Source organism: Myodes glareolus, chromosome 19 (assembly GCF_982192425.1).
Source record: "Myodes glareolus chromosome 19, mMyoGla1.1, whole genome shotgun sequence".
Taxonomy (NCBI): Eukaryota; Metazoa; Chordata; class Mammalia; order Rodentia; family Cricetidae; genus Myodes; species Myodes glareolus.
In genome coordinates, this window is record NC_142044.1 from 1354003 (window position 1) to 1414950 (window position 60948).

The 60948-nt window shown below is 46.1% G+C and overlaps 1 protein-coding gene across 1 annotated transcript; it reads left to right on the top strand.

The window, feature by feature from the left end:
- The first annotated feature begins 2965 nt into the window (after window positions 1–2965).
- Window positions 2966–57030, top strand: Laptm4b (lysosomal protein transmembrane 4 beta). Its single transcript, XM_048457281.3, has 7 exons — window positions 2966–3257; window positions 30483–30594; window positions 37103–37176; window positions 38014–38136; window positions 41851–41949; window positions 44455–44550; window positions 56004–57030. Exons 1-7 carry the CDS (start codon window positions 3159–3161, stop codon window positions 56082–56084), a joined length of 684 nt encoding a protein of 227 aa, XP_048313238.2. The 5' UTR covers window positions 2966–3158; the 3' UTR covers window positions 56085–57030.
- The last annotated feature ends 3918 nt before the right edge of the window (window positions 57031–60948 follow it).

The following is a 60948-nucleotide window of genomic DNA, read 5'->3' on the forward strand; positions in this document are numbered from 1 at the left end:
TATGAAACAATGGTCCCTTTCAAACTGGAATTTCCCCAGGAATCTCGTGCTGGGGGAAGGAAGAGGCTTGAAACTGGTGCCAGTCGGAGGAGGAACTTGTCTCCTAGAGAAAGATCTCACACAACTTGTCAGGCCGCTTTGCAGGAGACAGAGCAGAGACCACGCTGGGTAAGGTGCCAGCTTGCCTGCTTATTCACACTGCACTGGCCTTCTGCTTAAACCTAACCTTCATTCAGGCCCCCAAAGATGGATTTGGGGGTGCCACTGGACCTCTTTGTCCCTCTTCCCAGTGCCACACTGAATAATCTCCTTTTTATGTTTCTCATTAGTATTTGTCCTATTGAGGACTGGTGGTCAGACCTTGCTTGTCAGGACTGGTAGAGACCAGGTTCTGACCCTAACAACTGCCGTGACTTCGGCACCTCTGGGAAGCCCTCCATGATCTCCCCAAGGCTTTGATGTGGATTTCCAAGGTATGCTGTGTTCAACACACACAAGTGCCTAGCCTGCTTTTATGTCCTTTCGTGTTTATTTCTCTGTGTTCCTCCTCAGCTAAACTGTGAGCTCTTCGTTATTAGTGGTTATTTCTTGCTATAAAATGGCAGCTGCCCTCGGCTCCAAGGATGGTTACTCCCAGATACAAGGAGAAAGACACTTCCACAGTGACCTATTATAACTTGCTGCATTTTTTAAAGGTGAGCAGGCACTGGCCAGTCTGCTGTCTCACCCGAAACTGTGATTGAGAGAACACTGTCGGGCTAGCTTTTTAAGGTCCTTTTATGGGGGGGGGACCCCACAAGGATAATAGAGCAAACAAACAAACAGCAACAAAACCAAACACAACTCAAGTAGCTGCTGGTGTGTTTACAGGGGTGAGATCATGGATGGTTAGAAAATTACAATGAAAAAGCAAGAATTTTGGCCAGGTAGTGGTGGCAGTATTGAGACACGCATTTAATCTCAGCACTCGGGAAGCAGAGCAGGTGGATCTCTGTGAGTTCGAGGTCAGCCTGATCTACAAAGTGAGTTCCTGGACAGCCAGGGCTCTTACACAGAGAACCCCCTTCTCAAAAAACAAACAAACAAACAAACACAAAAGAATTCTATAGAATGAACATGCTAGAATATACATCATGTAGGTGGGGAGTCATATGTCATGGGGTTGGTAGTCATAGTTCGGTATAGATCCAAAAACGTATTTTGCAAGACACATCAGGTAACAAACTTATTTTTTCTTCAGTTTTTCGAGACAGGGTTTCTCTGTGTAGCCCTGGCCAGAAAGTTATTCTTAACTAGAACTAGAAACTTATCCTATAGGGTATGGTAACTTCACAACAACGTGACCCCTGTTCTGAACTGAAGCCAACATGGTTCCTCAGAAAGTCCCAAACAAGAAGGAAGAGGGTGTAACCTGGGTCTATCCAAGCTTCTGGGGAAGACTCAGTCCTTTTTGTTGTTGTTTTTGGAGATAGGGTCTCTCTCCATAGTCCTGGCTACCTTGGAACTTACCATAAAGACCAGGCTGGCCTCGAACACACAGAGACGTACCTACCTCTGCCTCCCGCCTCCGAAGTGCTGGGATAAAAGGTGTACACCAGCTTGCCTCTCTCTGATCTATTGTATTCCAATCAGATCACCCCAATAACACTGGAGCAGTTTGGTTTACTAAGATTCCCCGTGCACAGCTTTCTCCAGCTAGCTTCTACTCTATATTTTAAAATCTATAGCAATTTGGCAACTGTGACTTCATATCTTGAATAGTAAATTTTCTGAAATATAAAGTGTATTTGAATTGATGTGTCATTTGCTTAATAAATCTGAAATTCTGGTGGGAAGAGAGAGGTAACTATGGCAATATACCAAGGCTGTGAATATTCAGCATCTTCAATGCAGTATTCCTCATCCTATATTTCCATCCTCTTTTGAGCACTAATGCTTTTCCAGTTACAAGTGGCTGTGGACACAATTATATACTAATTCATAATTGTGAAATTCATAACTTTTTGCAAGCTAAGATAACACTCTGCCAAGAGAGGAAAGCCCCAGCCCATAAAGATCCCAAAGAGAAATTTATCTCTACTGTTATGAAGAAAAGTAACAAATACTAAGCTTTTCCCAAGTCCTCCTATAATAATATCTCAGTTCAAGGACCTGCATTTGGTAACCCTGGGGATAAAACCTACGTTTAAACTATAAACCAAGAACGTGGTAGGTGTGTGTCTTTGTGAAACTCTCCAATCTTATTTGACATGTACTTAAATTTAAATCGAACCCGTTTTATTTCTTGTTCCAAGTCTGAAATAAAACTTTCACGTGGATTTTTAATCTCATTTATCCGAGATTCTTAGCTATCACTGTGGTCAGAGGCTAAACCTTGGATACAAGGCTCCAAGACAAAACACCAGCTGGAAGGAAGTACCCCCACCCCCATCCTCTGGGCTCTTCAACGCTGTGTGTTGGGTCTTGCAAAGATCTCCCGGCAGTAATTGTTTCTTTAGAGCTTCAGTCATTATTAAAAATGCTACCGAAGCACAGTGAGGATGCCCTTGACACACATTCTATTTTCTGGGAAAAGATTGCTACCAGAGTAATTGAGCTGGGAAGCTGAGACAAATTGCTCTCAGCGGGTTCCGCAGTGGTTCAAAGTACCGCAGTTGACTGGAATCATACATACCACGCGTTTCCCTTCCTCCAGTTTGCAAGATAACTACGGTCCCAGCACAGCATCCACCGATTATCTGCAAGCTAGATTCGAGGCAAACACAGTCGGAACGAATCCGAATCCCAAGCAAAGTTGCACCCATTGCCGAAGGAAACCCCTGGAGCCTCCCTGAGGGTCCAGCAACCCTGCAACTATTTGCACAGCGTGCCCGGCGCCCGCAGCAGGCTGGAGCCGGCGGTGACATCACGAGCCCCGGCAGGCCACGTGACCCAGGCCTCGCCTCCCCCGCCCCCTCGCGTCGCCGCGGTCTTCGAGCTCAGTGTCCCGCCGCAGCCGCCACTCGGAGCTCTCAGGGCAGCGCGGAGCCAAGGGCCGGGGCGAGCGGGCCGAGGCTTCGGAGCGTGCGGAGGAAGAGGTCCAGGAGCGGGCGACCGGGCTAGCGGAGCCGGGACCAACGCGGACGTTGCTCTCGCAAACTTGTGCGCGCGTCGGAGCGATGAAGATGGTCGCGCCCTGGACGCGGTTCTACTCGCACAGCTGCTGCCTGTGCTGCCATGTCCGCACCGGCACCATCCTGCTGGGCGTCTGGTACCTGGTGAGCGCGGCCGGGCGACGAGGGGGCCACCCATCCTGCGCGCTGCGCAGCTCGCGCCGCTGAGTCCCTTCCAGGTCGGCCTCGGCCTGGGGTGCCGCCCGCGATCATCCGCCTAAAGTTGTATTATTAGAAAGTTAATTCTCGGGGAGATCCGAGCTGCAGTGGCGGGGGCGTGGGGAGGGGGCGCGGGGCCCTGGAGGGGTGCGGGGTCCTGGGGGTGCGCGGCGGGCAGGTCCACCCCGGTGCGGCACCGCCGTGAGTTCGTGTCCCAGGAGAAAAGGTTGGGAAGTTCTCGCCCCTCTTGAGTGGGTTTTCCCGCACATATTTGTTTTAAAGCCTTTACACCGGGAAGGCGTCGTCGTGTGACTGCGTCCCAGCCGGCTTGGAGAAGCCATCTTACACCCACTCAGGTTCCTGCCCATGGACAGGTGATTCTCTAAGCCGGCACGGCGGGCAAATGCAGTTTTTGGCGCTTTTAAGGTCTCATTTGTATAGAAAACAAGCGGCGATTCCCTTGGGCAGCGGGGAAGCCTGATGGATTCTTGCACTGTGGCGTTACCCTTGGCTGATAAAGTTGGCAGCCCTGGACTGCACCAGCCTTGAGTCGATTGCTCTGCATTTTGAATTTTGTGACATCATTTTTGGGAGTTAGATCCGAGCTACTTGGCAGTGAATAACGCTGCAAGACGAAGAAGTGCCTTAAAAAGTGATAGTTAAGTGGCATATGCAACTTTTTTTTTCTATGAGAATGCATTCTTATCTCCCTTAGCACAAATAGGTTTTTTTTCTTTTGGTGGCTTGTATTTAATATTTGATAGTTTTAAAAATATATAGTATATCGAATTATAAACTGCCTTGTGCCATTTTAAGCAAAGCATTCATTCCCCTCCCTTGTGATGTTATTGTGCTATTTATAGTCTCAAATTTCCTTTAGTTGGACTCATTATGGCCACATAATAGAAATTTTTAGCCTTAAAAGCTTTCCAAAGATCGTTGATATGTGTGGGTTCTGGCTGTATGCAGTGTGAATGCAGATTGAATATTAGTGCATTGACTCAACCCCGAGTTTTCTGAAAGCCAAGGAATTCGCAGAAATTTAAAATCAGAGTTGGAGTAAGCAGTCTCAAGCAGTGCTTTTGCGGATCGTCAGGGCAGACAGTCGTCTGCAGATGTCTGGGTCTTCCTTGGAAGTGTTCAAATCTGCAGGCTTGCAAGTGCAGCAGTGGATGCAATTTGTAAAATCTAGGGCATTGCATTAGGCAAATGTACTACATGATCTCCAGGAGAGATAAATCTACTTGAGCCTGGCTGTTGGCAGTCATCCAACCAGGCGGGATTGGTGATAAAAGCCGAGATCTCCTCAGGCTTCCTCTCCGTAGGAACCTGCCCTTTGTGAGGTGTATGCGCTTGGAAATGAGGCCTTTTGCATGATAGCTTCCAAGTAGACAGGAAACCAGGGTTAATACTCACCATGTTTGTGCAAACATCTTTTTTATTTCACAAGACTAGTGAAAATTTCTTAAGTAGTTGAGTTCCTGTATAGCTTTAACTATAATTTGATTTTCTAAAACCTTGATTTCCATTTTAAAAGGCTGAGGTGGGTGGGGTATAAGACCTAAGGAAAAGCCGGCATTCCCCTCTTTCCCCAACACCCGTTTCTCACTAGCCGCGTGGTCTGGCATGAGAAAAGAGAGTTTTCTGGGAAAGTGGATGGGTTCAGATGAGAGTCAGCCATATACTGCCAGAGGAAATGATCGTTTTCTGCCTGTTTTCTAATTGCTGTCTCTTATCCTGCTGTTTACTAACAAGGTCCTGCATACTATGTAGTGTGCTCCCTAAGCTAAATTTAAATATTCCTGGTGAAAACGGACATTAAGAGCTTGCGGCTTATACATAGTCCTTGTTTTCAGCTCAAGTGATAGTTGCCCCCCCCACCCCGTTAAACCTTTAAGAAGTCGTGGTTTTGCCTTGACTCTCAAAGGTTCCCAGAAATAAAACATTGATTCAGCTATTAGGGGGTTTTCTTTGTTTGTTTGTTTGTTTGTTTTTTTTAATGAAATGGCCATTCGCGTACAGTGAGATTCGGTTGTTCCTGTTCCTTGTACGGTTCAGTGGCAAATATATGTTCCTGTCTAACTAAAGGTTTTGAAGTTTTCTTTTCCTCTTTTCTACCTGGTCCCAGCTCAGCCTGTCACCGCTGGCAGCAGGTCACTTTGCAGAATTTACTGTATGCGCTTGTATTCTGTTCCTTTCCCTTAGCGTAACTCAGCGCTTCCTCCTGTTGGAATATGTGAATCGTCTATGTGTGTTGCTTCACGTTGTTCTAATACACAGCACCTTATTTGTCCGTTTGCAGGATTGAGCAGTTTCTGGTGTGTGTGTGTGTGATTTCTGTGTGTATGGGTATGGCTATATATATGCACACACATATATATTATATATATATTATTTTTTCTTCAGCTGCTCTGAGCATCCTTAAGCCATAAGCCTGGTTTTGTTTTTAGATATATGTTTGTATTTGCAATGGGTAGATACTGTTGACTGGAACCGTTGCTCACTGGGTGAAGTGTGACTTACCCAGAGCTAGCCAGTTTTCCAAAGAGGTCGGGATCAGGTCCAGTTTGCTCTGTTAACTACAGGTGGGTGAAGGACTGGTTGTCTCATGTTCTCCAGTACTTGGTGCTGTCAGTCTCTTAGATTTTAGCATTCTAGGTATGCAGTGGTGTGCTAGTTTAATTTGCATTTCTCTCGTGAAGAGTGATGTGGAAGGGTTTGACTTTGGTTATGAACCAATCGCATGTCTTTTTATTGGGCTCTGTCTCATTAATTTGTAGTAACTTTACATACTTGGATACTAGTTCTTAAATATGCATGTGTGATTGTAATCTTCCAGACTGTGGTTTGCATACTCTTGCATGCTTGGTCTCAACCTTCTCTGTTTTTCCTGCCTTCTTTCCTTCCATTTATTCGTTCATTCATTTATTTATTTTTACATATTTATTTTTTGTTTTTCAAGACAGGGTCTCTCTGTAGCTTTGGAGCCTGTCCTGTAACCAGCTCTGTAGACCAGGCTGGCTTCAAACTCAGAGAGATCCACCTGCCTCTGCCTTCCGAGTGCTGGGATTAAAGGTGTGTGTCCCCACTGACCGACATCATTTTGGTGATCAGAAGTCACTCAAAAGTTTAAGACTGTAAGTTCAGTTTTCAAAGTTAATACTTTCCATATCCCCTGAAGTCGAAGGCTATAATGTTTTCTTCCCAGAAGCTGTGGTTTTAGCTTTCCTGTGAGGTAGGGGCTGGCATCCATATCTTACTCGAAGAAGCAGTTTACAGCTGAGCATGGGGCATGCTTATGCCTGTGATCTCAGCACTCGGGAGGCTGAACCAAGAGAACCGCCATGAATTTAGAACAGCCTCTTGAAACGGGGTCTGAAGAAAGAAAGAAGTGCACAGTAGATTGATGCTGTGTGTTCTGGAATGTTCTCTCTCCAACAGGTCCCCTGTAGTCAGGGGTTCAACGTTGTCGGTCTCAGTATTTGGGGCTGTATCAGTAATGAGTATATGCAGTCCTCCATCAGCCGTTAACTAATACAATATAGTTATTTATGTCATATTTACATAGTATTAGTTGTAAGTAAGCTAAACACGCGCTCTAAGAAGACATGCTAAGCCGTTTTATGTAACACGTGAGTGTTGGAGGAAGTTTTCCATACTTGTCTCTGATCACAGATTTAGACTCCCAGCTCAGTGCCTCTATTTTTACTTTAAACAATTATATGTATGAGCATCTACCTACATGTATGTATGTATGTATGTACATGCTTCATGTGCATGCAGTTCTCACGGAGGTCAGAAGAGGGTTACAGGTCCCCTGGCACTGGACAGTGAGCTGACATTGCTGCTGGGAACCGAATCCCAGTTGTCTGCAAGAGCCATCTGTCCTGTTGTCAGGAGGCCGCTTGTTCGTTCCTGACTGCTCAGCCCCGAAATAATTACACAGAAACTATGTTAATTAATCTCTTCTTGGCCCATTAGCTCTAGCTTCTTATTGGCTAACTCTTATATCTTTATGTAGCCCATTTCTAGTAATCCCTGTATCGCCACGAGGCTGTGGCTTACAGGGTAAAGTTTTGGAGTCTGTGTCAGGCAGGCCTACATGGCTTCTCTTTGATTCCGCCTTCTTCCTCCCAGCATTCAGTTTAGTCCCGTGGCAGTCTCCCTGTCCCTCAGTGTAGGTCGTTTTCGTTCCCAGTACAGTATTTCTGGTAGGGATTCCCATACACCGGGCCTGGACAGTGCCTTCTCACCAGGGGCCCTCAGCTTTTGTCCCTTGACATGGAATGCCAGATTTCACCTGTGGTGAGCTCCTGGAATGTGAAACCAGCACACCGCTACATCAGTAAGGTGAAAGTGTCGCCGAGATGAGATGAATTCTGCTGTCCGTAGCTGCGTCTTCCTTTAGAGGAAGCTAACGATGGTGGACCGATTTCAGTTCTGCTGTTTGTCAGGACAGCCTGGTCAATCTAATTTACAAATGACATTACAAATCCCCAGTATTAAAGGAACAGTTCTCCATCCCAGGAGAGTAAGAGATGGGCTCGCCGCTTATAAGGTCCAGTGTTAAGGTCTCCTTTTGCTTCCCTCGCCCTTTGTGTGGTCTGTTTTATTTCCACACTTAGTCAAATGGTCAAGAGCCGCCTGTTTCAGCCTCTGTGTCTGGTGTAGGTAAAGCTGCTGTTGTGTGGTTGTTCTGTTCCCAGAGGCTAGAGGAACAGGGTAGTGGGACAGGACCACATCCTGCCTGACCCGTGGCCTTTCTGTATCATCTTTGTGTGTGGTTGGGAACTTTTCACCATCGTGTTTGTGAGGGACCTCTCACCATCTTGTTTGGTCCTGGCCTGTGAAAGGTGGAAAATGAAGGGAGGGGAAATTTGGGGGCCACGAGAAGGAAAAATAAAGCCCCTTACCTTGGATTCCAGTTGAAGCCTCTTGTCCATCGAGAAGCAGGGCTTGACGAGGCTGAACACCTTTCTCTCTTCCTGTCCGTAAACTTGCAGTTTTCCGGGAATGTCGCAGGAACCCAATATAGAAGAAAAGATTGTGGTTGGGCAGTAGTGGCACACGCCTTCCATCTCAGCACTCTGGAGGCAGAGGCCAGCCTGGTCTACAGGGCGAGTTTCAGGACAGCCAGGGCAACACAGAGAGACCCTGTCTTGAAAAGAGCGCTTGCTCCTCAGTGCTGACTGCTGTTGGAAATGATTTGAGTTCCCTTCTCAGCACCCATGTCGAGCCGTTTGCATATTCGGAGAACTCCGTTTCATTTCCAGGGATTAGATGCCTTCAGGCATCTTCAGGTATCTTTGTACTCAGGTGCACTTACCTAGGTGAATACACACACACACATAACTGAAGATAAATTGTAGGAAATAAGTTGGAGAGCAGTGAGAAAGATCCCCTACTCCAGCCTTTGATCTGCACACATTTGTGGTGTGCACACATTTGTGGTGTGCACACATAGTAATAGTAGAAGAAGAAAAAATATTTTAAGCTTTGAGATAAATATAGCAGGATCCCGATAACTGCCAGGAAGAAGAAAAAGGAGAGAAAGCCTTGCCTTTAAGATAGGCGTGGCGCTCAGAGAAAGTCTGGAGTGTCAGGGAAAGGATGCTAGACTTTTGGCTGATATCCAGAAAAGAGAAGGGGAAGAAAAAGCACATTCACTTGCAGGCTTCAGATCTGAGTTCAGAGGGCACCTGCTCCCAGACTCTGGTGCCGAGACAGAGGGTTGCACCAATGGCAAGTAGTTAGCGTTAGAGACAGTTCATTAGCAAGAGGGAAAGCAGGCTAGATGTGACCATGGAAGCCTTTAATCTCAGCTCTCTGAGTTTGAGACCAGCCTGGTTGACTCAATAAGTTCCATGCCAACCAGGGCAACATAGTGAGACTGTCTCAAAATACTTAATACAGGAACAGCACTGATGGGAATAGGAGTGGGCTGGGGAGGCCAGGGAGAAAGCCCCAAAGCTAAAAGGAAAAAATGAGAGAGAGAGAGAGAGAGAGAGAGAGAGAGAGAGAGAGAGATTCCAGGAATAAAGTAAGGGTTTCCTTACAGGAGCATGGACATCTCACTAGCTGCTGTGCTATCAGCTTCCCGTCAATCATCAGCTTTCCATAAATCCCCAGGAAGGGATAGAGTCTCATGAACTGTTCCCTTTCCATGACGGAGTATTGACAGGCCCAGGCTTGTAATAGCTACCTGGAGAGTGATTGTGGTACTGCTTTTGCAGAGGACCCTAATTCAGTTCCCAATACATTGTTAGTATTGGTGACTAACAATGACCTGTAGCTCTAGACCCAGGGGGTCCACCTCCATAGCACCAGCCCCCCCCCACAATTTAAAAATTATATATATATTAAAGGAGTGCAGTTGTCACCTGTCTCTTGGACCATACCTCTCCCATCTTTCTCTGGCTTTCTGTTCTTTCCTCGTTTGGAGGCTTGAGAGGCGCTACAGATGCCCACAGCCAACAGCCACACTGCTCTTTGGGCAGAAACAGTTGTTTGGAACGTAAGGTGATCGGCACACCATGTCCATTTGATAAAACAACTTAATTAGCGTCCGTGTGAGAGTCTATGACCTTCCAGACATGAACTTCTGATTGACTGGTACAATACCGGATTTAAAGGTCCTTCTGTGGAACAGGCATTGGGTCCAGGCAGGAGGCTGGCTACTCCTGGAACAGACTTGCCTCTTCTGCATCGGGATCCACACCCGAGTAAGACAGCTGGTGACGTGCTATCCCAGGAGCCTTCCTGGCTCCTTCCCGTCCACCTTCTGTTTGACTTCCCTGTGTCCCATGACCAAGGCAGGTGACATTTCTAGTCTTAGCATCCAGTTCTGTGAGCAACCAGCAGAGGTGGCCATTTTATGTATTATTTTAGGAACCCCAGGAGCCTTTCTTTCTGGTAGATAACCTGTAGCAGGCAGCCTGTGCCTGCCACTGGATTATTCCCTTAATCGCCTGTGGTTTCTGGAAATTGTTTCTTTTGACTCTCGTATAGTCCAGGCTGTTTGAGAGTTGCTCTGCGGTCTGTGCTGGCCTTGGTTTCCTAATCTTCCTGCCTCCATGCCCCAAGTTCTGGGATGACAGACGTGTGCCATCATACTGACTTGAAACTTTTCCTTCCTTCTCTCTCACTTTTTTTTAATGACTTATTTTTATTTTATGTGCCCTGGTGTCTGTGAAGATGTCAAGTCCCCTGGACCTGGAATTACAGACAGTTGTAAGTTACAGACAGTTATAAGTTACAGACAGTTGTGAGCTGCCACTTGGGTGTTAGGAGTTGAATCTGGGTCTTTTGGAAGAATAGCCAGTGACTGCTCTTAACCACTGAGCCATCTCTCCAGCCCCACATCTGTCCTCCCCACCCCACCCCCAGGTAAGAGCTGGCCATATTGCCTTAACTTACTTGGAACTGACTATGTAGATGAGACTTGCCTTGAACTCAACAGAAATCTGTTTGCTCTGCCTCTGCCTCTGCCCCTCAAGTTCTGGGATTAAAGGATTGCACCACCACCACTGGCTCTTTGAATCTTCTCTTAATAAACACTGATTCTGGTTGATACTGGCTCACCATGGGATTCTTTTTTCCTGTTAAGTCAAGAATCCCAACTTCACGCAAGGAGTTTCTGGAAAAGCTCGGGCTACATGGAGCTGTGTCCCAGGTCTGCTGTTAGGCTGTATTCTCATTTCTTAGTTCCCGAGGATAACCCTGTTGTGTAACAGTTATCTCCAAAAACGAGCATTCCATCCATCCTGCCTGGACGCCCTTTAAACAGGAAACTAAACAACTGAAAATAGCTTCAGGAACTCCCTGAAACTGACTAGATTCATTAGGCCCCTCCCTCTTGTTGTAAGCAGTAAAGGCAGAGTCCTTTTCCCACAGAGGAGTTAGCTGAGCAGCAAAGAAGGCTCTGAAACCAGTCCTGGGAGAAGCAGAAACCAGCTGAACTTCCTGGAACAAGTTTAGACCAGTCACTTGGGAAGTACCCTCTCCAACCTGTTGAGCGCCTGCAGGCTCTGCAATGTCTTCAGATTTCCTAGATTTTGTGAGCTGTTACCCATGTTGGAGTGGGCTTTGGTGATGCAGCTGTCTTTGAGTCATTTCTGCTCCTATAAGTAACCCCAATAAAACTCCTGGTTCACCATGTTGGACTTTGGTGATATCTGTACTTTGGTCTGTTGTGGGCACCCTATCTGGGGGGAGTACAACATAAGTTTCATTACACAACATATTGACGGGCACCCGAAAGAACAGAATATGAGTTGGGAAGGAGTGAGTGCCTGGTGGGGAGCAAGGCGTGAACCTGAGGCTGTGCAGCCTGAGTGGGGAGCATGGGTGGTAAATTCCAGTCCACCCGATCTTTCCTGTGTGGTGTGTGTTTGTGTGCCTTTGTGCTATGAGGAAGTGCATGGTTCACCCAAGGTTGAACCGTCAGGATTAGGAGTATCTGTGGGAGGGATCCTAGGGTAGAACAGAACTAGGCAGGGAAAACTAAACTGGGAGGAAAACTAAGCTGGGAAGGAGATGGCAGAGCAGAGAGAAACCATGTAGCCCCGCCAGAGACAGATGCCAGAACTTTACCTGGCAAGCCACAGCCTCGTGGCAATACACAGATTATTAGAAATTGGTTAAATTAAGATATAAGAGTGGGGCTGGAGAGATGGCTCAGTGGTTAAGAGTACTGACTGCTCTTCCAGAGGACCCGGGTTCAATTCCCAGCACCCACATGGCAGCTCACAACTGTCTGAAGATCCAGTTGCAGAGGGTCTGACACCTTCACACCAATGCACATAAAATAAAGTTAAATAAACCATAAAAAATATTTAAAAAAAAGATATAAGAGTTAGCCATTAAGAAGCTAGAGCTAATGGGCCAAGCAGTGATTTAAATAATATAGTTTCTGTGTAACTATTTTAGGTCTGAGCTATCGGGAGGCCAGGAAACAAGTGGTCTCCTTACAACACACCTTGGCTGGGCAAATCCATCTTCACCCCTAACATAACCTCCTTCTGGAGGGAAATGTAATCTGGGGGATAATGACCCACTCCTGGAACTTGATCATGTTCCCCATATTATTCTACCAGCTGTATCTTCTTGGGCTTTGAAGCCTTCAGAACGCTCCTGAGCAAACTCGACCCCTCCTCCTGAAACCCAGACAAACCTCTTCCTCCCTATATCTTTACTTTATTTCTTCTATGTTGCTCTCTTGCCTGAAGAGTTCCTTTGCATGCTGGTCTAAGTCACAGAGATCTGCCAAAGCCTTTCTAATTTATAAAGATCTTGTCCCATTGTGTTTTGTAGGCAGAGTTTTTCCGTCCTGGCAGCTGCTTCCCAAATAACCAGAGTCTTAATATTAATTGTAAATGCGCGGCTGATAACTCAAGCTTGTTACTAGCTAACTCTTACATTTTAAGTTACCCATATTTCTCATCTACCCTCTACCACGTGACTCATGACTTGTTACCTCATTTTCTACATGCCCTGCTTGCTGTGTCTGCTGGTATCTTCTGTGACCCCTCCCTTCTTCCTCCCAGCATCCTTAGTTCAGTTGTTCCAGTCAGCTTTTTATTAAACCAACCCAAGTGACAAATCTTTACAGTGTACAAAAGGATTATTCCACAGGGTTTGTTTTCAAAATTTCTTCATTCTTCCTCCCTTTGTGGGTTTGTTGGCAGCCGTATGTTTGCGGTTCGTGCTAGGATGCAGGCAAAATGGATGGTGGTGATGTGAAACCACCTGGTTCTTGCCCACATGGAACTGGTAGTCCGGTAGAATAAATGTTAATTAATAGTTAATACAGATTAGTGGCTGAGGCTGGAGGATCCAGAATTTGCGGAGAGTTTGGACTGTACAACCCAAGACTTGTCCAGATTACATAGTAAGACACTGTCTCCAACAAAACCAAGCCCAAACTCTGCATGCACATGTGATAACACAGATCACTATATACACATGTGATAACACAGATCACTATATACACATGTGATAACACAGATCACTATATGCACATGTGATAACACAGATCACTATATATACATGTGATAACATCATTCTGTGCACATGCAATAACACAGATCACTGTATGTACATGTGATAACACAGGTCACTCTGCACATGTGATAACACAGATCATTGCATGCACATATGATAACACAGATCATTGTATGCACTTGTGATAACACAGATCATTGTATGCACATGTGATAACACAGATCACTGTAGAACACAGTTGTGATAATCCTAGGAGAATGTACCCTAAATTGTAGTGGAGGCTTTGATCCAGCCCTGGGGGAGGGGCAAGCTGGGCTTAACCCCAGCATTCCAGGCAGAGACAGGAATATCTGGGGTTTGTGGCTTTCCTCGGTTGTGAAACCCCAATTCAAGAAAAATAACACCTGTTGCTGTTCTTAGAACACCTGAGTTCAGTTTCCAGTATCTTGGGAACTCCAGTTCTAGAGGATTCCCACACCCTCTGTAGGCATCCAGCTTGCATGTGGTGAACATACATACATGCAGACAAAACACTCATACACATAAACTGTATAAAAAATGAGAGGGGTAGGGGTGGGGCTGACAGTGTTTGGGAGGTTGGGGTGTGGCTGACAGTGTTTGGGAGGTTGGGGTGGGGCTGACAGTGTTTGGGAGGTGGGGGTGGGGCTGACAGTGTTTGGGAGGTGGGGGTGGGGTGACAGTGTTTGGGGGTTTGGGGGTGGGGCTGACAGTGTTTGGGGGTGGGGCTGACAGTGTTTGGGGGTGGGGGTGGGGCTGACAGTGTTTGGGAGGTGGGGGTGGGGCTGACAGTGTTTGGGAGGTGGGGTAGGGCTGACAATGTTTGTCTGACAGAAGTCAAACGAGGATTTTTCATCATCATTTCTCTCTTCTCTGTCGTCGTCTTCAGCATTTTTAGCTATGTGTCACGCTGTATGATTTGAGCACTTTGATCAAGAAATTTTTACCTTGTGTGTGTGTCAAAGACCAGGATTAATATCCTTACCTCTTCCTGCTAAGTAATGTGAGCCCTTTAATTCCAGGCTTTCCTCCCTTGCAATATTTAGTGGTGCCTTTTTTCCTCTTTTTTTTTTTTTTAATTGGTGTGTGCTGGGGTTAAAAGTATGTGCCGCCACCACCCAGCTTTAGTGTCTTTGTTTGTTTCACAAAACATTGTATAGGCTTGTCTCTGTTTTCGGATCTTTTCCCAATAGTCTCGTCTGTAATAATTTGTTTTGCCTGTGTGTGTGTAAGTGAACTGAGCACATGCGTGCTGCTTTCAGAGGCCAGAAGACGGCACTGGGGTCCTCAGATAGTTATGTGGGTGCTGGGAAGCAAACCCCAGTCTGAGCCATCTCTCCGTCTCTCCAGCTCCCCTCTGTCCCCTCTATTGTAGTTTTTATTCACTATACTTTTTTTTATAACAAGTGAAAATATTAACATCTGATATGGGAAGTTTATGGTCTAGGAGCACTGCCCCTCTGTCTGAAGTGTCAGGAAACTTGGATGGCTGTTCTTAAACAATGTCTTTATTTGGTCTTCATTATTGAAATGTTGTGGGATATCCATCCCAAAGGCTGCTCAGACATGGGTTTGAGCTAATAGAAAGCCCTCATCAGTTGGCCACTGACTACACTGGGTGTTCAGGGACCCAGTGTATCACTGAACCTTTCTCAGGGTGAGCTTTTAAGCACAAAAACCAATGTTCTGGGTTGACCTTTAGCTGAAGCAGAACCACAGAAGCCAAAAAGCAAGGTTAGTACATTTAAGACTTTCCCAGAACTGTGGAGAACAGAGAGCCTTGGGCACACAGATCAGCACCGGAGGATCCAGGAACATTGAACACACAGCTCACCTTTTCAAAGGAGTGAGGTGCGAAGCTGCTCATCCTGGACCACCGGGAAGATGTTGCTTCACAACCTAGTGATCCTTTGCTGTCTGATGGGACAAGCCCTATCTCATCTCCCAGCATTTATGTTTTTATTTATCCAAGACCTTTCCCCGTAAATCTTGAGCATTGCTTTTAGACTCTTAGGAGTGTGGTCACCTCTGCTTTATTACAGCCTAGGTGACTTCTCTGTTATCTTAGGGCCAGGCCAGTCCCGACACCCACAGATGTTATGTTTACCTCAATCAAGCTCCCTAGACCCTGAATCTTGGGCATTATCTCTGAGTCAGCAATAGCTATTCTTGTGAAAGAAGCCAGAAGTACTTTGTAAGGAATCTCAATGTGAACATGCCTTAAACTGTTGTACTCTTAGGACTGGGTTCTTATCCTTTTTTTTTTTTTTTCAAAAATTGTGCCGTCAGTAAATATGGGTAAAGTAAAACAATCCGAGCCAGACTAGAAGTCCTGGTCCAGCATCGGTACCAATAGAATCGGGCTGGGCTTCATTTTTGTCTCCTCCTGGATCACTGTTTCCCTGCCTGCTGTAAAGCCTGCCCGGAATCACTGCACAGAACTATATGGACTTCGATGGGATCAGCCTTTGTTTTAGTTTTGGCAGGCGGTGCTTTCTTCATGTTGGGTTTTACGGTCTGAATGGCACTTTCGCCGTGGAGACAGTCTGGGGCCTGCTGCATTCTCCCCTCACCGGTTTCGGAGAATGAGTCAGATCGTGGATTCATTCTGCTTTAGTTTTAGATGCAGGGCTTTACTGCTAATCCAATGAGAATGAATCAAAGGCCCAGCCAGTGCTGGGAGCAGAGGACCATTCCAAGTTGTTTTCAGTGCCCCTTTGGCTACCTGCCTGACCCAGACAGTATCCTGGGGCTGGAAGAAGGGGAAGACGGTGGTGGACTCAGCCTGCTGGGTCCCTCAGGTTGTCTACTGAACAGCCTTTATAGAAGGCTGGAGAAAGGGATGGTTAGAGAATCCTGTCAACTGCTGGTCTCTGAGCCTGGAAAGCAGTCGGGGAGGTCTTTTAAATATAACCTCACAGTGGGGCACATCCCTCCTTATATGGGGTGCAGCAGGCCTAAGCAAAGGAATGAGACTAGCCGTTGGTAGACTCTAGTGAGAGTTTTGTTAAGTTTTTTGTTGTTTTAAATGTCCTTTTTATTCCTTTTACCTGGCTGGAACTCTGAGGTATATGTGCACAGCGAAGTTTTGTTTTTTGTGGGTTTTTTCCTTTTCTTTTCTCTCTCTCTCTCTCTCTCTCTTTTTTTTTTTTTTTTTTTTTTTTTGGTGGGTGTGTTTGAGGCAGGGTTTCTATGTGTAACAATCCTGACTGGCCTGGAGTTCGCTTTGTAGATCAGGCTGGCCTTGAACTCACAGAGATCTGTCTCTGCCTCTTGAGTGCTGGGATTAAAGGCATGCACCACCAACACGCGGGCACACAATGAAGTTTTTAATAACTAAAACTTAGTTATTAGTTGAGGTGTTGGCTATGAAAGCCAGGCCATGGGCAAACCCCACTGCTTGGGGGAAGCTAAATTGGGACCAGTTCCTGGAGGAACTTTTTAGCTACTATTTGAGCAGTTTCGTTCTGGGTGAGGAACGCTTCTAACCACCTGGAAAAGGTAGCCTTGGAAAACTAGCAAGTACTTTTATTTTCCCGCAGCAAGCTGGATCTTGTTGGAGTCGGTTTTCTCAGAGTTCTTGGGGGGTGCTGGTCTCTCATTTAGACCCCTTCCTGAGTAAGGGCTCTCTGGTTTGGATTCACTTGGGTGCAGACATCATGCGGACATGGCACGTCCTGAACTAGGCTGTCCAGTCTAGGTATAGCATACCTCCGTCGGAGCAACTCAGAAAGTTCTGGGGGCTCCAGATGAGTAAGTAGCCTGGTGATGGTTAGTTACAATAGTCCTGCCAGTCTCTGGGCGGATGATCTTTCCCTTGGGTGTGTTCTGTCAGCCTGTGGGTTTGAACTGACCTCTTCTTCTTTACCACGGAGTACAGGGTCCTCATATGTCATTAGAGTATCAGCAGGCCCCGCTGGTGGTAGAGCCAGGCTGCGAAGGGCAGGAGGGCACAGCAGTGCTGAGTAGCTGGTTTGGGCCCAGGTCGTTTTGGTTAAAGTAACCGCTGTAGCTACTATGTACCTGATTTCGTCTTTCATCTCCTGACCGGAAGGATGAGCGCCTGCATCGTTTAGGCAAGAGGGTAGCTGTAACTCACGCCTGTTCTACACTCTATGTGCTACAGTACGGTTTGCGACCTGGACAAGGGGCTGGAGATTGAAACACACACACACACACACACACACACACACACACACACACACACACACACACACACACGGAGGGAGAGAGGGAGGGACGGACAGGTGCCCAGAATGTCCCCTTTATTGTGTTCAGGGGCAGCTTATATAGTGCTCTGGCCACGCCCCAGCTCTTGGGATCTTTCAGCTGAAGGCCCACCAGAAACCACCTCCCCGGCCGTCAGGCTTGTGATCAGAGCAGCTGCAAGCATAGGGGGTTAAGGTTGTTTACCCCAGCACAGGAAATTCAGGGTCTGTGGGCCAGCAGTCCCCAACAGGTAGCCAAGTTGATGGTGGTGGGTTTCTCAAACCAGACTTGAGGGTGGGTGGGGGTAGGGCCTGGTACTGGGTCACACATTCATCAGACAGCCAGCGGTCCTCCTCAGTCAGGAGGACCTCAACTGTGTCATGGAGTGTTCTGAGTATAAGATCTTGATCTGAAACTAAGTTGTTTGCTTTCTTCCATTAAATTAGCAGGAGCCACCACAGCTCTTCAATGGTGGGCCGTTTTGTGGTTACAGGGTCCGGTTGTCATAAGCGTGTTTTCATGGCCCAAAAGTTTGAGTTAAAACCCCTCTTGTGTCAGAGATGTTAAAGTCTCAGACGCCTTTTATTTAATTTCAGTGTAGACTAGGAACTCAGTACCCGCCCTGTTCTGGTGTATAGAGGACTTGCTGTTTTCACAAACTCTTGTATCCAGAGGCAGCAATCCCCAGCTGCACCTAGGAACTCTTGAACCTGTCTCCGAGTCTTTGGAGTTGGGGTCTGAGGGTTGGCAGCAATCCTCCTCTGAGACAGGCTCCCTTTGCCTCCCTTCAGCTGGTAGCTAAGATAGCCTCTGACGTACAAAGTTGGGCTTTCTTAATTGACATTCTGTAGCCCGGGGTCTGTAACTCTTGTCACAGTCTCTCATGTTTTCCCAGAAACTCTGAGGGGTGGTCAGGAAGTCTGCATTTAGTGTCTCTGCATCCTGGGGCGACCTGGTCCAGCCTTTTCCCACCGAAATCTCTGCACTGGGCCTGTCCATTTAAAAGCAAAGATGGGTCAACTCTTCTCTGTCAGCGGGTGGTTGAAGAACACGTCTTTTAGGTCCAAGACAGGGTACACCCATTTCTCTAGCAGAATCAGACTCAGGAGAATCAGTTCCCAGGTTTCTTCAAAGGCAGGAGAGGCGTGTTCCAGGGTAACTGAAAGGGCACCAGGATGCCCGTCTCTTTCCCCCTTTTGTGTCCAGGGTCACTGGGTATTGTTTAATCTAGATGGAGGTCGCTGAACAATTGTAGGAGCTTGTTATTGGGCCAGTCTTGGGGGCGTTGGTTTGGGAGTTGGCCCGTACCCCTGGAAATCTTTGTTGTCAAGCTGAGAGGTTGTCCAGCTGTACTGATCGGAGGCAAGACTTTCAGCCAGGCAGGTTCTTCTGATAGAGGGTAAGACACCAGCATTTCGCTGGGTATCTATCTGTGTTTGTCATCAGAGAAGTGATGGTGATTTTCAGTTTATGCAAAAGATCAGGTCCCAACCAGTTCTCTGATGTTAAACACCTTTGAACTACCTCCAGCAATTGAGGCCTATTTATATTTAAATTAAAAATTAATTTTATTTTTATTTTATGTGCCTTGATGTTTTGCCTGCATGTATGTCTGTGTGAAAGAGTCAGATCTTGGAGTTACAGACAGCTGTTGGCTGCCACGTGGGTGCTAGGAATTGAACCTGGGTCTTCTGGCATAGCTGTCAGTGCTCGTGACTGATGAGCCATCTCTCTAGTCCCCTATTTTTAATTTTTTAAAATTTTTATAACTTTTTAAAAAAATATCTGGGACCAACTGGATGACAGGAAATCTCAGCAACTGTCTATAATTTTTCTAAAAGGAACCTAGTGAAAACTACTTCATGTCTCCTTGATCAGGGTCACACAGAAAGGAAAATCTGCTTGTTCAGGCTGTGTTGTCTGGCAGCAACCCCCTTGCCCAGTCCAAGCCAGGTTTTATTTATTTATTTATTTATTTATTTATTTATTTATTTTATTTTTTAGCCTTCTTCAGAGAATGGTACGTTATGGGTCATTGGTTTAAAAGGCGTCATAAATCATAAAGGAGAAAGGAGTGGAACTTTTTTCTTTCCTTTGGGCTCAGCCCAGGGAACGTTTCCCTTTCCCTGGGGTTGCTTAGAGCCTGTGTGGAGTGGAGCAGAGCCGGTGAGAGGGAGTGCTCACCTGGAGGAACTGTTTTCCCCTCCCCGAGTGCATTCCACTTAGATGACTGAGGGCCCTGGATGAGCCGTCCAGCTTCTCTCCAACCCTGAGCAGTAGCCAGGCAACAGAAGAAATGTGAGCGCCAAAAGAATATGGATGCCCAATGGGATGGGGCACAGGTCTTGAGACAGGGGCATTTCATACCAGAGAAAGCCCCTGGCCAATACAGGGAAACAAAACTGGAAAAACACGTAGAAAGATATAGTAAAGACAGCAGCAGTGGCCACCACACATTCACACACCTGAACAGACAGAAAGATCGAGTGTCGTGCATGGAGCCCAGACACTGGATCAGTAACCATGTCTAACCTCGTCTATGTGTACACAAAGAAGGTTCCTGAACCGGACAGACCCCTCTGCAGGTCAGGCAACAGTTCATCAAAGGGAGCCCTGGGCACCTGGAGCATCTCAGGTTGCACATCCTTTAGTAGTTCCCCGACCATCATCACACCCCTCCTCAGTCTAAGGGGCTCTGAGACCCCTGCTGTCTCAGTGGACCCTCAAGAAATGTTGAAGGCTACTCAAACATGGCTTTAAGCCAATAGAAAGTCTTTGTCGACCAACGTCTACACTGGGTGTTCAGGATTCCGTGTAGCACCCAGCCTTTCTCAGGGTGAACTTTTAAGTACAAAGACCATGTTCTGGATTGACAGCCAGCCAAGCAGAATGCCAAAAAGCAAGGTTAGTGCATTTAGAAACTTTCCATAGCTATATGGAGCTTTCGTTTGTCTGTTTGTTTTAGTTTTGGCAGGTGGTGTTGTCTACACACTGAGTTTTACAGCCTGAATGGTCGGGACTTCCATGGTGGAGTCAGTTGCGCTAAGTTCTGGGGACCTGTTACATCAAGACTTCCCGGATGTGCACAACTCTAGGGCGCTAGTTAACTGCTAAGACACTGAAACTGTCTGCGGCCTTTTCCACCTCTGCTTTGCTTCAGAGAGGTCGTCTGCCAGATTAACTGAGGCTTCTGATTGGTCTGCCTATGTATGTTGTAGTGAGGCTTCTGATTGGTCTGCCTATGTATGTTGTAGGAACAGTATGTTGGCAGGAAACTCCTGGGCGTGCAGAAGCTGCCCGCCTGCAGGTCACACTTTGGTTAGCAATGGTTCAGTGGATTCAGTGGACATACTTTTTTCTTTTTTTTTTTTTTATGCAAACCTTCTTCCTTTGACAGTGTCCAAGCAGTACTAAAATGACTGGTTTGCCCCCACCCCACTGCACAGAGCTTTCCTTGTAATCTTGCCTGTGTCGGGAGCTTATTTTTCTTTTGCAGTAGTGGGGATTGAACTCAGGGCCTCCCAAATGTGAGTCAAGCATTCTGTCACTGAGCTATGTCCCAGCCTTTCCTCCTTGTTGTTAAATTTTGTAGTTAAAATTTTGACTATTAGGAGCCAGGCGTGGTGATGCATGCCATTAATCCCAGGAGGCAGAAGCAGGTGTATCTGTGAGTTCGAGGCCAGCCTGATCTGCAGAGTGAGTTCCAGGACAGCCAGGACTACACAGAGAAATCCTGTCTCGGGAAAACAAACAAACAAAACGAAACAAAAAAATTGACTATTAGGGTCTGGGAATGGAGAATGAGGTAGAGTACTTGCCTGGCCTATCAATTACTTTTCTTTTATTATGATAAATACCCTGACAGAAACTAGAAAGGAAAACTTGGTTTGGGCTTGAAGTTCAAGGGCTCAGATCAGTTTGTAGTGGAAGTTAAGGCAGCTTTTGAAATTACCTTAATCAGGCTAATTCCTCACAGGCAGCCCCAGAGGCTAACCTGATGTAGATAATCGCAGGTGTGTTTGTCTTCCAGGTGGTTCTAGATCCTGTCAAGATCACAGTCTTTGTTAACATCACACCCCAGTCCTGCCAAAACAAACCTTCCTGCTTCCTTAGTTTTCATTCCTTCAGCAGATCTTCCCAGTGGCAGACAGGCTTGTTCCCTGGGTGCAGGGAGGGGAGCTGAACTCCGATCCTTCAAGCTCTTGTGTGGCCAGCACTTTGCCCACCGAGCTATTTCCCTAGCCTGTCAGATTTTGGCTTTGAATGTACTGAATGTATTGCCAATTAAGTGATTTTAACTGCAACACAATCTAACAACAGCTTTTCCAAATGGGATAAGGACTCTTAAGATTGCCGTTTCTCTTCTCCGAGCAAGGGGATTTTGCTTACGGATTTCTCTTGGATCTTAAGCAAAAAGCTACAGAATGATAGCATTCTTTTTATGTTAAAGAGCAAATACACAAATGGTTATAGTCATTAAAGTGTATTATCATCCAGGTTTTGCAAAAAGGCGATAAGGACTCCCAGATGCTGCGGGTACCGCACACCAAGAGCATGCACACGTATGCGTGTTTGTGTGTTTTTATTCTGTGGCTGCCTTGGATTCACTATAGAGCTGAAATTAGTCCTTACCTGCAGAAATCCTTGGGCTTTAGCCTCCCGAGAGTGAGCCATTGTAGCCTACTCATTCTGTACTTTGTTCTCCCTGTTCCACGTCCCAGCGCCAGTCTCTTAGAGCTGGTACTTTTATAATTGTGAACCTAGGTCCCCATCGTTCTCAGCCTTGGCTGGATTTGGGGCCAGGCTGCCTTCTCCCGTTCGTAGAACGACATTACTTGATGTAAATGTGACTGCATTCTTCCTTCCAAAGCATCGCTCTCGTAAGGCTGAGAGAAATAAAAATAAAAAGGTCAGAGCAACCTGCTGGTTTTGCTTAAGTTGGCCACCCTGCCTAAATGAAAAACACTTCAGGAAAAACAGAGTAGGTGGCAAGGGCCTTCTGGTGGAGGCTGATAAGAACTGGAATGCTGCTGCCTCAAGGATAGCCAGAAACTGGCCAACCAGAAATATGTTTATATTGTGCCTCATTTACATACCCCAAGGACAGCAAGGAATGGGCCAATCAAATGAAGACATGCTCACACCCATGCTTCATTTGCATAATGACATCATTCTTTTTTAACCTCTTGCTCTTTTGTAACCGATTTGAAGTTCTCAATTAGGTCCACGTATGCAAATTAGGTGAAAGTTGGTGGTCCTAGGGGTTGTGCCTATAAAAGTCCCTGAAACCCCAGGAGAGAAGCTCCTCCTGCCCTCACTGCATTGAGTGTTTTGGATGAGTTCCTTGTCTGGCTGGTATTGCGCTTTGAAATAAACCCTTGCTTTTGCATCCAAGTCTCGAATTCTGGTGATCTCTCTGGGGGTTGAGGGTCTGGGCACAAGACAACCTCACACTTTATTCTTGCCTTTCCTGGGGGCACCAGGGGGGGCATCCTTTGCATTTGTCCACTATCTAGTATGTATGAACATACATACATACATACCTATATGTATATACTTACATGTATATGTATACACACATATAGTTGTTGTTCCTTTTTGTTTGTTTTTTGAGGGGGGTTTTCTGTATAGTTCTGGTTGTCCTGGAACTCTCTTTGTAGACCAGGCTGACCTCAAACTCAGAGATTCGCCTGCCACTGCCTCCTGAGTGCTGAGATTAAAGACGTGCCAATACATCCAGCTAAAATTGCATTTCTTTTTTTTTAAGTATTTATTTTTATTATTTGTATGGGTGATTTGCGTGTACGATTTCTGGTACCTGAAGAAGGCATCAGATTCCTTGGAACTGGAATTACAGGTGGTGGTTTCTGGGAAATGAACCTTGGATTCTCTGCAGGAATAGCAGAGCCATCTCTCCAACTCCTGTCCAGAATTTTTCTCACTAATTACATGGCTCTGCTCCCTCCCACTTTTAAAGGTATACACCACCACACCCAGTTGGTCCTGCATTTTTGAGTGTATATAAAGATGTCTCAGTCTAAGAATAACGCCCAGAATCCACCCAAATCCACTCAAAGAAATTGGTTGGGGTTGCTATTGCTGCCTTGGCAGCCTGGCTCTAGTTTTGCTCCAAGTGACCACCAGTGGCCGACTGGCACATTCCCTAGGAAAGCATTCTGAGCTTGCTGCCCTAAACCAGCAGAACTGGGTGAGGTATGAAAATAGGGTGTGGTAGCTTCTGTGCTGATCAATAGGCCAAAGATTCTTATTGGAAACCATCTGCAGCTTTCTGGACACAGAATGTGTACATATTGACTGTGATCCAAGTTCATAATCACTTTGATAAAGGAAACCATGACGTCATCTGAAGTGGGTGTGGGGTGGAGGCATGGTGAATTAGTGACTTAGTTTATCACTCAGGAAGCTCTGCCAGTAGGACTGTGAATGCCATCTGTGTCTCTAGAACCCAAATGATCTGGTTGAGAGATCACAAAAACCTTTACATTTTAGACACTCTCCTGTTGACGTGGGGGTCTGGTAAGCACAGCTGCCACTTCTTTCCTTAAGCTGTTTCATAATTTGAGGTGTTCCCCCCCCCCCCCGCCCCCACACAGTGTTTCTCTGTGTAGTCCTGGCTGTCCTTGAACTCGCTCTGTAGACCAAGCTGACCTTGAAATCAGAGATCCGCCTGCCTCTGTCTCCCAAGTGCTGGAACTAAAGGCGTGCACTACCACCCAGCTATAACTTGAGTTTTTGACTACAAGATTTTAGGGACAAATTCTTTAGTCTTGTCCAATTTTTTTTTCTTTTTCCATTTTTATCTTAGAGAAGCTGTTGAGTGAGTGAGAGAGAGAGAAGGTGGGGGCAGAGGAGAGAAGAGGAGAGAGGAGGAGAGAGGAAGTATAGGTAGGCATTCCTAGCTAGGTAAGGAGGTAATGAGTAACCCAGCCTGGGTGGAGCCAGGAGGACCAGGAGCTCCACGCCCTCTTCGTCTATGCGAGTTCAAGGCCATTTCACCTCTGCTTCTCCTTTCATGCCTTGGAATACGTAATTCTGTTGTCTCTGACTGCTGTTGTTTCTGATACAATCTGTTGAGGGGGGGATTTTCTCCTATTGTAACCCAACTCGTGAACATGCTCACAGCTGTCTAGTGGGTCCGTTTAACTCATCACCAAACTGCGTTTATTATCCAATTCACAGGAATACCAGAGAGTCTCAATACTACGTTTTTGTTCTCAGAGTTTTTCTTTTGGTTTTTTGAGACAGGGTTTCTCAGTAACAACCTTAGTGGCTGTCCTAGAACTCACTCTGTAGACCAGGCTGGCCTCAAACTCAAGATCCACCTGCCTCTGCCTCCTTAGTGCTGGGACTAACTGCTGTGTGCACCACCACTGCCCAGCTCCTCAGAGTTTTCCTTAACAGTCAGTTCTCCAGGTAGTCTGATATCGTCAAGATTTCAAAACACGTTACCTTAATGGTATTTGGTATGCCAGCGCCTTTCTGTGAAGCCTTTGGGCTGCTTGCCTCCCCCAGCTGCTGTGGGTTTAATTCACTTTTGAAGAGTCCAAGAATAAGAATATAGAAATGTGGATTCGAGAAATAAGAATGTAGAAATAAAGAAATACAAAGTTGTGAGCCTAGGAAAATGAGAGCAGGCTGTCAGCAGCTTTCTAGGCAGTTTGAGGATTAACTGTTAACAGTGGGTTGCTCTGTTTACAATACCAAAACATCCCTCTGCAAACTGAGAGTTAGCCCTAAGACAACACCCTGGCCACCCGTGATCAGCAAAGGATATGAGCTGAGTTAAGCTTTAGAGGGTGGGATGTACGTGACTTTTTGGTTTTCCGTTGTCCGATACCCTTCCCTGCTAAGGGAAACTAGCAGTATCAGGGGGAGAGCAGAGCTTTGGTAAACACCATCAGGGAGCGCCAGGGAGGAACAATGGCTTAAATACAGACAATAGTGTAACTAAAAAACCTCTACTAATGGAAATTGCAAAGAAGGGCAATTTGTATCTGAATTTAACTTCCAAATTGTAAGAACTCCTTTGTTGCTTCTTGCTAATAAAAGGGGAGGCTCAAAAGCCCGCCTTTGCCACAGCTTTACAAGTTCATCTCTGGCTGTGGTCTCAGCTGATAAGTTTTTTTGTGCCCCATGGAGATTTAATTTTTTTAATTTTTTCCTGGACTAAAGTTTGCTTCTGGTTTACTAGACTTTGATAGATGTCCCCATCTTTGTGCAACCCCCGTGGACCCAACAGTTTTCACTTTGAATGGAGCACACAGTTCCTGTGATTCTCTTCCCTCTAGATCATTAGCTGTGCGTGGGATCCTTAGCCTACCTTCTGGATACACAACCTGCTTAGCACGTCTCTGCAGCTGAACAGATGGATGCATTAGTGAATGCACACATTGCTCTGTATTTGCTCGGCTACTTGTTCATTTGTGTTCTTCTCCATCGGGTTAATCCACAATGGCAACAATCAGGTCTCAGTTGTAATGTAACTCAGGGTCTCCCATTGGCCTTGTAGCCCAGGCTAGGTAGCTGGGGAGCTTTGTGGGGGTTGACCTGTGCTGCCTCTTGTTTGGGATAGCAAGCATGTGCCATTGTGCTTGGTTTTTCATTGACTTTGGAGTTCTAAACTGAGGTTCTTATATGTGAAAGGAAACACTTGGCTGAACTACCTCCCCAGCCTCAGAATTTTAAAATTTTATTTAAAAAGATATACCGAGTTGAAAATTCGACTTGAATTTTATTTGCCTATTAAAGTTGAACCCAGGTGGAAGATGCCATTGCCACTAATAGCTCTAGGGAAAATTTTCTAAATATTGGGATATAAAAGTTAGCCAATTATCTGAAAACAATAGCAGATTACAATGTATATTTAACCATTTTTCTGTGACCATTGCACATATGTAGTAAAGTGCATAAAATGTAAATAGAGCAACTATCAAAGTAAATGTACATGTTTCTGCCATTAATATGAATTTTCTTTTAAAAAGATCTATTTTATGTGTATAAGTGTTTTGCCTGCATGTATATAACCTTGTGTGCGTGTGTGTGTGTGTTGCACTGAATGTGTGCAGTATTCATGGCTGCTAGAAGAGGGCATTGACTCCCCTGAAATGTTGCAAATGATTGTGAGCTGCCTTGTAGGTGCTGTGAACCAAACCCAGGGCCTCTGTAAGAGCAACTGATGCTCTTACTTCTGAGCCATCTCTCTCGTCCCTGGCTGTTTTCTTAATAGGTACCATAGAAGTCAATCTGATTCTGTTTATATTTTGTACTCATTAAACTTTTTTTATTCACAGTTGATAGCATGATTATAATAAAATCTTCATTACATTCATTTGTCATGTGCATGTATGTATGTGGGCTCAGGGTGCACATGGGTGTATGTATGTGGGCTCAGGGTGCACGTGTTTGTAAGTATCTGCACTCAGAGTGCACGTGTGTGTGTATGTGGGCTTAGGGTGCATGTGTGTATGTATGTGTGCTCAGGGTGCATGTGTATGTATGTATGTGGGCTCAGGGTGCATGTGTGTGTGTGTGTGTGCTCAGGGCGCATGTGTGTGTGTGCTCAGGGTGCATGTGTGTGTGTGCTCAGGGTGCATGTGTGTGTATGTATGTGGGTTTAGGGTGCATGTGTGTATGTATGTGTGCTCAGGGTGCATGTGTATGTGTGCTCAGGGTGCATGTGTATGTATGTATGTGGGCTCAGGGTGCACATGTGGGGGTCAGAGCACAAGTTCTTCTTCCATCCTGTGGGTCTTGGGAGCCAAACTCAGGTCATCAAGCTTCACGACAGGGTTGCTGCTTCTCTTGCATCTTTGCATCTGGTCACTGACTGTGTCTCTGAGGATTCTGGCTCTGCAACACTCGCCTAGCACCTAAGGCCACTCCACATCACGTGGGGTGACAGTCCCTCAGAGATGTGAGACTTAGACATAAAGTGGCCAAAGCCTGTCAGCAGAAGGCTCAGAGCAGGGTCTCCTGAGTGAGAGGGCTCTGACTGGGTCACCCCTAACTTGTGGATGAGAGTGGAGTCTCTTTAGTGAGGGCTCTGACTGGGTCACCCCTAACTTGTGGATGAGAGTGGAGTCTCTTTAGTGAGGGCTCTGACTGGGTCACCTCTGTCTTGTGGATGAGAGTGGAGTCTCTTTAGTGAGGGCTCTGACTGGGTCACCCCCTAACTTGTGGATGAGAGTGGAGTCTCTTTAGTGAGGGCTCTGACTGGGTCACCTCTGTCTTGTGGATGAGAGTGGAGTCTCTTTAGTGAGGGCTCTGACTGGGTCACCCCCTAACTTGTGGATGAGAGTGGAGTCTCTTTAGTGAGGGCTCTAACTGGGTCACCCCCTAACTTGTGGATGAGAGTGGAGTCTCTTTAGTGAGGGCTCTGACTGGGTCACCCCCTAACTTGTGGATGAGAGTGGAGTCTCTTTAGTGAGGGCTCTGACTGGGTCACCCCCTAACTTGTGGATGAGAGTGGAGTCTCTTTAGTGAGGGCTCTGACTGGGTCACCTCTGTCTTGTGGATGAGAGTGGAGTCTCTTTAGTGAGGGCTCTGACTGGGTCACCCCCTAACTTGTGGATGAGAGTGGAGTCTCCTTAGGGAGAGGGCTCTCACCGGGTCACCCCCTGTCTTGTGAATGAACTGTTTAGAAGGAAGCCCCACATTCCTGCCTTGGCCTTCAGAATTCTCCACACCTGGCACAGTCGCTGCCTCAGGCCCCCATCCTCATGTCAGCAATGACTGTGGCGTCACTGGGGTAACTGCATCTGTCTCCCCAGTCTTCATCTGCCTAGATGCCACTCAGCCTTCCTCCCCAGCAGCCACATCCTCCTTAGTACCGCTTTGGGGACTGTGACCCTCACCATGGTTTAGACATATTAACTGAAATAATTAATGTTTGTGCAAACTAAAGCATAGAACTAAAATAGCTAGAGGAAGTGCACATAAAAAATAATTGTCATGTGGAGTCTGGAAAATACTGCTAAGCTATGCAAAAAGACAGATGTTGTAAGGGTACCCCACCAAACCCCCAACACCGATGTAACTGTGGGTTTTGTCTTTAAAAATACTGTATCCCTGCCTGAGCTTTGGCCCCAAGAGGTATTTTGGAGGTATTAGCCTACTCACAGGCTGGCTTGTAGCTTTTTACTTCCATTTTGTGTAGCCCTGACTGTCCTGGAACTTGCTCTGTAGACCAGGCTGACTTTGTACTCACAGAGATCTGCCTTCCTTTACCTCCTGAGTGCTGGGATCAAAGGCGTGCAAGCTGTGAGAACCTGTCTTTTTTTTATTTTTTTTTTTAAGGGGGGCTGGAGAGATGGCTCAGAGATTAGGAGCTCTGACTGCTCTCCCAGAGGTCCTGCGTTCAATTCCCAGCAGCCACATCTATAGTGGGAAGTAATGTTCCCTTCTGGCGTGGTATACATGCAGTTAGAGCATCATATATAAATAATACATAAATAAATCTTTAAAAAAATAGGGTTGGGATGAAGATCAGGTTGCCAAGTGCTAGCCTCCCGTGGATTTGATCCCCAGCACTCTAGAGGGGTGGGGGCAGTAAATTCAATGCCAACCAGGGCTATGTGAGACCCTTTTTCAACCCACCAAGCCATTAACCTCCTGATAGTTGTATCTGTTTAATCATGTATGTGTAATGTGTTCAGGAATTGCTATTCTCATCAAACCATATCTGACAATGTGGAAAATAGAAGAAGGAACAAAAAAAAATCAAAGTCGTACAACAATCCTAAAATAATCTCAAGATTGTCACATTAAAAATTTCTGTAGTATGTGTTTACCCACCGACTCTGAATCTCTTCTGTGATAGCTACGTCCACACAGTAGGATGTGCTTTAGTTAATGCTAGGAAAAGCCTTTTTCTCTCCATTTTGAGACGACTAGAACAGAGTACACTCATGTTTCCTAACTTGGGTGTGGGGTGTAGGGGATGAGGGAGATGGTGAACCCAGGGGTATGAAGTCACAAATGTTAGCAAGAAGACATGAAGCTGTGTTTGGGATTAAGTTCCTGACAAATCCCCTCTACAGTCTAACTTTCTGATTTGAGCAGTGTTTTTAACCTTCAAGCCTCAGCTTTCTCCTCTGTACAATGGGGGTCGTTCTGCATTGCTCTAATTAACTTGAGAGGGTTTGTAGGGCTTGACATTCCTTCAGTCACAATGTGTGGTGCTGATTTTTAGGATACACACAGGAAAAGGGTGAGTAGAGAGGTGGGAAGCGTCAATGAAAATCATTTCCATGTGGATGGGTTGGGTTTACATCCCAGTGATTTTAAAGGCACTGTCCTTAGGGAGAAACTGGGACGGGGGTGTTGGTGGTCTTGTACCATTTCCCTGGGTACACGTGTGGAGGTTAGAAGTTAATATTTGAGTGTCTTTCCTTGATTATTCTCCACCTTCATTTTTTGAGATAAGACCCTTCACTTGATTGGCTAGATTGGCTGGCCAGTAAGTTCCAGGAACCTGACCATCCCATCCTCCACTGCATCCTCCCCAATTGCATTTGTGTGTGTGTGTGTGTGTGTGTGTGTGTGTAGGTGTGCACATAATGGTGGTCAAAGTCCAAGTTTCAAGAGTTGGTTGTTCTTTTATGTGGGTTTTGGGGATTGAGCTCATATTGATATGAGCCTCTCCCCACTGAGCCATCCCACCCCACCTCCATTGCACTTTTTAAGTGGACTCTTGAGGTCTTAACCCACCGAGCCTCCGTTCAGCTTAGTTGCCTCCGAGTTGGTGGGTGTCCTCCACCTGGGGACCTTTGCACTCTCGTTCAGCTGAAGACATGAAGCACCATGGGTACTGCGTAGTCTGACCCTCTGGCCTGGGTGTCTTACCTGTTCTTCTTCCTGCAGCTCCCATGGGTAGTCTGACCCTCTGACCTGGGTGTCTTACCCCTGTTCTTCTTCCTGCAGATCATCAATGCCGTGGTCCTGCTGATCCTGCTGAGCGCCCTGGCAGATCCTGATCAGTATCACTTTTCGAGCTCTGAACTCAGAGGGGAATTTGAGTTCATGGATGATGCCAGTAAGTACGTCAGATGACAGCCGGTGATATTTTGGGATTTCTTGGGACAAGGAGTCTGGCTGTCTGTCTTTTCTGTTAAATTACAAATATTGATTCAAGGGCCTATTTGGGCTGCTATTTTAACTTTATTTTCTTTCCATTATTACAAATCAAATCAGCACATACTTACGTGCTGCCCCTTCTCTGGCTCTGTTCTTAATGACTATCAGATCTTTAGTTTTTCACGTGAGTATCCTTTTCCTTCATCTCTGTGAAGGAGTCTCATGTATTATGTACAGTTCAGGTTTGTCTTAAATTCACTACGTCCCAAGGATGACCTTGAAATCCTGATCTTCCTGCCTCTGCTCCCAAGTGCTAAGATGAAGCATTTGCTACTACGCCAAGTTAGAATTTATACATTTTAAAAACTATTACTTCCTTACTGACTTTTTGAGGCAGGATTTCATGTGGTTCAGGCTGACTTGAAACTTCATATTTAGCAAAAGCTAACCTTGAGGAGGCTGGAGAGATGGCTCAGAGGTTGGGAGCATTGCCTGCTTTTCCAAAGGTCCTGAGTTCAATTCCCAGCAACCACATGGTGGCTCTCAACCATCTGTAATGGGGTCTGGTGCCCTCTTCTGGCCTGCAGGCACACACACAGACAGAATATTGTATACATAATAAATAAATAAATATTTAAAAAAAAAAAAACTAACCTTGAGCTCCTCCTGACCCTTCTGTCTCCGGATGCCGGGAGTATAGATGTATACAGCCACACCAAGCTTTGTCTAGACTTGGGCTTCTTGCAGAGGAGGGTGAGTAAATTGCAGGGAAGAAGGAGATACATCGCTGGATATTCTGATAGCTCCAGGAGTGGCCTTCTTCCCAGGAGGTGGTTGTTGCTGGTTAGTTGGTAACATTGGAGCCTTTCCCCAGCAATGGAGTCAGGCGTGAGGCCAGCCCAGGGACACCTGTAGCACAGACCTTGTCTGCTCAGTCCTGCTATGTCTTAGCTGAGCGACAGGCAGTGCTATGTGTGGCTCCAAAGCAGGAGGTTGGACAAATTGATTTATTATCAGTTTTGTAGAACTTGATAAGGGTTTTAAAAAGCATATCTGGAAGGCAAAGTGAGCTGGGAAGGGAGACTCAAGCTGTGAGGATTTAGTTTTGAGAAACTACAAGGATTTGAAAGAGTGGAGAGTGTTGTGGGTTTTTAAAAAGTTGTTTTTGTGTGTGTGTGGTTGTTTTGCTTGCATGTATATCTGTCTACCACAAGTGGGACCCTGGTGGGTGAGGGCCTCAGGCGGGAGACAAACACGCCCTGCAGAGGGAGCTTGAGTGCAGAGTTTATTGAGAGAATGGTAAAGGGAAGAGAAGACTGGGAGGGAGGGAGGGAGAGAGAGAGAGAGAGAGAGAGAGAGAGAGAGAGAAACAGACACAGAGAGAGAGAGATACAGTGAGTAGCCTCCTCAGAGATGTGGCAGAAAGGAAGAGAGCGGGAGTAGGCGGGGCTTGTCTCCTAAAGAAACCCTGGGCTGGCCAGGACATTGCCTGGGTGCATCTGCCAGATGACAGGGCAGGCCAGCATAGTGCCTGAATCCTAACAGTAGCACTGTGGTTCTCTCAATGGGTGACGACTCTGTGTGCCTTCCCCTTGTCAGGGGCTGGGCTGGGCAAACACTGTCAGACAGGAGAGGCTTGCTGGTACCTACGGCTGAATAATAATTATTTTGTAAAGTCCTGAGTGTTCCAGTGTGTCTGAGGTTTCCCACCCATTCCATACCACACATTTGAGAAGACTGAATGAATAGTGTATGATTACTAGTAAGAATAATTTTAAATGCCGGTTGGTGATGGCATGCGCCCTTAATCCCAGCATGCAGGAGGCAGAGGCAGGCGGATCTCTGAGTTCAAGGCCAGCCTGGTCTACTAGAGTGAGTTCCAGGACAGGGCCAAAGCTACAGAGAAACCCTGTCTCGAGAAACAAAAAACAAAAACAAAACAAAACAAAGAATGTTTTAAGCCTGACAGTGGTGATACACATCTTTAATTCCAGCTCTTGGGAGGTAGAAGTAGGCAGATCTGTGGGTTTGAGGCCAGCCAGGTCTGTAGAGTGAGTTCTGCGACAACCAGGGCTACACAGAGAAACCCTGTCTCCAAAATAAGAGTGGCGGGGGCAGGGGTGGGGGTGGAGGGGGTGCACCAAATAAATAAATGGATGAATGATGAATAATTTAATATCATGTGTCTAAGAAGGAACAGGAGAGCAGGTATTCACCTGAATCTTTAAAAAAACTTGATTACTCTTAATGCGTATTTTAGATATGTTTGATCTCCTTTTTTACATAAGCTGGTCAGTAAGCTAAGCCTAGCGTTTCAGGTCTGTAATCATAGCTATTCAGAAAAGACTGGGGCAGGAGGATTGCAAGGTTGGAGCCTGCCTGGGCAACTACTTAATGAGACTTGTCCCCAAATCCAGCGCTGAGAACAAAGTCCACGGGTGGACTGTTTGCCCAATGGGTGTACATGAGACTCTGGCTCTGGTCCTCAGCACTACACAGGGTCGGTGGGGTGAGACACTAACTTTGTAGGTCAGAAGTCATTGTACCAGGCAAGCCTTTTAAGTATTTAAACCAGGAATAATATTTATTAAATAAATATTAAATAAATAAATTAATATTTATTAAATATTAATAAATATTTAAGTATTTAAATAGTTCTTGAGATTCGGTTCAGTCAGTTGTCTAATTCTGTAAGTCAGTGGAGTTGTTTTGGTATTGAAGAAATTGTCTAGGGTTGAAGCGTTTGTTGCTTTTACAGAAGATCTGGATTTGGTTCCCAACATACACATGGTAGTTTATAACCGGCTATGTAACTCCAGTTCCAGAGGATTTAATGCCCTCTTCTGGTGTCTGTGGGCCCTGCACACACATGATACACATGTATACATGCAGGCAAAACACAGATAAACATAAAACAAAACTTTTTAAAAAGAATCTGTGTGTGTGCATATATATACACACATGTATACATTTACAAACATATATGGGGAGTGGCATCTTATGTATCTAATAATTGTAAATGGAGAGTTTTCTCTGTCTCACCCAGTCCCACCAGACCAGTTTCTCTCAGCCCACTGGTCCCTCAGCCGCTTATAAGATAATCACTCAGAGGATGTGAAACACTTTAATTCTAAAGGGAATTTGAAGCTGGGCATGGTATGCAGGCCTGTAATCCCAGCACCTGGGGAGGCTGAGGCAGGAGGGGTGTGACTAGGCCAACTAAGAGTATATAGTAAGATATTGTTTCAAAAATACAATTGAGCTGGGCTCCTGCCCACATATTCTGTAGTTCGCATGTGTGAAATAGGAGCATCAGCAGGTCCAAAGAAATGGAAAGTGGATCAGTAGATGCTGAGGGGAGTGGAGTGGGGAATGACTGTTAATGGTTATTGAAGATTGATCAATGGTTTTGTAAAGATGGAAGTATTTTGACCCTCATGGAGGTGGTCATGTAGCTGTATGAATATATTAAAGCCTTTTGCTTACACATGTTAATTTTCTAGCAATCCCCTCCTCTGTCTGGGTTGCCCACCATTTGTTCCCAGAATTCCTCCCTCTTTTCCCATTCATAATAGCTAATTATTGAATTCAAAGCAAAGATAGCATCCTGGTAGTCTTCGTAGCTTATCATAAACTAGGTTAAACCCACTAGTATTCAATAAGTAAATGTTGGGTTTACGCATAAAACTGGAAGTTAGCAAATTACAAAATCCCTCCTTGGGGTGAATTTTACATTTCAATGAGATGCTATCAACAATCAACAAGTCCAGAGTATTAAGACTCTTCTGTTTGGATGAAGAAATTGGTATCCTGCTGCTTGTTCTTCCCTGGCCTCTCACCCTCAATGCAGCCCCCGAAACAGAAAGTGAGCCTGGGTCTTTAGTCTTCACCGTGAGGTTTGAGGGGTTTGCATTGTGTCCTGAGGATCTTCATACTGTGAGAGCTCAAATGAAAACGGTTTCGTGCATGTTGTGATGATTTATACAGTTGGCTTTTGTGTGCTGTGGGGCCAGCAGTTAGAGAGGACCTAGATGCAAACGGAGTCTGATGAGACAAGACATGGGGACTTGAACCTAGGTAGCAAGCTCTTCTGCAAGCCTTCTGAGGAGTAAACAGTCCACGAGGTGGTGGGAACGGAGCTAGATGTAGATTATTTGAACACAGGCGTTTCTGGTAGCTTTTCTTTGCCTCTTCTGCCTCAGTGACTACTTGCATTCAGGATACTTTTCCCATTATGCCTCTCAAATCTGTGGTGTCGCTGTTCTTAGGATCCTTTTCAAACTAGAACTGCATAATAAAAGCCGGAATGTAATCTAGGAAACAATTCTATAACGATGTGCTCTGATGTTGGGGTGGGGGGAGCTACTGTGCAGAGAGTAGTCCTGGCATTGGCCAGAGCTGTTGTTGTGCTAGGGATGGAACCCAGGGCCTCCTGTACCCCAGGCGCTCCACTGCTGAGCTGGCCTGGGAGTCCTAGGAGGGACCGCACTTTTCCTCCCTCACAGTAACTCTACTGTCTCTGCTGTGTTATTTCTGAGGGTTGGCGGGTGTGCTGGTTACCCGCAGGTGGTAGATAGCCCCTTTTCATCTTACCTGCTCTGTGCTCCAATTTACAGTTGGGGTCCATGGAAGCGCCTTCATGTGCTAGGGATGTAGCCAGTTTGTGTGGAGTAGTTGGTAGAAGTACTTACCGAAGTAGGATTTCCAAACCTCCCCTATCTCACTTTGTATGTGAGTGTTGGTGTGTACTTCGTTTCTTGGCTTTTATTTGTACCGTTTAAATTTCTTTAGGTTTTAATGCTCTTTGGTAAAGATATAAATTACGCAGTCAGTTCTGGAGTGTGCCCTCTCCCGTAGGACACACTGTTCTTTTTGTTTGTTTGTTTGTTTGTTTGTTTTGTTTTTCGAGACAAGGTTTTTCTGTAGCTTTGGAGCCTTTCCTGGAACTAGCTCTTGTAGACCAGGCTGGCCTCGAACTCACAGAGATCCTCCTGCCTCAGTCTCCCGAGTTCTGGGATTAAAGGCATGTGCCACCACCGCCTGGCTGAACAGACTGTTCTTATTAAGATTTCTATAGCATATATTCTCATTTTCTGAATGAAACTTTTCAGTTTACTTGCCTTGTATGTATATTTATTTATCATTCTAAAGATCTTTGAAATAGTCAAAGAATATCCTACAATGGGCTGGTTTTTCTAAACTTATCTTTTTGGGGCTGGAGAGATGGCTCAGTGGTTAAGAGCACTGGCGGTTCTTCCAGAGGTCCTGGGTTCAATTCCCATCATCCACATGGCAGCTTGCAACTACCGGTAACTCTACCTCCAGGGGATCTGACACCCTCGCAAAATATCAGTGCACATAAATAAAAATAAATAAATATCTTATTATTGTTATTTTGGCACGTGGGGTTTCAAGACAGAGTTTCTCTGTATAACAGCCCTGCCTGTTCTTGAACTCTCTTTGTAACACAGGCTGACCTCAAACTCACACAGATCTGCCTGTCTTTGTCTCCCCAGTGCTGGGATTAAAGCATGTGCCACTGTGCCCTACCCCAAATTATTTTTTATTAAATATACAGAATATTTAATATATTTCCTTCCCTTCCCCTTCCTTCTCCCCCTCCTCTACAGTTCAGGGCATTTAGTTCATCAGGGCAGGGTAGGGGTGACACTGGGCAGCTCAGAAGCAGTGGGGACCGATTGCATGCTCTGGGGCCTTTGTCCTGTGTTTTGCACTGGGAGCTCAGCGTATGTGGGGGCCTTCCCTCTTATTTAGCATTCCAGAAACCCTGCCATGGACACCACAGAAATGTGCTTGACGAATCCAGGCCCTTCTCGATGCAGTCAGGTTGGCCAACAAGATTCGCCACTGTGGCAGAATTAGTCACGGGCCAGTCTTTCAGTGCACATGCTCTCAGAATGTCCTGCGACCCCAAGCCCTCCTTTTATAGTCTGCTCAGTAAGAACAGCATCTACCTCAGCCGGAAAGAACAAAGCAGTTGAAAACCGTCAAGTGCAGAAAGTTCACTGCTCTCGGCATTAGGACTTAGCGGCTTGGCTGCATCATGCGCTAAAGATACAGGCTTCCTGGATAAAGAAGTGGCCAGCTTGTACCTTCAGCATGATTCCAGATCAGTGTTGTGCAGTAAATATATGAGCGTGTCGTTTTCTGGTAGCCATGTTACAAAAAGCGCCTGAGTATATAAAATACAGATAGATACCTATGTGATACAGGGTGACCGAATTAATGAGTGTCTCTGTAGCCAGTGGACTAGAAGGCCTCTCTCTGTCCATGTGCAATGGTAGGGTTTAGGGGGACCATCTGGGCACTTGTTAGCTCTGGTGGTCAAGGCAGCATAAAGCTTTTACCTGTAGTTGGTTTGTAAACAAAACAACTTTGAAGAGGAATTCATTGTCTTCAGTAGCGGGTCTAATTGTGTCCACCCTCCCCCCTTTGACCTTTTGCAGATATGTGCATCGCTATCGCCATCTCTCTGCTCATGATCCTGATATGTGCGATGGCCACGTATGGAGCATACAAGGTAAGTGGACGCGGTTCAGGTCCTTCCCGGTGCGGGGGTTCTCAGCCTTCCTAACGCTGCAGTGAGGTGCCAGGCCTCTCTCCAGGTCCTTCCCGGTGCGGGGGTTCTCAGCCTTCCTAATGCTGCAGTGAGGTGCCAGGCCTCTCTTCAGGTCCTTCCTGGTGCAGGGGTTCTCAGCCTTCCTAACGCTGCAGTGAGGTGCCAGGCTTCTCTTCAGGTCCTTCCCCCAGTGTGGGGGTGGGGGAATAGGGGGGTGGGGGGGTGTCTAAGCCTTCCTAACGCTGCCCGGCCTCTGTTCAACGCTGCAGTGAGGTGCCGGCCTCTCTTCAGGTCCTTCCCCCGGTGTAATCCTTTAATACAGTTTCCCATGCTGTGGTGACGCCAATCATAACATTATTTTCTCTACTAGTTTATAACTGTAATTTTGCCACTTTAATCATAATATAAATGATTCATAATATAAATCATAATATAAATGAATCATAATATAAATGTCTGTGCTTTCTGGTCTTAGGTGACCCCGATGAAAGGTTCATTTGACCCCCAAAGGGTCTTGACCCACAGGTTGAAAACTGCTGTGTTAGGGTGATCTGTGGGATTGCCTACTTGCAGTATGTGGTTATTCATAGTTTTCTGAAAGAATCTTCAGAAACCTCTAATACCTCAGGGTACCAGGAAAACTGGTAAACCAGTATCATCGTGAACACTCACTGTTTTGTCTGAGTGCCCCAGCTTGGCATGACCCGGCTTGATGACCGCCAGTTCCAGGTCCCTTTGGATTGGTGAACTTAAGTCTTGTTGTATTCAACACATTAACATCTGTTTTCTCGTGTTTAGCAACACGCTGCCTGGATCATCCCATTCTTCTGTTACCAGATCTTCGACTTTGCTCTGAACACCTTGGTTGCGATCACCGTGCTTGTCTACCCGAACTCCATTCAGGAGTACATACGACAGTTGGTAGGTGACCCTTCTCCACTGGCTCTTGCCCTGAGGGGCCTTGCTGAGTAAAGGACAGAGCCTTCTCGGGACATACGTCATTATGGGGACATACGTTGTTATGGGGACATACGTCATTATGGGGACATACATCATTATCGGGACATATGTTATTATCGGGACATACGTCATTATTGGGACATACGTTATTATCAGGACATATGTCATTAAAGTAGACTTTAAATTTGCACGTGAGTGACTGGTCAGATTGCTGAGTGTTTTCTGAAGGGTGGGAGTTATGATTATTAGGGCACTTTAGGGACGTTGTAGCTGTCATAACTTCCCGGAACCTGCAGGAATTAAGATCTTGAGGGAGGCAGCGTTCATGTGCCTACCGAGAGTCTCTGATATGGTTTGCTCAGGTATTAGCAGTGGGTGGCATTTTGCCTCATTTGGCATGGGGAGTAGTTGTCAGATTTACTTCCCATAGACTGTTTTCATACCCAAGTGCCTGTCGTTTGAGGACTAGATTCCTGTTAAGTTCTTTATGAACGTGTGAGTCGATGTTGGTGGCTGGGTGCACAGGAGCTTCTTACAGCATCAGATGGAGTAATTCTGGGTCCTATGCTTTTTAACTGTTAGTTTTTAAATCGTGAAATGTGTTTGAAAATGAAATTTCTTTAAACTGTATTTTTTTTTGGGGGGTGTTGGTTTTTGAGACAGAGTTTCTCAATGAAACTGAAATATACCCTAGATTTTTTTTTTGTGGGTGCTGGGAATTGAACCTGGGTCCTTTGGAAGAGCAGCCAGTACCCTTAACCTCTGAGTCATCTCTCCAGCCCCTCACAATTGAATTTTTTTTTCTTTTTTGAGACAGGGTTCCTCTGTATAGCCATAGCTGTTCTGAAACTCATCAACTATATAGACTAGGCTGGCCTTAAACTCAGAGATCTGCCTGCCTTTGCCTTCTGTGTGCTGGGATTAAAGGCTAAGATATTTATTCTTAAAGGTTCTCTCCATATATAATTTTACTTTATTTATTTATTTATTTATTTGGTGCTAGGGATTAAAGCCAGGGCCTCCCACATGCTAGATAAGCCCCTTACTATTATATCCCCTACTTAAATTTTCCATTTGAGATAGAGTCTTGCTGAGTTGCTCAGGTGCCTGCTCCCTGCTCCCTAGGATTACAGACTGCCCATGCACTCATGTCACGGAACCTTTGTGGTCGTCTCGGAACTCCAGTAAGGAGTAGCCTTCTTCTAGAATGAGAGGCGAAACTGTGAGATGTGATGGGACATTGGGAGGCTAGCAGACAGGGAGGGAGAGTCGAGAGCAGAGAAGTCTGCCCTCTTATGACAGTCGTGCTCCGACCTGTCCCTTCCGGCACAGAAGGCCTCAACGTTTTCTTCCTTAGAAGTGTCTGCACTGTCGTAATTTTTATTATGGATCGGGACTGTGCTTTGATGTATTGCGGTGTCTAAGAAGTTCCACAGTTCCACGCGTAGTTTTGAGAGTCGCCTCTTGTGACGTGGAACACTTCTGAGGAGCTGATTTGTGGTGGGCAGGTGGGAAACTGGCCTCTGCCTGGGGATTGGCGGTAACTCTGGTAATCATCTGCTGGGCTCCTGGGATCGCGCTGGAAATGAGCTCACCACATGTGGGCTGGACCGGGTGGGCTGACAGCAGCCCTGGGTATTGTGTGTCACGTTCCCTGGGCTGCAGATGCTGCCAGTCCTGTAGAGCCCAACATGCAGGGCACAGAGGACATTCGGTGACATCTTGTCTATTGCTCTTCGTTCACTTCGGAGCCACTATGTGGTACAGCCACCATATTTCTGGAGCTGAGTGGAATGATAATCCTGTGGAAAAAAAGAAAACAAAAAGTCAGGTGGTGGTGGCACACCTTTAATCCCCTTAAGGTGGATCGCTGTGAGTTTGAGGCCAGCCTGGTCTTCAGAGCAAGAGGACAGCCAAGGCTACACAGAAAAATCCTATCTTGAAAAACAGAGAGAGAGAGAGAGAGAGAGAGAGAGAGAGAGAGAGAGAGAGAGATTTCACTCTTATTTGTAATGACAAGCAATTAATAAAGTGAAATATTTCAGAAAGCCAGGTGAGGTGCCAGGGGTTCAAGGTCATCTTTATCTACGTAGTGATTTTGAGACCAGCCTGGGTCTCAACTTCCCATTACCCCTCCAAAAAAAAGAAAAAAGGTTCCATACTACTTAATGGTCATTCTGAGTTGGCCATGGTTGCCTATAATCCCAGCTGAGGGAAAAGGAGAAGTCCACAGTCAGCTTGGGCTACCTAGTGAGAACATGTCTCCACAAAATCAAAATCCAGATCGCATACATTGTCACCAATGAAAGGGAATATTGACATTTCCCCTGACAGCTACAGCAGATAAATTGGAATACAGTGAGTTAGAAAGGCATTTTTTTTATCTAAGAATGCTGCAGAGTCCTGTAAAACACAGTTAATATACATGCATATGTCTTTATAGATGTGAGCTTTGATTTTTTTTTTGACCTAGAAATTCATTGTCATTGTTTACAAAACAAAGCAGGTAAGAGAATCTACTGTTTAGGAAGATGTGCTGTTAGCAAAGATGCTTGTTTAACTAGGTTCTCCTCCTTGTTCTGCGCACACCCTTTAGAATATTGAACTTGAAGAGCATCAGGAAAACACTACCCAGTCGCACCAGGAGTGTACCAAGTACCACGCACTGATGGTGGACTCCAGGTGCACTGAGAGGGCCCCTCCTCTGACTTTGGTTCTGTGTCCTGTGGGTCAGCTGAGGAGAGTCCCTGCAGAATGTACACAGCAGCAGGGAGCCCCTTCAGATAAACTGACTGCCTCGTGGCAACTTTCTTTCTTTCTTCCTTCCTTCCTTCCATCCCTCCCTCCCTCCCTCCTTCCCTCCCTCTCTTCCTCCCTCTCTCCCTCCCTCTCTTCCTCCCTCTCTCCCTCCCTCCCTCCCTTCCTCCCTCTCTCCCTCCTTTCTTCCCTCCCTCCTCTCCTCTCCTCCCTCCTTCCCTCCCTCCCTCCTCTCCCTCCCTGCCTCTCTCTGTCTCTTTCTTCCTTTTATTTTTTGTTTGTTTGCTGTTGTTTTCTGATACAGGGTTTCTCTGTGTAGCCTTGCCTGTCCTGGAACTTAAGTAGACCAGGATGGCCTCAAAACTCACAGGGATTCTCCTGTCTCTGCCTCTCCTGTTGTGCAAAAGCCTCTTTTATTGTTACACAAAAGCCACCTTTAGCTAACTAATACCGGCATATCAAAACCTCTTATCTAAGAGTTGTTTGAAGGAACCATTCCATTACCTAAGCAGTTCTTAGCCACAGGAGACCTCTTTTTTGCCGGGTCCATTTTAAGACTAAGTTGTACAAAGGCTTGGAAATTCCTTCAGGAAGAGCAACTCAGTAATAATCCTTGGGTTAAGCAAAAGGTTCCTTTAAAACCTAGGTGCTATCACCCAGAATTCCTACCAGGTGCAGTGGCTTCCTCCCTCCCCACCCCCCTCTCCAGACTTTTCTTTGTTGGAGTGTCTGAGTTAGGAACACATTACTTCCCTAGCTCACTGTTTGCTGCTGTCTGGTGGGTAGAGGTGGGAGAGAATTTTATATCTGCCCTAAATAACAATATCTGCTCTCAAGTGAGCACCCTGGGCTGCCGCTGGTGAAATAGACCTTAGAAAGGTGAATGAGATTTGCTAATGAGGCCTCTTTTCCTTTCAGCCTCCCAACTTTCCCTACAGAGACGATATAATGTCCGTGAATCCTACGTGTTTGGTTCTTATTATTCTTCTGTTTATCGGCATTATTTTGACATTTAAGGTAAGTATGAATAGTCTCCTTATGGACTAAATATTAAATGTATTTCTGAACTTGAAGGAAATAGACAAAATAATCTGTCCATTGCCTCTTGATTTCCTAACAATTCAGTTTATTCTGTTGTCTGTGTGAGAGAGAAATACTATTGGCTTATCCCACAGGCCAGTCAAGGAGGCAAGGCTCGGTGGTTGTGAGTCCTCGCTGCTCTTCCAGAGGGCTCAAGTTCTGTTGACAGCACATGATGGCTCCCAACCTTCCCGTGACTCTAGTTACAGAGGATCTGACACCCTCTTCTGATGTCTGTGGCCCCAGGCGTGCACATGGTGGGCAGATACACACACAGGCAGAACATCCACACACATAAAATAAAAATTAAAAAAGATGTATTGGGGAACAAATTAAAGTTAACCACTATATAGAATTACATTATATAGAATATAATGCTTAAGATGCATTATGGTGTTCTGCATGTTTTTTGTAGTAAAAAATCACAAAAATTAAATACAAATATTTGAATACATATCACACAGACACAGTTTTTATTGGGCTACAATCCGTGTCACAAAATTCAGCTATTTAACGTGTGTGGGCTGATGAGGTGGCTTAGTGGGTGAGGGTCCTTGCTGCAAGGCTGATGGACTTAACTGAGTTCGGCTCCGGGAACCCACAGGGTGGAATGCAGAGAACTGGCTCCCAAAAGTTGCCCTCTGGTCACGCACACAATGTTGTGTGCACTTGTCCATAGGTACGGGTATTCGTGTACACACCTCTCTCTATATATATAAATAAGTAGATGTTATTAAAAGGGATGCAAGTCTGCTTTTAGTGCACTTATAGGGGTGTGCACCATGGCGGCTGCACGTACTGTGTATATTTAGTTAGGTTTTGTTATCCCCGTCCCCGCCCCCAACGTAGGGCTTCTCTGTGTAGCCCTGGCTGTCCTGCAACTTCATCTGTAGGTGAGGTCTGCCTCTGCCTCCCCAAGTGCAAGGGTTAAAGGTGTGTGCCGTCACACCAGGCAGTTAGAACACTTACCACTTACACCGTTCTTTATAGTTACCCTTGGAAAACCACTATGTTACTTTCTTTCTGTCTCTTTAGATGGATTATTGTAGACAGTTTACATTAACACAGGCACGCCGTGTGCTGGTCTTTGTGGATGTCTCTTTTTGCTCCTAGGTTGCTTTCTATTACGGTGACCATGACCAAAAGCGACTTGGAGCAGGAAAGTGTTTCTTTCCTTGCATTCCTGGGTCACTTGTCTGTTGAGGGAAGCCAAGGCAGGAGCTGAAGCAGAGATTGTGCAGGAACACGGCTCCCTGGCTCTCCATTGCCTGCTCAGCTCCCTATTCGCATACAACACAAGACTCAGGGTTGGCACAGGGGTTCACGCCTTCCCACATCAGACATTACTGAAGGAAAAATGCCCCACAGGCTTATCTCCAGCCCAGTCTGCGGGAGGTATCTTCTCAGTTGACCCTACTATGTCAGGCTGACAACACTCACCAGCGTAGTGGCAGTGTGCCCTGGTGTGTGACATGCCACATGTCCATCCTGCACATGACAGGCATTCATGCGTAAAGCGTGGATGGATATGTGTTTCCAGGCCTATGGACATACATGTCCCTGGAGTGGGATTGCTGGGTCCTGTAGTAATTTGATTGAAATTTGGGGGGGGGGGTGGTCATTATACTTTTTGACATCTTTAGTAACATTGTGTGATATTTCTGTTTTCCTTCTCTGTTTAACCTTTTTTTTTTTTTAAAAAAAAAAGATTTATTTATTATGTATACAATGTTCTGCCTGCATGTGTCCCTGCAGGCCAGAAGTTGGCACCAGATTTTATTACAGGTTGTTGTGAGCCACCATGTGGTTGCTGGGAATTGAACTCAGGACCTCTGGAAGAACAATCGGTGCTCTTAACCTCTGAGCCATCTCTCCAGCCCCCCCCCCTTTTTTTAGTCAAAGAATTTTAAAATTAGGGAGGCATTTTGAAATAATTGAGTTCTAATCCAATTAAAGATGATTGGAGCAGGAGCACAGAGAACGTCCCTGATCTAACTAACATCTCTCCTGCATCATTTCTGGCACATTGTTCTTCTGGTGTTAACCTTAAGTACTGCAGATACTTCATTTTGAAAATGGTGTAATAAAATGAGATAATCCTGTAGAATAAAAACAGTCAAGTAGTATATGCCTAGAATAACCAGAAGTCAGGTACTAAGCTGCGGGGGGGGGGGGTGAGGCTAGCCTGGGCTATACAGCAGGTTTACTCACATCTTGCCAGAGGATGAATAGTACAGTGGTAAGTGGCTTAATAAATCTGACCAGTGTTTGCCAGGACGCCCCTTGCCAGAGAGCTTCTATACCCAACTTCTGCTATTTTAAATGCATTAGGTTTAGTAACATTAGCCTGTGTATGTAAATAAAAACCTTACGATGTTTCTTTGTATTGTTTTAAGCTGTCTGCCATTTGAAAATTCAAAATCCAGTGATCATTACTTGCAGGGTTACTTGATAAGCTGTGTTTGGAGCTGCTACCGATACATCAATAGCAGGAATTCCTCTGACGTCCTGGTTTATGTTACCAGCAATGACACCACGGTAGGTGTGATGTCACCAAAGGTGAGACCTCCCCCGCTGTCTACTGTGTGATGGTACCTAATGCTGCTAGTGTTTGCAGCTTCTTGTTGAGACGTGTGTGTTGTTTTTGTTTGTTTTTTCAAGTCAGGGTTTCACTGTGTAGCCCTGGCTGTCCTGGAACTCACTCTGTAGATCAGGCTGACCGCAAACTCAACAGAGTTCTGGCCTCTGCCTCCCGAGTGCTGGGATTAAAGGCTTGTGCCACCATACCTGGCTAAGACTTGTTTATCATCTGCTTAGTCCACCACATTGTATGTTGTCATCAGTGTAACAGATACCTGAAGGAAATGGCTTAGGAGGAGAGGGGTTCTTTTGGTTATACTTTAGATAATTCTGTCATGTGATTGAACTTGTTCCATTACCATGGGCTTGTGGTGGATAGGAAGAACATCAGGGTAGCAGACCCTGTGGTGCTAGCAGCTGCTCAGTCCGGGGCAGCCAAGAATCTGAGAGCACTATGGAGAGTCCTCCCAGTGACCGCCTTCCCTCTAAGAGCACTATGGAGAGTCCTCCCAGTGACCGCCTTCCCTCTAAGAGCACTATGGAGAGTCCTCCCAGTGACTACCTTCCCTCTAAGCAAGCCCCGCTTTCAAAAGTTTCCATCCACTCCCAGTAGTGACATCAGATTGAAACCATCAGTAAGTTACTGACAGGTTGTGAGTCTTTCCCATCCAAACAATGAAATAGGTAATAATTGGACCTGAAAAACAGTAACAAAAACCAACCAACCAACCAACCAAAACAACTCTGGCGAGATGGAGCAGCAGTTAGAACACTGGCTGCCATCCCAGGGGGCCCAGGTTCCTTTCCCAGCACCACATGCCTCACAGCCCTCTCGCTGCAGCTCCAGGTCCAGATCTGGCTCCTACCTCTGCACAAACACCAGTCATGTACACGGTACACAGACATGCATACGGCCAGACACCAGTCGTGTACACAGTACACAGACATGCATACGGCCAAACACCAGCACACATAAATATAAAATACTCAAACAGCAGAAGGTATGAAGAGCGGAGGTGATTCCACTGAAAACCACATGTATTTTGATGAACTGTATAAATGATCCTAAAGGAAGCTTCCTGTTCTGTTCCTATCGTGTGTCTTTACAAAGGGAGAACACAGGCTTCCCTAGACACAAACGCATCACACAGGTCATAGCAACCGTGCCCAGCTGGAGCCTCATCAGGAGCTCCCCAATACGACATAGGCTTATGTATTTCCTGTGCCAGATCTGTGGCCTGCCGTTTCTCTCAGGAAATGATAGCTGGAGCTCATGTGTGGATTTCGAGATTCCGTAATTTTAAAGACTTCTTTTTTCTGACAAGAACTAGGGGTTTTAATTTCGACTTAATAATTTAAAAACCAAACGTGCCAATGCCTGCCCCAGAGACCTTCTAGAAGGTTGGAGTGATCCAGTTTTTCATGGCACACAGGGATATAAGCTTCTCCTTTGCCCATGTCAGTACTGGGCATCCACATCGACATAATAATACGTCCCGCCTGGCTTTCACTTCGTATTAAGTATTGGGCCAGATGGCTCTTCTCCCAGGCTAAATAAATTCATGTTGACCTTTGTGGGAAGACACTGGGGCTCTCGTTAGAAAGTAAACACACGTTGTCTCCTTCTCTAAGGCGGTGTACATGCTGTTGTCTGCTGGGGGCGGGGAGGACAGAAGAGCTCTGGATAATGGAGATCCTGCAGGCTTAGTCCTGCCTCCTTCTGTAGCGAGACCGTGCTGGGAATACCCAGGGCAGAGGGTCCCCAACACAATGCCTTGAGGGCTGAGTGATTCGTTCAGGCCGTGGGGGTAAATACCCAGTTCTTCTGTGCGTTAAGTTGTCTTGTATGCACGGCTTGACAGCCGCCTGCTCAGTCTGTTTCCCTTGAGAGTTTAAAATATCCCAAGGTGCCCCTTTGCGTCACTGCAGCTGCCTGGCCCCAGCGCTGTTGGTGCCTTAGGGAGATGCATCCTCCCCTTTAGAGCCCCGTGTTGGAGAGGCCATGTGGTAGATTTATGTAACAGCACGTTCTCTTCCTGATGCCACGAAGATGTTCTCACTGGAGGGAAAAAACACATTAAAATGATAAGTATGTAAATTGTAGAAATGATTTTCACATTAAACATTAGCAAATTGAAGTTTTTAGAAACTTAATTTGTGTAGCCTTGTATCAATAATAATCTTACAACTCTGGTCATCCATATATTTTGCCAAGTGTATGGAACCCAATTCCTGTGGGACTGGCGTCCTCTAAATCAATGAGATTTAATGTTTAAGATAAAACGATATCTGAAATTCTGATTTCAGATAAAAACATTATAGTCTTGGGTATGAGAGGAAGGGTTTTGATAATTTGAAGGAGAAATGTAAACTTCTCGGAGTCGGTTATCCTGTGCCAGTGCATGTGCTGATTCAGACCGCCTTATGCAAGCTCCTACTTCAGAAGTATTTCACTGTGTGAGGCTTTCTCTTGATTCTGCTTTAAAATACAGCTAAAAGGCGAAGGGCAGACCATCTCCCTGGTAGCCATTTCCCAGCAGGGGTCTCTGACACCCTGAAGGTTGGTTAGGCCAACCTTTGGCCACCAGAAAGCCCTGAAGAGCTTAGCAGTGAGAGTGACGTTATGGTGGTCCCCCGGTCCCCGAGACTTTCAGTAATTGGGCATGGTTCCCTCTGGTTTTACTCTCCTCTCCCTCCCCCGTCCCTTTCCCTTTTTCTTTTCCTCTACCTACTTACTAGTCTGGGTTTTCTTTTCTTTCTTTCTTTCTTTTATTCTTTCTTTCTTTATGTATGTATTTATTTATTTATTTAAAATTTCCACCTCCTCCCCACCTCCCTTTTCCCTCCCCCTCCCCACCTACCCCTTCCTCTCTAGTCCTAAGAGCAGTCAGGGTTCCCTGCCCCGTGGGAAGTTCAAGGTCATCCCCCCTCCATCCAGGTATATAAAGGTGAGCATCCAAACAAACCAGGCTCCCACAAAGTCAATTCATGCAGTAGAATCAAAACCCAGTGCCACTGTCCTTGGCTTCTCAGTCAGCCTTCATTGCCAGCCACATTCAGAGGGTCCAGTTTGATCACATGCTCCATCACTCCCAGTCCAGCTGGCCTTGATGAGCTCCCATTAGATCAGTCCCACCGTCTCAGTGGGTTGGGTTTTCTTTACTTAGTATAAATTAGACATGGTTAGAGGCTGGTTCCTGACCAGGTTTTGTGCATTTTTTTCTTCACCATAGAGAGAGGAGGGGAGGGGAGGGGAGGGGAGGGGAGGGGAGGGGAGGGGAGGGGAGGGGAGGGGAGGGGAGGGGAGGGGAGGGGAGGAGAGGAGAGGAGAGGAGAGGAGAGGAGAGGAGAGGAGAGGAGAGGAGAGGGCGATCAAATTGGCAACCAGAAAGATCTTTCAGAATGATGGCGCGTTCATCCCCAAGAACTAAACAGTCAGCAGCCTAAAATGTAAACAAGCCTTTTCTGCAGAAAAGTCATAACTAATTGGCTGGATAAGTTCGCAAGTTTCAGATATATTTTAGCCAGATTTAAGAACATCTGTTTAAATGACCCAGAGGGCCTGGAAAGTAGCAAGAATCTTGCAGTGTGGGACCCGAGGAGTGAAAACTTTGCTGGGTTTCGAGGTTTAGAGCCATGTCTTATAATTTGTTGGTTTGGAGACTTCTGGCCTGTGAAATGCTATGATGGAAAAGGGAGGTCTTATTTCCAGTGGCATTTTAAGTGGGTCTTTTCTTAACTAAGTAGTTTGTGTGAACTCTTAGTCCTCGCCCCCACTCCTCCCCCTTTTGGCTTTAAAAGGCCAAGACCATTGTGAGAAGTTGGTGTGGACCTGGTATCTGAGCTGAACTAGGGCTCAGCTGGGAGGTTGGGGGAGGGACAGGTCTGCTCCAGGGAAGAGGCAGGGAGAGCTTTGGAGGGAAATGAGAGTTGGTGGTGATGGGAGGAAGTGACAGGGTACTTAGAGGCCCTCTCCTGTATGTGACTGCAACTTTAAACCACTTACTGGAAAGGTAGGACAATAGCTTCAGAGTCGTCTGGCCTGGCACCCAGTCCTCTGCCACGTGCATGTGTGTGGTCAGCCATGTGCATGTGTGTGGTCAGCTATGTGCATAAGTGTGGTCTGCCACGTGCATGTGTGTGGTCAGCCATGTGGTGTGGGAGAATTGTCTGTATTCTGTCAATCATATTTTAATAAAACGCTGATTGGCCAGGCAGGCAGTATAGGTGGGAAAGCCAGACAGGAAGTAGAAGTGGAGTAAAGAGACTGGGAGTATTCTGGGACACAGGAAGCCCTGAGCCACTCCTGCACAGACCACCGAAGAGGCAACATGTAAGCTGTCACACTGAGAAAGGTACTGAGCCCATGTGGCTAAAATAGATAAGGATAATGGGGTAATATATGTTATAAGAGCTAATAAGTAGCCAGAGCTAAGGACCAATCAGTTTATAACCTTATGGAGTCCTGTGTGTGATTTTTCTTTGTTGCTTGCCGGCTGTTGGGGTACTGGGTGGGACAGAAACCCCAACAAGCCGGCCTTTGTGTTACATATGGCGCCCAGACGTGGATAACTGAATCCACAGAAAGCTTGAGAAAGCTTGGGAAAGAATAGAGTAAAGCATGTTTTGTTGGTAGCAGCAATTTCTCGGGTCTACTTTGCTTGCTAGAGGCAAGCAAGGCTCTCATCTAAGAGAGGCTTCCTGACTCAGCTTTAGCTGCAAAACCTTGCAGCTCATTAAGAGGTCCTGCCACGAAACACTTAAACGGTGTTGATGTAAAGCTGAACGCATGCTTTTCGGTTTTCAGCCGTAGCAGGAGAAAAGCTGCGCCGTTTTAAAATGCCGGATTTCTGGACTGTCCTGCCAGGGCAATCTCTGACTCTTTCAGGCAGGCAGTCTGACTGAGTGTGGTCTGTGAGCAGAGTGCTCCAGCTTGCTTGCTGGCAGGGACCTTGAAACACCATAGAGTTGTGGCAGTAAAAATGGCTCCAGTGGTACCTCTACCATGAGTCTGGAAAGCTAAGAAATGGATTGGATCTAGCCGTCAAAGTCACGGTTTTAGGCTCATGTGGTCAGAAAAAAGGAGAGACATACTTAAAGAGAGATTCAACGACGAAGAAAACCTCTAAATGGTTTATAGTATGTTACAAATAAATGCAGGATAAAAGTTAAAGTTCTTAAAGTAAAAAGAGAGTGGTTATGTGTGGTGGTACACACCTTTAATCCCAATGCCTGGGAGGTAGAGGCATATTGACCTCTGTGACTTCAAGAGACTGAGGTAGGGATTGACCTCTGTGACCTCAAGGTGTGGTAGTACACACCTTTAATCCCAATGCCTGGGAGGCAGAGACAGAAGCATCTCTGAGTTCAAGGTGTGGTAGCATACACCTTTAATCCTAGCACTGGGGAGGCAGAGACAGTGGATCTCTGTGAGTTCAAGGACAGCCTGGTCTACAGTGTTATTCCAGGACAAAGATATACAGAGAACCTGTCTCAAAAAGTAAAAGTAAAAATAAAAGAAATAGAGTTTAAAATAAAGATGGAGAATACACAGAGAATCTTGATACTGTATGCTATTATGCTCTCTTTGAATTGTTTGAATGTTGAGGAAGGAGCAACAGCTGCTGAAAGACTTTTGTTTATAAATACTGCTGAACTAACCCAAGATAGGAATTTTGAAAATACCTTGGCTTCAAAACTGAAGTCAAAAGGTATGTTACTTTGGAGAAGAGATTTTGCTTTTGTTTCCACAGAAAACGAGAGGCTTTGGATTTATTCAGAGTTAAGAAAAATCATCTTTGGCCAAGGGAGACCTCCTGAGCAATCACCGGTAGGAAGAGATGGCCCAGATGACAGAGTTCTACATCCAGAACAGATTCAAGACTGTTGCCTGAGATGATCAAGACTCACAGGATACTCCAGTCAGGACTTGATTATAACTTTAAATTTTCTTTAGGTCCCCATAAGATCATCAACGCCCCCAACCAGCAGGAAGTAGCCTGAAATACTACGCCCACCTTCCCAACAAATGGACTATGGGTATTTTTCTTTGTTTAAAAAAAAAAAAAAGAGGGAAATGGTGTGGGAGAATTGTCTGTATTCTGTCAATCATATTTTAATAAAACGCTGATTGGCCAGGCAGGCAGTATAGGTGGGAAAGCCAGACAGGAAGTAGAAGTGGAGTAAAGAGACTGGGAGTATTCTGGGACACAGGAAGCCCTGAGCCACTCCTGCACAGACCACCGAAGAGGCAACATGTAAGCTGTCACACTGAGAAAGGTACTGAGCCCATGTGGCTAAAATAGATAAGGATAATGGGGTAATATATGTTATAAGAGCTAATAAGTAGCCAGAGCTAAGGGCCAATCAGTTTATAACCTTATGGAGTCCTGTGTGTGATTTTTCTTTGTTGCTTGCCGGCTGTTGGGGTACTGGGTGGGACAGAAACCCCAACAAGCCGGCCTTCGTGTTACAGCCATGTGCATGTGTGTGATCTGCCACGTGCATGTGTGTGGTCAGCCATGTGCATAAGTGTGGTCAGCCGTGAGCTCTTCTGTGTGTTACACCTCCTTGCCCTGGAGTGGCTTCATCAGACACGGAGGGGCATCTTCATCTGCCAGGCACTGAGTCCTCTCTATATGGATTAACCCAGCCTTCCAGCACTGTGGAAGGACGTCCACGTCTGTTTTCTGTTGCTAAAATCTGCTTATTTATTTACGAATGTTCAGAATAACGAGTTTCATTGTGACGTTTTCATACGTCATTATGTTGCAGCATGGTTTTTAACAACAAAAGCATTACTGCTTCATCACCTGAGAATGGTTTGGTTGAATATGGGTGTATCTACAAGGGCAAAATACATTTATTTTCATTAAAATTGTCACAGGCAGTATAATAGCAAAAGAAAGCTTTATGATACTTCAAGGTGCAGTACGGGAAGGGGTGTGTGCTGTGGTCACAAGGAAGCAAGGCTGGTAGACACAGGTTAGGCTATAACAGAAAATAACTACTGGAGATCTGGGGGATGCTGTTACTGGAATTATTTCTCCCTTCCCATTAGTGCAAAGCGGGGAACAGATAACGTGGATACTTGGGGTGCAGGGCAGCTCTCTGTTTCCTGCCCGAGACTATGGCTGCAGCTCGAGCCCATGTGGGGCTGGAGCCCTAGAAGGCTGTAGGGCTGTAGGTGGTGTTGCACATTCTCACTGGAGGGAAGTGGCTGAGCTGCCTCCCACGGGATTATTGTGGTGTTAGCTCACCGTGTCCACCTCTTTTCTCAATATGTAAGCTCATGGAACGCTTTTATTCTCAGTTCAGGTCGCCATGCCATTGTTGAGTTCCAGCCTTTGCATTTTACCTGTGGGAACTTTTAGAACCAGTTTTGGTTTGAAGTATAAATTCTGTGTTGTGAATACACTCAACGAAAGGGTTCAGTTTTTCTGTGTAAGGGAAGTAAGAGCTGGGGAAGACAGCTCAGTTGGTAAATGACCTGCCGGGTGAGCATTGGCAGTAACACTCCTTTGGGGGACTTTGAGATGCGGTCCCATGTATCCTTAGCTGTCTTCAGCTTGCTATGTAGCTGTGCCGAGGAGATATGGGAATAAGTGAGAATGAGATTTGGGGTTCCTTCCTCATGGAAACCTGTTGACCTCAGAACTAATAACATCAGAAAGCGTGCCCCTTTCGAGTTGCTTTGCTTAGTGTCTAGACTGCCCATGCAGAAACTCAGACAAATACTCCACTTATCTGGTGATTCTACCCAGGAAAAGAAATTAACACAAAATTTGGCACGGAGCTGTATCGGTTAAGACAGTGTCCATCAGAATCTGGCCAATCTCTCTATTGACCCTGAGGTAGTTTGGTTGTGTCTGGTTGGTAATCAGCCTATATTTTAACATTTTGTGATACTTTTTTGAGACTGTCGGAGATCATGTGTAGCTTATACACAATGCCCTGCAACTGCAGAATCACAGATAAACCTCTACTGGCTAAATTCAAATATTATGGTTCAACTCCAGCCCTAACCCTGGTGCCTAAACATTTTCTAGTTTTACCAGTAAATAGCTAGGTACTGCACAATGTTTCTATCTACAACATACATGTTACATGGTGGCCCCATAACTGAATTGCTTTGGTGATTATGTAGCCATCTTAGTTATATAAATACCCTACAGGGTATTCACGTCTAATGAAACTGTTTAATGGTCTGTTTCTTGGCATATATCCCCACTTGCATGGAGCACGGCTATAGTTCTTTCTCCTGACATTTTACCATTTATTAACTGATGAAGTGAATTTTGTTTTCCAGATTTTATTTATTGTTTGTATGGTGTTGTGTTTGCGTGTGCACTTGTGTGCATGTACAGGCAAGAGGTGGCATTGGGTGTCTTCCTCGGCCTTGCCACCATAGACAAGCAGTTTACTGGCTGAGCCAGCTGTCCCCAGTGGAGGGTGTATGGAGAGAAAGAGGGTTTTTGCAACTGTGTAGAATTTGTGTTGGACTTCATATAAAGTGCTCCACAGTTGCGCGGCTTGCACGTTCTCACTCGCCCATTAGCTTCTGATTGCTAGCAGCAAGTTTACATTGAAGTAGGTTATGTTCTTGGCCCTTTGTTGATGGTTCATTGTGAACAGTTAAAAGACATCATTTAGCTAAATGCCAAGTGATAAAAAATCAAGATAATCACATTTTCTTTATGTTATGGCATTCTGGTTGGTAAATTTTGTGTAACTCTAATTATTAGAGTTATTTCTCTTGATGTCTAAGTACTTCATCGGCCTTGGCTGTAGAGAAGGAGCATCCTCAGTGTTAACAGACCATAGTAGGAAGAGTGGCGGTCCTTCCCTACCATCCTGCCTTCCAGTCAGTATCAGGCTCAGCATCCTTTGGGTAAGATGATGCTGAGCCTTTGAGGACTTAAACTAGTTCATCTAGAGAACTTTCAGAAGTATTCTGATGGCCAGAGATGTCACGTCAAGAATATTTCACAGCTGACACAGAACAGTGAAACGGTGTTGCCAGCTTCAGTAGAGGGGGAAATTCTCCAGGCCACTTGACTTAACATGACAAGCAGAAGTCAACAGAGCGTTTCAGAGCAAAGATTATCAGTGTTGAAATGCCGATTTTCAGTGAAACTTCAATTCAGGTTTGATAGTGAACATTGAGAATACCGAAGTGTGAGAGTTTTATTTTGACAGAACATAATTATGCCTCCCTGGAAAGAAAATGCTGCGTTCAATCTGTGAGCATTTTGGAGAAATTTGGCTTGAACATTTCCTTTTGTGAGAGAGGAAGGAAACAGAGTTGGATGTGCTAGCTTGCTCGCTGCTTTCATTTCTCCAGCAGCCCCGCGGTGTAAGATTTCTCCGGAGACAGCGAGTGATGGTTACGGGCCAGTTAATTCCTCAGGGAGACTGTGGAGGAGAATGCTGAACCATTGCCGTTCTACAGTATGTCCCTAGTGCCGTTCACGGCTTCCACCAGCCGTAGGCTACCCTGGTTGATGCAAGCACATGTGTGTGCTGGAGTCTCAGGCCGCAGCCATATGTACAGCACCTTGCGTGTCTTCTCAACTGCATCTCCCCACCTTCTTTCTCCCTACTCCAAGTGTACACACCTTTTCATGTTCTCGCTACTGTCTGGCCACTTCGTTCTGCCCTCTGAGAGGCTTTCCTTGATGTCCAGTCTGCACTGGCACCTCCACCCCCCCCCGTTCTTTAGTTTGCCTGCTCTGCCTCCCAAATCATATGTTCCTCAACATACAGCACGGTGTCTAACTGGCTTGTGTGGCAGGTGTGAGTGCCTTTAACATTCCAGCACTCAGCGTGCAGGTCTGCCAGGTAGAAGAGTGGCTGGTTCCTTTGTGGGGAGCCCTGCAGGTACCTCCTTGCTGGAGAGTAATCGTCTGGACCCAGCATCTCAGGTGCTTCTGTCCTTTGCCTAGTTTGTGAAGTATTTAGGACCCAGGAACAGCGTTAACTGGCCTCTGTGGAAATGAAGACCACCAACCTGACAGGAACGGCTGCTCCTGGGATACGGTGCTGGGAGCCTTGCTACGCTGTAGTGCTGCCCGTTAGTCTGGTTGGAGCTAGACCTTGCCAGTTGTCTGTCGCTTGCTTGCCCGTGAGCCATGCCAGTCAAATGCACTGTAGGAAGGAGGGTGTTCTGGGTCTCGTGTGCCCTGCCTCGTGTCTCTGAGCAGGAAGGAGGGAAAGCAGGAGCGGTGGCAACACTTGGCTGTGTCAGGGATTCCCCTGCACATAGCTGCTTCCTGCGGCCAGCCTGGAGAAGTCTGAGCAGGACGCTCCTACACATCGTAGCTTTGCTGTGCTGACAGTAACTGAGCTGCTCCCTGCTCCAGCAGGGAAGCTTGCAGTCCGCTCAGCAGTTACAGCCACACCATTGTAATCTAGTGCCCGTTCCTCCAGGCCCTCGCTAATGACATCACCGTGGCTTCTGACTTCTGGCTGCATCCAAACAATCCAGATAACTGTCTAGGTGGGCCAGCTTAACCTCCTCACAGGGGAGGCTTCAGAGACAGACTCAATGACGTGAGCCGTTTATACCTCCTGAGTCCCGCTATCAGGTGGATACCAGATTCCCTTCTCGGGTGGCGTAATGACTGCAGCCTATGGGAGTTACGAGTGGAAAAAAGGAAAATGGCGACCTATGTTAAGTTGGGGTGGAAATGTTGTGTGTGTGAGGTAGGGAGAGCGGGGTGTGACAGGAACTAAAGGGGTTCAATGGTGGTGATGTTCCTCCAGGAGCCTATGGGACAGGCACCTTGATGGCTTGTGTGACTGTTTACTACTTTAAGTCTAAATGGATCTAGAATAGAAAATACACAGTGTATTTTTCACGTTATTCTTTCTCTTCCCACGCAGCGAATAACCTTGAGCAGTTCTGGTTTTGTGCTTGAAGTGTGAGCACAGAGGTGTTCTCTGTCAGTCAGCACCGACTCCTTAGCTCCAGCTTCTACTCTGTAGACCTCTGGTCCTCAGGTCTTTGTTTTACAGATGTAAAACCCGAGAGGACATAATCAGCTCAAGGCTATGCTGATAAAAATGACTGGAGTGTGGATTCTGTCCACCCCGTCCGTTGAGGTGTGGGTTCTGTTGTCGACCTAGGGCCTGCCCAGCGTGCACACCCCGGGGAGAACCGTTGTCACCTCCTTGTTTCTTTGCACTACACCATCTAGCGATGCAGGCACAGGTAGGACGTGGCAGGAAAAACAGAGGCCCCAGGAGCACCTCCCAGGTGCTGCTCTAAGCATGCAGAGTCTCTATTATCTGTATTCACTCAGTGAGAAGCTGAATTGAGTGCAGGACGCAAGCAGGGCTTATCTGCTGAGTGTTCCGGGACTGTGTGCCTGTACGCCTGCTCAACACTGACTCTGGGCTCTCCTTTCCAGGTGCTTTTGCCTCCGTATGATGACGCCACTGCTGTGACCGGCACAACCAAGGAGCCACCACCACCTTACGTGTCTGCCTGAGTGGAGCGGAGGATTTGGGAGCAGCAGTTTGAGTCTGCAGCTGCCTTCTGTGACGTCACTTCCTCCTGTGACGCCACTTCCGAGATGAGCTCTCTGAGCCTGTCTGTTGTTAAAATACCACATTTTACAATTTAGATGTTGAGTTGAAGCCTCTGTTGTTTGGAGCATCTGCTGTAGCTAGAACACCGGAGTAGCTGTAGATTTTGGTGGGGGTGTGGTGTAACGGTCTCCCTTAGTCTTTCCCAGAACCGTAGGTGGCCTTCCCAGAGGCTGGTTTGTAGCTGCCTGGCCCCACAGCTGGACACACCGTTTCTCTCCTTTCCTTCCGACTCTCTTGAAATTATAAAATAAAAATTAGATAGTACTTAAACCATTCCAGTATATAGAACAAACCCTAATACAAATAATATTAATTGCTCTAATTAGGTGGTAAGGAGCCCTTACATATATGATAGAAGAATTTCTCTACGATCCCCAAATTCTATTCTGAATTTGCTGGTCAAGGATTTACCTTGTGCTACATAAAGGCGAGAAGTAACACCAGACAGTGAGAGCAGGAACTGCTGCCCAGGGTGTCTGTCCAGGGCTGGCCTGTTTGGCACCTAAGCGCCCACTTCTCCCCAGTGTTTGCCCCAGGAAACCTCTTGCTATGTCAATTAGAACCGCCCATGAGTGTTTGTCTAGAAGAACGGAAAAGGGTTTTTCACTCTCTCTCCTCGGAAGATACATTCTACTTTGGGTTTTTTTTAAGTATGTCTAATCACTTATTAAAATGTCAAGTGGTCTTCAGAAAGATGAGGAGGATCGCTCCCTTGAGGATGCTCGAGACTGGGTTGGAAAAGATGTTTCTGTCTCTGCAAGCGAGCAGCTGTCCTGCCTGTTTCGTCGCAGAATGTGCTGTACACAAGGCTTCGCAATTAAAGTTTGTCTGCATCCAAGAAAACAACCCTGGCTCTGATGATTGTGCGTAGCCCCTCTCCCCTTCCCTCAGCTACACAGATGCACACAGTTCAACCACTGCACAGATTTGTCTTTAATGTTTAAATGCTGATGAAATTGGATTGGTTGGACTAAGAAGAGCTAGGGGTCAACAACACCCAGCATCCGATGTCACTAACCTGTCCTTGACACTTTGGTTATCTACTGGTGGTGTGTGATATGTTTGTGTCCATTGTGCCCCAAACCCAGCCCTCCACCCTTTTTTTTTTTTTTTTTTTTTTTTTGAGATGGGGTTTTGCTTCTTAAAAGCTTGGCCGGGAGCTTGCTGTGTAGCCCAGGTAGGTTGGCCTCCAACTCAAGATCTTTTTGCCTTTACTTCCCTAATGCTGGGATTACTGGCATGTTACTGGCACACTTGGTCACCAAGCACTCTCAATAAGCAAATGTGATATTACTGTGTTTCGAGATGTGATGTTGGTGTTAATCGTCACTTTGACAGGATTTAGAATCACCCAGGAGATGGGCCTCTGGGCTGTCTTGATTATGTTCATGGACATGGTGAAGACCTGCTTACTGTGGGCGGGACCATTCTCTGGGCAGCGAATCCTGGACCCCAGACAAGTGGAAAGATGGAGCTGAGCATCAGCATACGTTGCTTTCTTGACTGGACGAACTTTGACCGGTTTCCTGATGCCTCTCCCCCTGCGATGGGAGTGAACCCTGGACGAGTGAGCCAGAATAGACCCTTCCTGACCTTTCGTTAGAGTTTTATCACTTAAGATACAGGAAAGATGGGAGGCAGGGAAAGATGTGTTTTATCCCTTAGAGTCAGCCTTATCTCAGGGGTGTTTTTTTTTTTTTTTAATTAGAACTCTGAATGCATCCTGAGAAATTCTGCCCCTTGAAGCTTTGTGTCCTTAAGATTCACACAAAGTTAGACACGATGAACCTTCAGAGTAGAAAGGGCCTACAGCTGGTGGTTGATGGTCCCCATGGAGGGTGCATAAGGAAACCACAGCTGTAAGCTTGTTCCCCTTTGCCTAGTACTTCCTGTAAATGCCACATGATCAAGTAGAGAGGTATACCTGCCTTTGGAGTGCATGTGGGGCTGCTGGAAAGGAATAGAGACTGATCCGTACGGACGGATGCCCTATCTTGATATCCAGTAACAGGAAGCGACCATACCCAGATGCTTCCTGTCCTGTGATCACTGCCTGGTGATTCTTCAGGGTTTTCATCTTCACACTCAAGTCTTTAATGAAGGTCTCAACTTCAGACTCTCCCTCTCAAAGTTCACAAATGGGGCTGTGCTCGTGCAGCCCCTGCAGGAGGAGATTTTAGGCCATGCGCTAGGCTACAGGGAAGGAGTAATTTTAATCCATTTGCTGAGTGGCAGTTGGTCCACTTCAGAAACAGCTCTCATTAGAACCAGCTGCTCTCTGTTGGGCAGTCAGGGAGAGGCTGAGGCCAATGGGTCCCCACCTCCTGTTCTTTCTCCCTCCTTATACTGCAGTGCCCCCACAGAGTCTGTCCATGCCCATGCCCCTCCCTGGCCAACGCCAACCGTCTTCAAGAAGACATACACCAACACTCACACCTTTCTTCTAGTTTTTAAAGAAAAAGCTCTCATCTCCAACATTGGTTTAGTTTCACTTAACCTAAAAACCTCACCTCAGCCCAGGTCATTTGTCTCTCTACCCTTAATAACCACAGTCCTTACTAATGATCTCAGTGAACAATCTTCAAAGCTATTGCCATTAAAGTAACTTTATCCATAGAGAAATACTGCATTTAAAATAGCCATCATTTGAGGGTGGGGGGAAGGGCCGGAGCTGGGGGTTCAGGCCAAACTTCAGGATAGAGGAGAACTAATGAAACTGAAAACATTTTCTTTTTAAAGTGTTAAAGTGTGCGTGTGTGTGTCTGTCTGTGTCTGTGTTTTCAGCCAGTGTGTATGTGTATGTGTGTGTTTGTGTGTGTGTGTCTGTGTGTGTGTGTGTGTTCAGCCAGTGTGGAAGCTGATTTATATACTGCCTTGTCATGCTGCAGGCCCATAAGCAGGCCTAGGTTCTGGAGGGGAGAAGACAGATGCCTTTGCCAAGGTCCTGAAAGAGCAGCTCTCGCAGAAGAACCGACAGCATAGGCAAAGCCATTTCAGGGCTCCCTGCCTCCAACCCTAACAACAACCAAAAATAGTGCCTGTGGCTATGTGAAATGGGACTTGGCAGCTCCTATACATGTGTTCTAAAAGGGAAGGAAAAAGGAGACATTACAGGGCTATCTCCACACCCATGGAATTCACTTCAAGTGTTCCTGCACAGTGGCCAAGTTCTCTGCTAAATGGCTCATGATGTATGGAAACCAGCCAGATCTACACCCGTCTCCCAGCAGCCCATGCTTGCCTTCTGCAGAGGAGAGCACCAAGACGGGAGAGAGAAGCTGTCTCCTAGAATATGTTTCATCAAAGCGAAGCTTTGAGCCCTCTAGGCCCATGAGAGGACCCCAATTAGGAAGAGCAGCTGCTGCCTCGGGGTGAAGGGTTTGCCTTACAACAGCACAGTGGACTTGCTTACTTTATCCTATCCCATACATCCACATGTTTTACAGCAAAGTCATTGGCAGTACAGTTTTTGTTTTAGCACAGGAATCTTTCAGTAGAGCAGACCGAAATGGTTAACTGCTGCAAGGTTTGCTTTGGCTCTTTGTTTTGGGGTTTTTTGTACATCATCATTTGGTGTGGCAAGGCAGCACACTCTGGCATGACAGAACTCCTTCCTCATTGTAAGGAGAAAGGTGGGCTAGAGTCCCACCCTCCCTTTCCTTCCTCACTGTAAGGAGAAAGGTGGGCTAGAGTCCCACCCTCCCTCTCAAGGGCACAAGGTGACCGAAGACCTCCAGCTAGAGGTCATTTTCTTCCACGTGATTTTTTAAAAATCAAGTATCTTGGGCATCAGGGAACATAGTATATTTGTGGATTTTGTTGCATTTGAAATTTTCTGTTTGCTTTGTTTTCAAGACAGGGTCTCTCTGTGTAGCCTGCATTTGAAAATTTTACTGTGTGTGTGTAGCTGGAGAGATGGCCCAGAGGTTAAGAGCAGCCTGGACTGATCTTTCAGAGGATCTGAGTTCAAATCCTAGTACCCATATCAGGCAACTTAAAATTGCCTGGACTCCAGCTCCAAGGGATCCTGCACTTCTGACTTCCTTGTGCATCCAAAATAGTGTGCACATGCTTCCACACATGCACACACGTGTGCACAACCATAGTTAAAAAATTAAATCTTTAAAACACATACATGCTCCTTACAATGCATGGGTAGAGGTCAGAATGCAACTTTTGGGAATTCTTTCGACTATATGGATCTGGGGGTTGGACTTGGGTGATGATGACAAGAACCTATTCCTACTGAGCCATCTTGTTGGCACTGGAATTTAATGACATTAAGTAGAAAAGCCAATAACTCATTTGTTGGGGCTCACAGTTTGGAAGTCTTAGGAAGCACAATCTGGAGGCATTTGTTCTGTGATGCCCATAACACGCCCAGCATCCCCCATCAAATCACATAGTACATTCTGGTTACCATTGATTTTTCTTCTCCGTGATCCCCTAGTTGGGTATGTGTTGCTCATTTTTCTCTCGGTGCCCGGCACACATCTGGCAAATAGAAGGTCCTCGAAAGGTATTTACTAGTATGAAAATAAGCACATGAGAAAAATTAAAGCCAGCTGTAATCCCACTCCCAGTAATCACCACAGATTCTTCATTCAGCTAAGCTTGAATTCCACAGAGAAAAGTTCTCACAGAGGAGCCCACTGCAGGGAAATGCATTCCTATGGAGCGTTCTAAGGGAAGGGTCCCTCAGGCAGACCCACCAAAGTCACAGCTGGAGGATTGTTTATACCGTGTGTGTGTGTGTGTGTGTGT

Bases quoted from the DNA above. Each gene is read 5' to 3' on its own strand.
- Laptm4b (XM_048457281.3), top strand. From the start codon at position 3,159: ATGAAGATGGTCGCGCCCTGGACGCGGTTCTACTCGCACAGCTGCTGC. The intron at 38,137-41,850 runs GTAGGTGACCCT...TTTTCCTTTCAG, and splicing joins AGGAGTACATACGACAGTTG to CCTCCCAACTTTCCCTACAG. The intron at 41,950-44,454 runs GTAAGTATGAAT...CATTACTTGCAG, and splicing joins GCATTATTTTGACATTTAAG to GGTTACTTGATAAGCTGTGT.